Source organism: Lynx canadensis, chromosome D3 (assembly GCF_007474595.2).
Source record: "Lynx canadensis isolate LIC74 chromosome D3, mLynCan4.pri.v2, whole genome shotgun sequence".
Lineage (NCBI taxonomy): Eukaryota > Metazoa > Chordata > Mammalia > Carnivora > Felidae > Lynx > Lynx canadensis.
The window spans coordinates 66,687,096-66,759,184 of NC_044314.2; the positions used below are offsets into that span (position 1 = coordinate 66,687,096).

The 72,089-nt window shown below is 41.7% G+C and overlaps 1 protein-coding gene across 1 annotated transcript; it reads right to left on the minus strand.

The window, feature by feature from the left end:
* Window positions 1-6,816: 6,816 nt before the first annotated feature.
* Window positions 6,817-37,087, minus strand: PIWIL3 (piwi like RNA-mediated gene silencing 3). Its single transcript, XM_030335823.1, has 21 exons — window positions 36,995-37,087; window positions 34,977-35,079; window positions 31,988-32,116; window positions 31,201-31,415; window positions 29,775-29,893; window positions 28,825-28,905; window positions 27,984-28,178; window positions 25,757-25,868; window positions 22,327-22,453; window positions 21,991-22,108; window positions 21,477-21,591; window positions 20,789-20,976; window positions 20,147-20,219; window positions 17,159-17,287; window positions 12,975-13,175; window positions 12,726-12,829; window positions 10,375-10,445; window positions 9,812-9,968; window positions 9,125-9,250; window positions 8,081-8,228; window positions 6,817-7,916 (listed from the first exon to the last, which is right to left on the minus strand). Exons 1-21 carry the CDS (start codon window positions 37,085-37,087, stop codon window positions 7,800-7,802), a joined length of 2,721 nt encoding a protein of 906 aa, XP_030191683.1. The 3' UTR covers window positions 6,817-7,799.
* Window positions 37,088-72,089: the final 35,002 nt, after the last annotated feature.

The following is a 72,089-nucleotide window of genomic DNA, read 5'->3' on the forward strand; positions in this document are numbered from 1 at the left end:
AAATTTCACTCATCCTCACAGTCACAGAGATGGATATTTTGGAATAAAATAAAATAATTATTTTTGGCCAGGAATGTTTTATCAAAAACTATCTTGATGAGACTTGTGATTTATGGAAAAGAAATGTGAACATATCCAGGGATTTCAAGATACAATGTAAAGCTTCCAGACATTGGAGATCCACATTGCATCTTTTTGAAAAAATTTTTTAATGTTTTTATTTTTAAGAGTGCACGTGCACACGAGGGGGGTGGGCAGAGAGAGAGAGAGAGAGAGACAGAATCCGAAGCAGGCTTCAGTCTATGAGCTATCAGCAAAGAGCCTGACTCGAGGCTCGAACTCACGGACCATGAGCTCATGACCTGAGCCAAAGTCGGATTCTCAACTGACTGAGCCACCCAGGTGCCCCTCCATGTTGCATCTTTAAAATACATGCAGAATTGCTCCAAACTGCTCAAAGGCTGTCTACAGCAGCCAAGAGGATGCAGCTGATTTTTGTATCCTGTTTTCCTAGAGACCATTCCAAACCTGTATCACACAGATGTGTGTATAGCAGAGAGGTTGGGGAGGACTCAGATTCTCATTGTATCTCCTATCACGGAAGTCTGAGCCTCAGGACACCATTATTGTGGCTTCAAGTTGACTCTGCGCCCTGAGCTGTGTCTCAGCACACCCTGCAGTTTGCTGGGTTGGTTACAAGTTGTCTTGTTGAGGTAAAGCTCCTGTCACATAGGCCTCCCATCACTTCCTTCTCAAATTTTCCTTGTCACCTCCTGATTCCATCCATATGCTTTTTCCTCTGCAGGAGACAGTGCTTCTGCCACTGCTCACCCCAGCCATGACCCACACTGCACCCCAGTTACCCTGAATGCATTCCTCAGCTGGGGGCGCAGTCAGCCCCTCCAAGAGAGCCACCCAGGGGCTCCCTGACTAGAGCTGTGCTCAGGTGATCTGTTTCAGGGATCTCCTCCTAGGTGACTTTTTATTGCGTGGTTATTTCATATGTATCTTCCAGAGAATAATTAGGATCGATGGAGGCAGAGGCTGCAAAGTTCTTACACAGGCATGCTGCACACACCCACTTGCACCTGGTGAACAGGACAGAGATTCTCCAGAGACAGGACAACGGGTGTACATGGGGGAGGGTGCAGGATCTGTATCTGCTCAGTCTGCTCTATGCCCAGCTCTGCCCTTCACACCGCATGACCCAGGGCAGACTCAACAAACCTCTCTAGGAGTCCCTTTCCTCATGTCTAAAATAGGAGTGACAGTCATTCCAGTACCATCCTCAAGGGGTGCTTGTGAAGACAGAGAGAAGTATTATTCGCCTAAGGTCCTCGCAAGGTGCTTGTCCTGTTATCACTAAATGTGTGGAGGCCTGGCCCCGCATTACTGGGTCACGACCTCACTCAGCAGGCCTGAGCCTCCATGCAGCTCTGAGGTCCATGCTAGGACCACTGTCACCACAGCTGTCACCCCCCCCCCCATTGCCACAGCCAACCCCAAACTCTGTCTTTTGTGTATGGTGTAAGAAAGTGGTCCAGGTTCATTCTTCTGCATGTCACTGTCCAGTTTTCCCAGCACCGCTTGCTCAAGAGACTGTCTTTATTCCGTTGGGTGTTCTTTCCTGCTTTGTCACAGATTAGTTGGCCATACGTTTGTGGGTCCATTTCTGGGTTCTCTATTCTGTTCCATTGATCTGTTTTTGTGCCAGTACCAGTCAGCCTCTACCATGGGCATTCTTTTCTCAGTTCTGTGTTGTGTGCCTGCCTTTTGTTTTCCTTAAAGCACAGATGTCTAGGGGCTGAATGTCTCTACTGGGGACATGGGATACACAGTAGTGCTGTGGTGTCCCTGCCCTCCTGGCACGTCCATTGTACAGTCTCTCAGGTTCTTCCAAAGAACACAAACCCCCCCACACTCCATGTTCCCCCACATGTCCCAAGCACTTAACTGGCAATTGTCCATTTAATCCAAACTTGTAAAGTGAGTTTAGTCACCTCTGCACGCAGCCTGCCTGAAGAGAGGTTAGTAAATTCCTTGTCCAAAGCCAGGCAGAAAAGCCTGTTTAGCCCCATAGTCACTGAAGACATGGGATAAGTCATCAAGACAACTTCCTAAGGAACAGAACTCACACTTGAATCTTTAGTGGTCACTTCCTACGTCATTCCTTCAATGAACATATATCATTCTAAACAGACTCAAAGTTTTCCATCGAATGCAAGATGGTTCAGTCCACAACTAACCGAAGTGGGCAAGCCGAACCATAATCCCAGAATGAGGTGAGCACCAAGAACTTCTGGGCATCACAGCTTCGGGGGCAGCACCAGGGAGCGGCTGATACCAGCCTGCACAGCACAGTCTAAAGATGCTGCCCTGCCCAGTGCAAGATAGGGACCTCTCTGGCCAGGATGCCCCACCACTGAGATTCCTGGGACAGTGCAGACTGTGCCCAGGGCCCTGCAAGAAAGGCAGAGAGACATGGGGATGGTGAGGCTGTTGTGCCCTCAGATAAGAAGGAAATGGCTGGGCCTCCCCTGACTCATGGACAGCAGATCACCTGGACAGAGAGGGAGGAGGAGGGGAGATGGGTTCCTAGGCTGTGATGGACATGCCCCTGGAGCTCTGCTTCCTGAGGAACCCACTTGCCCTATTCAATGGGACATGCAGATCCTTCTCCTACCCTCGGAGGGAGCCCCATCTGAGCTCTGAGCCAGGACTGTGCCCCAGCGGCTCTAGCAGGGCAGGCCCACTGCACCCCCTGCTGCCTGAGGGCCAGAGGCACCTACACAAAGGGGACCCTGGAGAGACAGAACTGCACGTCATGCTCTGTCCGCTGCCCCCTCTTCACAGTCAGGGGTCTCCTTACTGCCCACGAGCTTCCTCTTCAGGCTGCAGCCTCTTTTCCATGGTGAAGGCCTGACCTCAGTGAAATGGCCTCCATGGTGCAGATCCCTGTAGAGGGGGGCCAGAGGGAAGCCGCGCTCAGACAGCACTTGTTCCAGATTGAGGACATCAGAAGGACAAAGGACAGTGATGGACTGGCCAAGACCAACCAGCTTCCCACTATGGCAGTCATGAGGGGTGGACGATCTTCACCTCACCCTGCGGTTCCTCCCACGCTGTCATCCCTGATTGGGGGGAGGGGACAATGCAGGGATGTGTCCTCAGGGACAAAGAGACAGCTCTCAGCATATTTCATGGGTGTTCCACTCTGGCAGACGTGAGCCCTCCTTGTAACAAGCCGGTAACCCTCAGCCTAAGATCGGACCCAGGGATCAACTGGGGCTACTGTTTGGGGGTGTACATATAGAACCAGGATACTGGGAGTGAGCAAGAGTTTCGAGGGGAGAACTTTTTCCCTAGGCAAGCTGGTCCTAGGAACTAACATGCTTCCAGTGCAGGACAGAGTGATCTTCTGACCAAGAGCCCCAGACAGTGAGGACGGCTGAGTCAGCAGACCACACTCAGGACTTTAGAAATGGAGGTGCAGCAACACACCCAGTTCCGGGGGACCAGAAGAGAAAGGCTGGCCATGCGTGACCACCCCCCACCCCACGGACACATCCCTGGAACTCAGCAGGCACTTACCCACTAAGCAACAGTGTCAAGGAAGGCTCTGGGCAGTGAATAGGTGCAGGCAGCCCATGGGTTTTAATCTCACTTCCTTGTGAGCCCTGAGCACAATGCAGGCCCCAAGCCACTGCCTCGTGCTGGGCAGGAATACTCAACCGCATCTCCAGGCTCAAGCCGCAGAGAGAGAGATGCTGGGCGGCCTAACCTGGAGCCTAAGAATCTCTCTGAGATCCCTTAAAATCTGTTATAATTCTGTGGGTCAGGAGTTTGGGAACATGGCCCAGGTGTTTCTACAACCAAGCTGCTCCCCGGTTGCCAGCACTGTTGCTATTTCCAGTGCAGGTGATGGTAGCCATCTGTCCTGGGCTCTTGGATACAGAGGGTGGCTGAGTCAGCCCTGCCTGGGCCACACACCCTGGCAGGGGGAGGCACAGGTAGAACAGAAAGCCAGGTGAGTGATGGGGTGGAACACAGCTGAGAGGTCCCCCACAAATCTTCCACCCAGGGCAGGTCGGCTGTCACCTGTGCAGACTGAGGAGGACAAGGGCGAAAGGAACACAGGACATGGTGCAGATACTCAAGAGTTCTGCCCCCACTGAGACTCCAGCGCCCCCCCCCCCCGCCCCCCACCGAGTGTCTCTTATTCTCTCCCTGGGTACCTATTGGAAGGAGGGGTTTCTACATTCAAATAGTACTTGCTCCCAGACACTCCTGGGCAATATTATCTGTGTCAGAATAATGCCCACCCCCCAAGATACTCATGTTCTAATCCTTGGAACCGCCCAGATGTTGCCTTGTATGGGGAAGGGTAATTAAAGTTGTAAACTGGGGTGTGAGAGCAACCTGGCTGCGATATCTGCCACCCCAATGATCACCAGGGTTGACTCAGCTGGTCTGGCTGGCTGGACAGATGTCCCCTTCCTCCCTCACAACTCCATATACATTCCTCCTCAAGCTGCACGCCCGGTCCAAGAGGACGACCTTCCCTAATAGAGGAGAACCGTTCTTTGGTCAAGGCCTTACAAATAGCTGCAATTTTCCTGTTAGAACCTCTCAATAAGCTCTCCAGGTCCCTTTGTAGGAGAACTTGGGTGGTCAAGCTTCCAAGACTCCAGACATATCCAAATGAGGCACTGCATGTGGCAATCTGCCTTTCTTAAAAAAGAAATGAAAAAAGCTGCAGATGGAACTAAGGCTGCTAATCAGCTAACAAAATAGGGGGGAGGATCCTGGATTAGCTAAGTGATCCCAATGTCATCACAAGAGTCGTTAAAAGTAGAAGTGGGAGGGGCACCTGGGTGGCTCAGTCAGTTAAGTGTCCTACTTCAGCTCAGGTCATGATCTCGCAGTTTGTGGGTTCAAGCCCCACATTGGGCTCTGTGCTCACAGCTCAGAGCCTGGAGGCTGCCTTTGGATTCTGTGTCTCCCTCACTCTCTGCCCCTCCCCCACTTGCATTCACTCTCTCTCTCTCTCTCTCTCTCTCAAAAATAAATGAACATTAAAAAATTTTTTTTAAGAAGTAGAAGTGGGGAAGAGGAGTCAGCATTAGACAGGATGGGGGAATGAGCTAATCAGCCATTGCCAGCTTTGAAGTTGGTAGGAGCCATGGGGTAAGGAACAGCCTGTGGAAGCCAGAAAACACAAGAGATGCATTCTCTGCCAGCACTTCCAGAAAGGAATACACTGCTGACATGCTTAATTTAGCCCAGTGTGAGGCCCAGGTCAGCCCTATAACCTACAAAATGAAGATACCACATTTATGAGGTCTGAAGGCGCTAACTTTGTGGTAATTTGTTACAGTAATAGAAAGCTGACACAGCAATTCCCACATCAACAGGCTGAAAATCATGAACATTTCAATAGATACGGAATAAGCATTTGGCAAAATTCAACATCCATTCATGCTAAAGACTCAATAAATAAGAATTAATACTGTCAACTTGATGAAGGACACTTAAAGAATCTATAGTTTATGAAATAAATATCATAACAAATACCAGGGTCATCCCTCTAGATTTCCTTATGCTAGATATTGGTGCTATTTTCTTCTGTGTCTCACCATCTCCTCAATGCTGTTTAACATTCTGATATTTTGTCCAGCTCTTTGAGTTGTGCTCAGTGGGAGGTTTGATATATATATTTATTAACTTTTGCCAGAGGAAGTTCATTTTTCTTACATATTGCATTGCTACTTAGGCCAAACCCATTCCCAAAAGACCTTTAATTAGTTCAACACCTACTCCGTAATAGGAAACTCAGGCACAGTGATATGTAAGTGGGATTTATAAGCTCTTGGAACAGTGAGGCTTTCTCCTAGAAATATTGACTACCAGCCTCCTTCACCTAATTTATAAAGTGCTAGTAAGCTAATAAAGTCAGATAGCACCTTAATCACAAAACTATTTCCATGTATCTTAGAAAACCAACAACTTCTTTTAGTCAGTAGATTAAGAAATTTAAGACCAGACTATATTTTTAAAGTAACAAGACCCTCTGTTAAGTTTCTCTAGATCCACATGTGAGTGAAAACATTTGGTATCTATATTCCTCTGACTGACTTATTTCACTTAACATTAATACCCTCCAGTTCCATCCACATTGCTGCAAATGGCCAGATTTCATTCTTTCTCATTGCCAAGTAGTATTCCATTGGAACAGAAGACCATGGGGGAGGGGAAGGGGAAAAAATGTTACAAAGAGTGAGAGGCAAACCATAAAAGAGACTCTTAAATACTGAGAACTGAGGGTTGGTGGGGGAGAGGGGAAAGTGGGTGATGGGCATTGAGGAGGGCACTTGTTGGGATGAGCACTGGGTGTTGTTATGGAAACCAATTTGACAATAAGTTACATTAAAAATATAATAAAATAACAAAACCCAATTTCAATGATTGTAACATGAATACCTTTATTACATCATTTTAAATTTATAAATCTTGAAATTTGTATATACTGTTATAAATAAATGATTTGTCTTGTACTTATGGGAAATGTTCAGAAAGTTTTAATAACTACTTTGAATTTGTTCCTTCCATTTTATATAGATCTCTAGAAATGTATTATCTTAAGTCAAAATCTAGCATCAGAAAAAAAAATGTTACCTTAATTTATCTTTAATTATAGACCCATCCTCTATATTCTATTTATCATTATTGCCAATCCTGCTAGGTAAGCTATTACTTGGATTACAATATATTTTAAAATGACTTTTGTTTTAATTTTATTTCTTAGAAAACTGGTTCAAATTGCAAACCTAAATTGATTAACTTATGATCAAAGAAATTCTATTGTTTTTAAACATATCCTTTTTTGTTATGTCTGAAACAAATCAACTCCTTACTGCTCCCCAAAATATGATTCTATGTAGGAATATTAAAAAAAAACAACAGAGTTTCACATATTTCCTGAATCTATTTAAAGATAGTTTTAAGGGAAGAGAGAGAAAAAAAGTTATCTGTTTTCAAGAAAGACACAATAGCTTCATTTTAACAAATTACCCAGGACCCTTTTGATTACAGTCCAGTTAACAATAACGTCCCACTTGGAACATACACAAGAGAATGAATTAGTCAGAAGTGCTAATAGAGCTCTTCATTTTGCTTCCTTGTGGAAAAAGTGACAAAACATTTTGATGTTCCTAAGCTGTCAACTCTTAAAGCAAAAGGCTCTCCTCATTACATCTCTACCAGAGATACATTTCAAATTTCCACCCCAGTCCAAAGAGTAATCGATACTACATACATGTTATTTCTTTCATACAAAATTTTAATTAACACAAATAAATCCCCATTTAATTTTGCCTCTTTTTTTTTTTTAGAGCTTGGCTGTTCTTTAAGAACTAAGTGTTTCAAAAAGGTATTATTTTCCAAGTATAATCTACCTGTGCATGTGACTAACGTCCAGCCACTACACTGAGTACAGTAACTTGCTCAGAACACCAAGTGTTCAGGCATGGTCAATCATAAAGTCACTGTAACACATTTCAAAGGTGGATTGCAAGACAAAACCCTCACAGCCCATTTTCCTGCCTGGAAAATAGAAGGGTCATGTTCAGTCAGTGGTAGTATTGCCCAAAGCATGCGCCACTCTGAACCCTCATGTCTAACCAATAATGATTATAATTTAAAACTGCATCAAGGAAAGTATCTCAGAAGGACAGCTTAAAAAGGAAAAATAAGTTCACAAATGGTGGCTTTCAACAAGTCGTCAGGCTCTCTTCTGTGGGTCACAGGTAAAAGAGACGGCTTGCCAGGGAATAGTGTGGTTCTTGGTGGATACTCTGGCCCACAAGGTAAGCCAGTTTATGGGCATAGTGACAAGGAGCAGGGACTCGAATGACACCCTTTAGTGGGAAGAAGAACAACAACAAAAAAAAATTAAGCTTCTCTCTACTTTCCCTAAATGTAACTTTTCAGAGATACCAATTCAAAGGTTCAGAAAGTATAGATTTAATTTCAAACAATTTTACAGATCTATAGGAAAATCCATATCAAAAAAAGTACTTACTGACAAATTATAATACATGTGGCATAGTCTGTAAGTTAGACACTGTATTCCATCTGGGGTGAAGTGAACAGTGTCATGGATAACATTATAGTGAGTGGGAGTGACAGTACCATCTTTCACAGACTGGCTCACGATAAAAAAGTCATACCTGGAATCACACAACACAGGAATACAGCATGTCAGCTTATTTTCAGAAAGAAAAAACAACATAGCAAACCTAGTATCTGACGTGACATGAATGGACAGAAATCCATTCTATGGACAAATTTCCTTTACATTTAGAAGACTGCCTGACTGTTGAGCAATGATTGGGGAAAGCAAGTCTACAAAGGGCAGTGCAACCATCAATACAAGCAAACAAGTAATAATGCTCTCATGATTTCTACAAAAGCATCTGTGCTAATGCCTAGATGCAGAAACTTGAAGTTGGCATGTTGGATACTATCGTAGGGACACTGAGTTTAGAGTTCCAGGGATGAACACCTTCTCCTCTTCCCAGAAAGTCACCAGAATCCATTCAAAGTCCCCAATGATAGAAATGGCAAGGTTCATCAACTTCTTGTAGCTCATGGGTTTTTATGTGTACTATGTTCTGCTTGGTGTTGATCTTACTTTCTTTCCACTTGCTTTTCTCTTCATTCTTTTCCTGCCCTCTCCTAGATTGATCGATGTTTATCCTTCCTTAATCTTACTATGTTTCTCCCTGTCTGATGCTATGAAGGTCCTGTTTGTTTCCCATTCAGAGTTCTGCATAGTTCTTTCATTTGGCAGAATGGATGAGTCTCCATTTGACCAGGAGTCCTGCCATCCTTCCCAACAACTGAAGAATCTCAGAATGGTAAGCATATTTAAATTCTAGGAGAAGACAACTGAAGACAGAAACCTCTATAATTCCATGTGTATCTGTTTATATAATTTTTTCACCATCTTTAGGTCAATTCTTTCTCCTCCAAACCATGCAAACCTTTTTTTAGAAGAAAAAAAATAACATTTCTGTTTGAATAAAAGGGAACCTTTATTTAAATAAATAAAAGAATGGCTTACCATTGCCTCTTGGTCACCTCCACATCAATAACCGTTCCTGGAAGTGGATTTTGAAGTCTTCCTTGATACTCAGCAAAAAATCTGGTATTTATTCGTTTCTTCACCACAACGACAGTTAGTCGGACCCTTAAGAGTTACGATTGGTGTCACTAGGTGTGCCCCGTAATCTCAGAAGCATTCAGAGGTTGAAACACCACACAGACAGGATTAAGAAGAATCTGCAAAAGACTGCTCCCCACACACCCCAGTTTTACGGTCCTAGTTCTGTGTGCCCGACTCAAGCAGTAAAAGAGGTTCCTATTCACAGCCACCCACATCATAGGGGGAGGAACTTCTTCACAAGGTCAGGACCCCTCCTACCTATGCTGGGCACCAGGGTTCACCCACAAACAGATGAGGCCAGAGGAGGCAGTTGAGAGGAATTCTCCAGCCCTCGACTGACACAACTCCCGAAGAAAGGAGTTCCATAAACACGAACCATCGACCAGCTATGATCATGGATTTTAATGAATATCTGAGGTTAAGAAGCCCCCGCTACATGAAGGGTGGCAGGGAGATTAGGAAAAAGGAAAGATCATGGGGGCTCCAAAGGAAGAACACAATCTGGAATGTTTCAGTTCTGCTCTGCACTCTTGACTTGGGTGTGGAGCAGAATGTCAAAGAATCTGCATTTTACAACTTATATACTTAGACTCGTCGCCGTAAACAGATTTTAAGGAGGACCGAATCTGTGGTACTTCGTGTTCAATCAGTGCTTGAAGCTGACCGTCCCCCACTCCATCCCGATACACAATGATGGATTGTGGCAGAAATAGATTATGTTTATACCAGAGCTTCAGGGCAGCTGAAAGGAAACGAGAAACACGGATAAATAGACAGTAACTGGGAACAAACTGGCCACTGCTATTTGTAACAACTCCTAGGTTCAGTTTTTCAACACTGTAGCCTCCAGGACACTTTCGCAGCTTTTAGGCCTTCGGGCTAGCTCAGGGTTTCTCAACAGCACCACTACTGAAATACTGAGCCAGGTAATTCTTTGTGGTGGTGACGGTAGGCGTGTTGTTGTCTTCTGCATCATTCCTGGTCTCTACCCACTAACTAGATGCCAGTAGCACTTCCATCCCAGTTGTGACAACCAAGAGTGTCTTTAGGCATTGCCAAAAATCTCCTGGGGGATAATCTCTCCACTAATGGCCAACTAGTATATACAACTATAAAGTCAGGCACTCCAACCTCCAGGGGACACTGACCTTCCAAGCAGGCTTTCAGCCCACTCACAAGCTCCTGCCCCGCTTCTTGGAAGACACACTGAGAGAACCACCTGTTTGGAGAAACATAAGCCATTAGTTTGGCAAACAGGATTCTTAAAATTTCATCATTTTGATGCGGAGTTAATCTAGGACTTCCAAAAAAAAAAAAAAAGTCACTATCAGTAGCTGAGGATCCATTTGAGGATCCATTCTTTCATTTCCCTGCAGAGATCAAAGCATTAGTCTCTTCTGGTATCTTAGGCATTTAATAAGATTCTGAATGTACACAAATAGTGATATAGAATGGAAGCATTGATTAACATTGCTACAAATTATTCATACTTTCAAAGTGCTGACTACTGCTATCTCACCCACTGGTGGACACCACAAAATAAACAGACTGTTTTCCTGGAGATTCCTGCTTCCAGGCTGATGCCTTAAACAATGGTTCATCCATAATAATCTGCTTTGAAGGAGCAATCTGCTTTGGAATGGTAATAGCTACTTGACCGTGTCCCAATAGATCAATAGTTGTCTCAACGTTATTGTTTTTTCTTTTGTAAATATTTTGAGAGAGAGAGGCAGAGAGAGGCAGAGAGAGGCAGAGAGAGTCAGAGAGAGTCAGAGAGAGGCAGAGAGAGGCAGAGAGATAATCCTAATCAAGCTCCCCATTCACGAACCATGAGATAATGACCTGAGCCAAAATCAAGAGTCAGATAATTAACCAACTGAGCCACCCAGGCACCTCTGGTCTCAGTATTCTATCCCCTGTGATTTAATTAGTTCGAAGTATTACAATGACTTGACATGATACAACGTATTTGTTTGTCTGCCTCTTTTTCGGTATTTACATTCTATGAGAAGAGATGATGCTTTTGGGCACTACATTTCACTGCTCTTTTCGCAGCATTTGAACATAGCAAGTGCTCAAAAAGCTCTCTGAACCAGGGACACTGGGTGGCTCTGTCAGTTGAGCATCTGACTCCTGGTTTTGGTTCAGATCATGATCTCACAGTTCATGGTTTCAAGCCCTGTGTCAGGCTCTGCACTGACAGCATGGAGCCTGCCTGGGATTCTCTCTCCCTCTCTCTCTGCCCCTCTTCTGCTCACTCTCTCTCTGTCTCTCTCAAAATAAAATTTTAAAAATTATCTATGAACTGAATGAAAGCTTAATTTCCTCCCCATTATTTTCAAATTCCCTTCCCCACACAAAAAAACAAAACAATGTTACTGTATGGAAATAGAGTATGACTGGGAAAAAAATGGTCATTTATGAAAATAAAGATGAATCCTGAAAAGAAAACTCTCGAATTATACCTAGTGGGTCACATTCATCATTAACCATAGCAGTGATTTGTGACGGTCATACATGTCCTAATGCTCAGGAAACTATAAAGTGTGTGCAAACTCATCTAAAGGTGGATTCTATTCTAAGCCCAGAAAACAGAAGTGTTCCTGGAGCAAAGGAGAAGCACGGGGTATGGAAGCAGGTCTTCTTTGGCAGGTGCATTACATATGAACGTATGAAGACAACATCCCATATCTATGTGCTACTGGTTGCATTCCTAGTTGGTCTTCCCCATGTACACACTCAGTTCTTTCCTGTGGCTGATGGTCCCATGCAGAGACCCACTGATAAGAGCCTGTGGTAGGCAGAATCCTACCTGTCCTAATCCCCAGGACTGTGACTATCAGGAGATATTGCCCCGTGATTATGTCCTGTGACACAGTTGACTTTATGATAAGGAGATTTTCCAGATGGACTGTATCTAATCTCATGAGCCCCTTTAAAAGCAGAGAGTTTTCTCTGGCTGATGGCAGAGGAGAAGGAGAGGTTTGAAGCAGAACAAGGACTCATGGTGCCCTGGGGGATCAGGGCATGTAAGAAGGAATGTGGATGAAATGCTAGGAATGGAGACTGGCCGGCAGGTGGCAGCCAGCAAGAAAATGAGGACCTCTGTCCTTGGTCTACAAAAAAAATGAATTCTGCCGAAAGGACGTGCCCTTGGATTCTCCAGACCAGAATGTGGCTTGGCTGACACTTAACCTCTGCCATATGAGGACCTGAGAGCCATGTGGTGCCAGATGGCTGACCCACAGACCTGTGTGCAGACACATGAGTGTCATCTTAAACTGCCATATTTGTCATCATTTGTTATGCAGCTATAGAAAAATCATACAGAGGCTTCCACACAAAATGTTTTTGGAGCATAACCTTGCCAGAAGAGGAGCAGTACAAGGTGGCTAAGAACACATTGTCTGTGGACCTTGCTAAGGAGCATTAGTTACGCCCACTCTCCTGCTTGTCCAGCCAGCTGCCAACTGAACCATGTCTGCCAGAGCCCACTCACTGTGTTAATTCCTGATTGACGCTGGACACGAAGCCTGCAATGGACTTCCGTCGATTTACAATATCGTGGAAACAGTCAATACCGACGAACATTGCATTCCGTAACTGAAAGGTTTAAGAAGGGAGTCCATTGAGTTAGGACAAAACGTGAGCAAAATTAAGCAATTACATGTTAAAGAGAGTCAAATACAGTCTTAGCAAATTCAATGAAACAACTGAAATAAAGAGAAGGCAAAGAAATCCAACATACTCCTATTTCCACTTTCCAGAGGGCTCCTCCCATCTTGCAGTTCATCTGCTGGGCAATCTTTGTAGCAATGGTCATCAGCGTCTGGGGTTTGTCTAAGGTCCGTGCCACCACACACTGGCTTGGGATGGGGCAATTGACGCACAGGTATTTTTTAATGCCATCATACAGGTCTTTCCTGTCACTGGACAGCACACAAAGGACCTTGAAAGAAAGCAAAAATGAAACTGTCCAAGATGCAACCACAGTGACAGGAGAAATGGACAGGAGAAATATCAAGGAAGATATTTAGGTGGAACACTGATAAAGCAGAGTCCATTTATTCAATAGCTTATCTGTGAAAGGTCTGGAATCCTGTTACATTAAATAATTGTAAAGTGTGTAGAAGAGAGTCTGGGAGCCAGGCACAGGCGATACGCATCGATTGTCTGAACTTGCAAAGTCTGTACATCCTGGTTATTCTGTTTCTAGGAGTTTATCATGAAGTTATCAAGGAAGGGTTAAAACACAGATTGAAGCATACCATTCTCAGGACAGTCACCACTTCCAGTTGCAGACTATGTGAGAAGCACTTGCCAAGCATTGTACTCAACTCAATTAATTCCTCAACAACCTACTGAGATGAATACTAGTATCCCCATCTTATCTCCAAGCAAACATGCTCAGGAGTTATGGGAACCACCAGATTCGCAGGCAGCAGAGCAAGGTTTCCTACATGTGCTCAAGCCTCCAGCAGGACACAGAGCCATGAGGAAGAGCCATTACTGCTTGCTGGTTTCTGACTATAATGGGAAAATCCTCAATATATTATTTTTACCATGATGATGCCTTCAGCAAGATTTTTTTGGCAAATATCCTTGATCAGATTAGGGAAATTGTTTAATGTTTATTTTGACAGAGACAGAGAACAGGGGAGGGGCAGAGAGAGGGAGACCCAGAATCCAAAGCTGTCTCCATGCTCTGAGCTGTCAGCACAGAACCTGACATGGGGCTCGAACTCCTGAACCGTGAGATCATGACCTGAGCCAAAGTTGGATGCTCAACTGACTGAGCCACTCAGGCACCCCAGGAAATTCTTATTCTAGATTAAATGAGTTTTTCTTTTCACATAAGAAATGTGGAATTCTATCAAATGCATTATCTGCATTTTTTTCATTTGCAATCATTTTTCCTATAATTCACAATACTAACCAGCTAATTACTTCTCTTTTTCTAAAAACTGAATTTCAAGTTTTCAGATCTACTAGCACCCCCCTGGACCATGGTGTTCTCCTAATATTTTTTTAGCCTCCAAGGAATCTTAATCATGAACTCTCCTTGTTCTTAATGTTGTCAAGTCTCTTTTGGCCTCTTTTCTTCACACTTGACAACCTCAAGTTTTAATATTCTTGGCTTCAGATTTGTTGTTCTGTTTAGTTTCTGCTTTTTGTTATTTCCTCCTACTTTATTTTGGTTCATTCTGTTCTTAGTGCATTAAAATTTAGACTTCATTCCCAATGCATTCACCGAGGGCCAGGAGTCCCCCATTGTTATTAGTTTGCTGTTTTATACAGGTCTTGATACATACTACTTATATGGTCTAAGCTTTTTTTTTAACTTCCATTAATATTCTTCTTTTTTTAAGAAAAAAAAGTTTATTTTGAGAAGAGTGTGTGGGAGGGGCAGAGAGAGAAAGAATCCAAGCAGGCTCTGTCTGCACTGTCAGCATGGAGCCTGATGCAGAGCTCAGACTCACAAACCTTGAGATCATGACCTGAGCCAAAATCAATTGGATGTTTAACCAACTGAGCCACTCAGGTGCCCTTCCATTGATATTATTCTAATATAATTGCTACTTACAAGTAATTCTTCGGTTTTTAAATGAATGTGGACTAATGATTTCTACTTGCAGTGGACTATAGTCACTGTGTGTTTTTGATAGTAATGTCAGTCCTTCATTATTGGTTTAGGATTTCTCCATGTCCATTGGGATCACTTAAGTATAAAGCTGAACTAACTTACAGATACGTTTTGAAAAGCACCTAATCTTTTGGGTACAGATTACACACACACACACACACACACACACACACACACACACACACACACACCTTTCCCTCTTTATATGTATATATTTATATATTATCTGAAGTCAGGCTTTTAAATATGAGTTTAAAATCTTCTAGATTCTAATTTTTATGTGATGATTTCTGAGTTTTCTGAGAGTGGTCAGCTAACATTGTCTCCTACAACCAGCTTCTGGAGTAGCATGGACCTGTCTCCTCCTGAGGAGAACTTGTTCAAGCTTATGAAAATATAGGGGCATGCCTGTTTATGGCCTTGTTAAACTGGCTGAGCTCTAAAGTTAACGGCAATAAAAAGGAATGAAATCTTGCCATTCTCAACTATGTGGATGGAACTAGAGGGTATTATGCTAAGTGAAGTCAGAGAAAGACAAACATCATATGACTTCACTTGTATGAGAACATTAAGATACAAAACAGATGAACATAAGGGAAGGGAAACAAAAATATAAAAACAGGGAGGGGGACAAAAACATAAGAGACTCTTAAATATGGAGAACAAACAGGGTTGCTGGAGGGGTTGTGGGGGGGGGATGGGCTAAACGGGTAAGGGGCATTAAGGAATCTACTCCTGAAATCATTGTGGCACTAACTTGGATGCAAATTAAAAAAAATAAATAAAAATTTAAAAAAAAGATTTACAGAGTTAAGATAGGAGAGAAGTAGAGAGATGATCCCAGCAAGTGGGGATGCTTTCTCCCAAAGTGTCTGCCCACCCTCTGAAAGGTTGGAGACTATGAACAGACAGCCTGAGAGAGAGAGGAGGACAGAAATTGAAGGCAATGCCCTGTCGAGGAAAGAGTACTAGAGATAGATTTTGAATCTCTACCACTCAAAACTAAACAGATGAGCTTTAGAACACTACATATTAAGGCATGAAGCCACGGGAATGTTCAAGCTGATAGTTGTACCAATGTACACACCCACCATTTTGGAAAAGTGATAAGTAGCATCTAATGACAAGGGACCTTTCTACTCCAAGGTAAATTGCCAACAGAAATGCATGTGCACAAAAGACATGTACTAAAGTATGCAAAACAGTACTCTAGATCATAGCAAAACTAGAGACATTCCACATGTCCATCAAGAATAGAATGGGTTAAGTGGGAAAAAAATGGGATACTACTAGAGCAAGAGAGCAAATAAACCACAGCTATATCCCACTAAAGGCGAAGCTCAAGGTTGAACAAAAAGAAAAACAGACCAAAAAGACTATGTAGGGACACCTGGGTGGCTCAGTCGGCTAAGCGTCTGACCTCAACTCAGATCATGGTCTCGCGGTTCATGAGTTCAAGCCCCGCTTCGGGCTCTATGCTGTCAGTTCAGAGGCTGGAGCCTGCTTCGGATTCTGTGTCTCCCTCTCACTCTGCCCCTCCCCCCCTCTCTCTCCCAAAAATAAACATTAAAAAAAGGACTATATGGTGGACTCTTTAGGGGCAAAATTCAAACAAACACAACACGAAGCTCTGGTGACAGCAGTCGGGGGTGGGTAGTAGATGCATCAGGAGAACAGTAAGCATAAAGGAAACAGTCTACTTCACCGGAGGGTAAAAGATCATAATCCATTAAATGAGAATCCATGAGTCCATGTTTACATAAGTAAATAAATACATACTTGCACGAGTCAAGAAGAATGGAAAGGTCTTCCTAATAGAAAAACAACTAACAAACACAGAAGAGATGCCAAAAGCATAAAAAGCACTGACTGGGGAGCACCATAATAAGCACTATTTCAGGCACAAATCATCAATGGATGCTAAAACTGGGGAGTGAAACCACCGAGAAACAGGAAATGTGCATGGTCTCAAAATGTCTCCCCCCAATTGGGGCGCCTGGGTGGCGCAGTCGGTTAAGCGTCCGACTTCAGCCAGGTCACGATCTCGCGGTCCGGGAGTTCGAGCCCCGCGTCGGGCTCTGGGCTGACGGCTCAGAGCCTGGAGCCCGTTTCCGATTCTGTGTCTCCCTCTCTCTCTGCCCCTCCCCCGTTCATGCTCTGTCTCTCTCTGTCCCAAAAATAAATAAACGTTGAAAAAAAAAATTAAAAAAAATGTCTCCCCCCAATTAACTGATTAATTATAAGGGGGGGGGGAATTGTCACTTTAAAAATGGGGAGAACTACCAGACCTCATCTTGAATCAGATGATCCAAATTAAAATTACAAGTCAACACCACATGCTCCCAAACATGATGAGTTGAAAACAAGACGGCGTCGCTTCTGTGGTAATCCTGCAAGAGCACGTGACCTGACTCCAGCTGCAAAGAAACGGGCAAAGTCATACTGAGGACTGTTCTACAAAATAACTGACCAGCATACTTTCAGAATGTCAAGGCCATAGATCTCAAAGGCAGACCAAAAAAAATTTCCAGATTAAAAGTAGACTAAAAAGACACGGCCATCAGATGCCTCAGGTGATTCGGGGCACTTTGGGTGGCTCAGTTGGTTAAATGTCTGACTCTTGATTTGGGCTCAGGTCATGATCTCACAGTTCATGGGATCAAACCCCATGTCAGGCTCAGCACTAGCAGCAAGGAGCCTGCTTGAGATTCTCTCTCTTTCTCTCCGTCCCTCCCCCGGTTGTGTTCTTTCTGGAAAATAAATACATTAATTTAAAACAAAATAAATTCTTAAATGCCTCAGGTGATCCTAGAAGGACCCAATAATTTGGTTTCCTATAAAGGAGATGGTTGGTAGAATCGGAATTAGGCAGGTAGATGGATGAATGGCTCAGGAAAACACACATACTGTTAATAATGACACACATGCATAAATGGACATATGTGTGTATGTTCTGTACATAAGGAGAGGGAGAGAATGATTTGCAGAAAAGGGGGTAGGTAGATGGAAAGGAGAGGGAGAGAGAACAATTATATGGATGTGTTAGAATGTATTATTTGTGGAATCCAGATGATGGCTGTAGAGAGCTTAGTACTGCCTTTGCAACTCTTCCTGTAAGTCTGAAATTGCATTAAAGTATAAAGTTAAAAGAACTTAAGGTTCTAAATATTCATGAGAGCAGAAACTGGAAGTTTCAGATTGATGTGTAATGGTTATTTGGAAAAGGAACACAGTAAGGTTCTCTGTTTAAAATAATGGGGACAATGTTTCCAGTTGGCACTTTTTACTGCAAATGTTTAATTTTCAGGAACCGGTTATTACAGGTGAGTGAATGTATTTTTATTCTTTTAGCCTTAAGTTTTTAACAAAATCCTAGATTTGTTTTTCACAGGAAGGAAATCAAACCAAAGAAATCCCCATAGCTTGAACACACTTTTATTTCCTGTTACTGCCTTACTCTTCCAACTCACACATTTATAGGAATTTAATTATTCAAACACTTGTGCTTCCTCACCATGCCTTGTTTAAACCAGTGAGCTATAAGGGGGTTATCTGTATACACCATAAGGAGAATATATTGCCAAACTATCTGCGAATTGTTGGTAGTGTTACCACCAGTCCATATTGCATATCTGTGACGTTAAAATTTTATTTTAGATGTAATATAAATCTGTAGCTTGATGTCCTCTGGCCCCCCACCTTACTGCCACACTGCTTTGAGATTTGTTAGCCGCATGGCTTCACCCCTGTTCACATACATCCCTCTCTACTCGATCTATGGAGATTTCCATTTGCACTTAAAGACCATTTTACACATAATTGTCAATCCTTGTGTTTTGTGGTCATCCCCAATTGTGTGGCATGCATAAGGATTGTAGACATGCTCCCCCCAACTCCATCTGACAGAATACCTTACAATATTGAAGGAGCTACCTTGAGTAGAAGATACTGTTCCAAAAAAGCAAAGTTAGGACAAATGACTCAAAGTGGGACAAGATCCCATTCAAGGGATAAAGACATCTTTTAAGACATTCCCACAATTAAAAAGGCAGTCTTGAGGTTTTCAGGCAGATGCTAAATGAGCAAAGAAATTCCTGTTTAGAGGATTTAAACAACTACCAAGGTTCTTCAACTCTGATTCTAACAAATGGAAACACTATGCTTTGCTGATTCCCAATGAAGGCTTCCAGCTGAGGATCTAAGGCTGCAACACTGCAGAACAGAACAAAACACAGCACTCAACAAGGAACAGGAGGCAATACACAAAATTTAAGTACAATAGGATTTCAAAAATGAGACCTTTCATTTAAGAATGCGTATGGCTCATACAAGGTAGGCTTCAGAGTAGCCTAAAAGCCTCCATAGTAGAAACTAAAAAGAGAAAAGTCTACCCTTTCTGTAAAGGACAATAGGAGAAACATCCTGGTTTCATGATCAAGAAACAAAGATCCCTTTAAAGATCATCCTGGAGGAGGAAGAAGGAATGCAAGATGGATTAGGAGAAAGAACCCCAGGAACGAAGAAGAAAAAAGTTGCCTTAGTAATTCAGATACAACATAATGACAACTTAGTCTAAGACACTGGATGGAGAAAAGGTAAGGAAAAGTCCTCAGAAAAATACCAAAGTAGAGAACACATGCTGGACTAGAACAAGATCATGGACTTCAAAGGATACAGCTGGGGGTGGAGACAGGATGAATGTGATTACCATAATCCACCTTACTTTACATTTATATGGTGGTTTTCAGTTTGCGAGATGTTTTTTCATTTTTTAAGGATTGAGACAGAGACAGAGACAGAGACAGAGAAAGAGAGAGAGAGAGAGAGAGAGCACGCGCACACAAGTGGGGGAGGGGCAGAGAGAGAGAGGAAGAGAGAGAACCCCAAGCAGGCTCAGAGCAGTCAGTGCAGAGCCCAACATGGGGTTCAATCCCATGAACTGTGAGATCATAATCTAAGCCAAAACCAAGAGTCAGACACTTAACTGACTGAACCATCCAGGCGCCTCTGTGAGATTTTAAAAAATAATAATTCCAAGTTCTCAAGCCTGAAAGAATTAGCATAACATGGTAACATTACCTAGTGGCTAAAACCCAACATTACCTAGTGGCTAAAACCCAAAAGGCTGTATTCAGCTACATGAGAGGGGTAAATTTATATTTGTTTGCTAGTTTTGGAAACCACTGGCAACAATTCAAATTTAAAAATACATACAAATGCAGTTTTAGGATAGTCACTAAGTAGTGTGCATATATACATATATAATAGACACTTACCATCTGTGTTTTGGATGACACATGGTTTTCTAAGATGGTTGTATAGGATTGGACTGTATCATTTACTTCAAGCCTAGAAAATAAGTATATATACTCTATATTCAACAGGTGACAAATAGTGAACATGTAACATTTTATGCAGCCAATGAAGCATGATATAAGATAAAACAAGATACTATGTTAAGTCAAGTACTTCAGTTGAAAGTGTGTTCTTAAAAATAAGGTCAATTTTTGGCTTCCTCAACATGTATCCCAATAGCCACAAACCATATATCACAAAAGCCTATTTTAATACCTGTTGACTAGAATAGACTTTTTTGTTTACAAACTTTCATTTTGATGAAGTGACTGATTCCTATAACTTAGTATCTTCTGATTCCAATTTTAGATTGATAACTGCTTTAAAATTTTTTTTTAATGTTTATTTTTTGAGAGGGGGGGAGGGGCAGAGAGAGGGAGACACCGAATCCAAAGCAGGCTCCAGGCTCCAAGCTGTCAGCACAGAGCCTGATGTGGGGCTCAAACTCACAAGCTGTAAGATCATGACCTGAGCTGAAGTCAGGCACTTAACTGACTGAGCCACCCAGGCACCCCTTGCTGACAACTAATTTTTAAATCGGATATAATTTCTGCCGTACTTACATTTTTGCATCTCTCATAGCTATGCCCATGGTGGGTGTAACTTTCCGTAGGCTCTGTAGCAAGGACAAGGCTGCTCCATAATTTCTCCTAGGATATAGCACTAGCCAATGATCTAGTGACTTCACATTGAGTAAAGGTCCACTTCTAGTTTCTTTTGACCAATCTGCAAATTGTGGATGGGAGTTGAACTGGAAGAGAATTCCAAGACAGACAGACAGACATATATACATATATATTTTTTTAATGAAGTTTTATACATCATCGAAGAGCCTTTCCATCGTAAATCTGTGCTACTTCCTATTGAAACACTACAATTTTAAACTTCAGTCATAACTGAATGATATCTTTTTCCTTAAGATAGAGAGTAATACTGGAATTCCATCATGGGTCATTCTGGGCTGTTTTGGTTCTAGGTAGTTGGCTCGTAAGGATGCATTTGGAAGATAATTTTGCCATAAGCAATGTCCACAGTACTAATAAGGATAAAACACAGTTTACTACATGCCAACCACGTTACATGCATTCTCATTGAACATCTGCTTACTGTCTCATAGAGAAAGGACAGGTAACCCAAGAAGAGAGAGTAGTCCCAGGTATTGACCTGAGTGAGTTCCTCTGTGTTATTACTCACCTGACCTCAAATAACTAAATGAGCAAGTGAAACATGGCCACTTTGAAATGGTCTTACCGCTCTGCTTCCTTGAAGAATTCTTACTTCTTTCATAATTCTTCCTGAGAAGGACACGAAGTTGGGGTCAAATTTCAAATCCCAAAGTTGGAGTTCCCTTTGTGCACTCTTATTTCTGAAAGTTAAAATTTCTAAAAATCAATCCAAACGAAATAAGCAAAGGCAATGATCCACTTATAAAATTCTCCTCTAATCTAAAGATGTCTTCTATTGTCCTCTGTGCTGACATGGTACAAAGAAGGTCCCTGGTACCCTGAAATCATGATGTCTTCTCTCTCACATTTGCACAGGGTCTTAGGATCTTTCTATATCATTCTCCCCCTCCAGACTTCCCCTAACTTTGCATTGACAGAAAAAAATAGAGTTGTTTCCCCCAAGATATCATTTTCGTCCCAACTGTCACATTTTAGTTGGAGAATCTGAGATGCCAGGGGTTCTACGCAGTCTCCGCTTCAGGACACACACACACACACACACACACACACACACAGAGAGAGAGAAAAATAACACTTACTTTTGTACAATATTCATGAATCTTCGTAATTCATGCTGCCTTTTTTCTGGATCCAACCTTGTATGCATAGCCAAGTCTCTCATCACTCTGTAGTCTTTACGCATTTCATCTGTTAGACCTTTACAAAAAAAAGTTTAGAAAAGATATAGCTAAAGAAGCAAGAATAGATTTACATGAGAGAAGCCTGGACCACTGTAACTGCAAGAGGAAGAACCAGCAGAGAGAATGCAGCTCTGGGCCATATGGAGTATTATGAAAAGCCGGTACTTCTACATCCTAACACCTGGGGCCTTAAAAGGGGTGGACTTCTCTGAAGACTGCATAAATCTGTAGTACCTGTCAGGTAGCATAGCTCAGGAACCAGCATTATAGGCTCATGGGGCGTGTCCTGTTGGCTCTTTTTCCATTTGCCTTTGCTGACCAAAAGTGGCTGAGTTAGGTCAGTAACCACTAGACCATGTTGCTGCTCAACAGAAACAAGAAAGAACACTGGTGTAACTATCAGTGAAGCCTCAGCAAAGTCACGTAAATATGTACAGAAGTGCATTTTGGGGTCACCAACAGAGGCCTGGGGGTGTGCTGGTGATACGGTTTCCTCAAGTTTAAGAATGCATTAAAGATATTCTTAATATTCTCTTAGTTAGACGTCCCACAGATAGCTTCTTTTTTCTATCAACACACGTAGCCAAGGAGAGTGGGATTCTTACAGACATTATATTGGGGGTCATTGTACCATCCTTTCACTACATATATGTAAACATATGACAGTCTCTTAGGATCTGTATTTCTCACTACAGCACTGTCTTAAAGATTCCTCAAACATACTTGAGAACTTTCAAGAGGATTCCCAAACGAAGGGGTGGACAACAAACCCAGTCAACTTTTTAGAGTTGCAATTCCACATCTATTCCCAACATGCCTCCTGCATCATTTCCCCTAAACTCTCAGTCCCTGCTTCCAGGAGGAAGAGATATTTGCCAAGACATCCTACCCCTGGGCTGCAATTTCCATGCCACAAACTGCTTTTACTCTCTAACACACAGCAATGGTTCTTCATAGATCCTTCCATGCCGATCAGCAAGGTCCTCATCAGTAAGAAGTTAGCCACATGAATTCTGGTGTTATCTGCCTGCTAAACATCCTGAGAACTCCAAAGGAGTTCCTACCTGAGACAAAACTTCACACATCCAGTGTTCATGGCTCTTTTTCTCTTAAGCTGAACTATTGCTTTTAATTCTTATGACCTCATTGCAGACTATATATGTTTTTTTCACCCTTACAGTGGTCTTTAGTTATTTGAAAGACAGCTGGGATTCACCCCCACTTTCCTAGTTCTAGAGTCTTAAGGTCCAAGCTTGTGCAAGTATCTACATGTGTGTAGAATCATGGCATCGTTTTAGGGCCTCATCTATCAAAACCTTTGGACGAGCTATTCTTCCTGTCAAAAACTTTGGGAAACACACCTCTTATTTCCCATAGCTGCCATGCAACATCCTAGAAGGATCTCCTCCTCCAACATCAACTTCTGCACCTAAACAGGAGTTCTGTGGTCCTTCTTTACAGCATTATGAAATCTTTTTTGAAGGCCAGGATTGTACTTTCCTTCTAAGGGCTCATCGATGGATTCCAGGATTTTTCTAGATCTCATGACAACAGGACAACTAAATTGCCATCTGTCATTAGACTGAGTTCCCACCAGGGCATCCCAAGACGACTCAAATCGTTTCGAATATTTCAGCCCATCTGTTTTTTTTTTCTCAATTAAACCTGCTGAAACCACAGTCTTATGTTTCTTTTACATCCAAGGCTCCTGCCTATCAACTCGTGCCAAGAAGGTAGTTTGTCTTCATGTGACAAATCCTCTAATTATTCCCAAACCCACTGCTCTGTGATGCCAGCATGTGTGAATTTACTACAACCTATATATATATTTGAACTTCTATGCGCTAGTCGTGGTGTAAGACAGAAGAGGTATTTACAAGGAACAAAACCAACATTGTCCTGCCCTGGTGGAACTCTGTCTACAGAGAGGGGAGAGATTTGTAAAATAACCACTCAAATACAGAATTCCAAATTGGGATAGATGCTATGAAATGCAAGAGCACAACAGAACAGGGGGACCCCACAGAGGCCTGAGGTTTCAGGTTGGTGTGGGGGTGGGGTGGATGTACTCTGGATACCCAGCGTGGCTCTTCTCAATCAATGACATTTAAGGTCAAATTTGGAGAATGAACAAGCAAATATCAGCCTGGTATCTCCATCTACCACCTCCATCAGAGCCTAAGTCAACCCAAAAATCCCTAATCTCCTCACACCGACTCCCCCATTGTAGTAAATAACTCTGGCATCCACTCACTTCCTACCTCTCCCACCCTAATTCCAGTCACCATTATCATTGACCTAAAGTGACTTAGCCACCTCCTGACTGATGACTCTGCCTCCCTTTTTACCCACGTACAGCCCATTCCTTGTAATTAGACACATATCTGTAAAATAAAATATATCACTTCATCCATCTGTATAACACCTCACAATATCTGATTTGTCTCCGTGGACAGAACTTTATACAATGTGGCCCCCACTTCATCCTCTGATTTCATATCCTACAACCCAAGGATGTCCTCCCCGCAACCATGTGCACTTCTTCACAGAATAATCTAGCCTTGTTTGGGATCTGGATACATCTTGCCCATCTGGAAAGTGGGGCCTTTTCTCTTTTCCCTCATTTGCACACAGCTTGCTCCTTTCAGACATTCACATACCAGCTTCTCAGAGCTTTCCATGACTTCCCACTCTGAACCACCAGACACTGTCCATAATACCTCTCAATTTTAATTATCTGGATATATCCCTCATAATCCTTAGAATAGTCTTCTTGTCTGTCTCTCTTCCTGCCATAAGGATGCAAGTTCCTTAAGAACAGACAACTCAGTGGTCTTACCAATGTATACCCAAGATGTGTAATGGGCACTCATTAAGTGCTTTTTTGGATTGAATGAACAAGAACTAAGTATGAAGCACAAGTGAGGATAATGTAATAGCACCATCCCCTTGAAGGGATGCCAGAGGGCTGTATAGCCTTGGTGGTTCCAAGTAGCCATGGTTTGGATTCCAGTATAAAAATACAAGCTGTTTTTTAAAAAATATTTATAAGTTCTTTCCATTTGCTACAGATATCTGTAATTCCTTTCTCTCATCTGCCAAAGCTATAAGACTAATCTCGTCAACTACTGTATCTTTGTGCACCAAGCTAAGTTTACTTATGTCTTTGTGAACAAAGATTGAGGAATCCATGAGTTCTGAGATTCAGCACACAGCTGACATCCTTCCAGATGGTAATTAGTCATTTGTTTCTTCTTTTCAAACCAAATTCTATAGGGCTCAAACTTCTATATAAGGAAAGTGTTCATATATGAAGTCTTGCCATATTCTATTTTCTACCCAATGATCCATCAACATGTTTCAAACTACCATAGCCTCTTCTTAGGCCCACATTAGAGGCCATATTGGAGCCATTCTAATCATGTGACATTACCCTCTATATGAGGCACTCGAATGCATGGATAATAGATCTGTCAAGTTATAATACCTCTAAGGAGAAATTTTATAATAGATTATTATATATGTTATAGGTTAAAAGAGTATGTTATATTATTATAATCTAACATATAAGACTCTATATTGCACATTTTTATGAGACATATTTGACTACATAATAAGAAAAAAACTGAGATTTAAATACATGGAAAGACAGGAGATTTCCTACCTCCTTGTAGTAGTCTACAAAGGTGATTTCCTCACCACCTGATTTCTTAAACGTACTTCTGGGAGTCTCCTCCCAATTAATAGCATCCACTCGATAGGTTCTATTGTTATACCTGTGGAATGGTCACAACATATAGTATTATTCCTAACATATTTATGGCATGGGATCATGTAAGAAGTGAGAAGCTTTAAATCCTACAAGAAATTTCAGGATATTTCCACTTTAGTAAATTCATATGAGATATAATTCACCTATGTAAGGGTACAATCCAATGGTTTTAGTATATTCACAGAGTTGTAAATCTTATACATTTGCCTACCCACCCTATTTCACATGAATTGAATGATACAGTATGTGACCTTTCCTGACAGCCTTCTTCCACTTAGTGTACTATTTTTCAAGGTTTGTCTATGCCGTAGCATGTATTGGTGTTTCATTCCTTTTTGTTGCCAAATGACACACTATTTTATGGATATACATTTTTATTTTTCCATTTATCAGTTGGTGAACATTTGAGTTATTAACACCTTTGAGCTATTATGAATAATGAGGTTATGGACATTCATGTATCAATTCTGGTAGACATAGGTTTTCATTTCTCTTGGGTATAAAACTAGGAATAGATTTCTGGCTCATATGGTGACATTATATTTAGCATATTGAGAAAGGACCATCCTGTTTTCCAAAGAGACCACACCATTTTTACTTCTACCAGCAGTATGTGACGGTTGGTTCCAACTTTTTCACATCGTTGCCAACACTTAATCTCTGCCTTTTCAAATTAAGCCATCATAGTATGAACAGGTATTTGCTTGTGGTTTGACTTTGCATTTCCCTGATGGCCAATAATATTGAGTTTCTTTTCATGTGATTATTGGCCATTTGTATATTTTCTTTGGAGACCTGTCTATTCAGATCCTTTGCCCATTTTTTGAAAGTTGGGTTGAAAAAATAAATAAAAGTTAGGTTCTCTTTTAATTATTGACTTGTAAACATTTCTTACATATGGAGATGCAAGTTATTTAGGAGATATGTGATTTCAAATGTTCTCTCATTCTGTCCCTTTTCTTTTTCTTTTCTTTTTTTTTACTTTAAAAACTTTTTAATTTGGTGAAGTCCAATTTATATTTTCCTTCTGTCATCCCTTCTCTGTTGGCATTTTATTTTATAAGGTTTTGCCTAACTCAAAGTCAAGAAAATTTACTCCTAGATTTTCTTCTAGGAATTTTATAGTTTTAACTCTTACATTTAGGTCTATTTTGAGTTAGTTTTGGGGATAAATTGGAGTTAATTTTGTATCTTCTGTGAGGAAGGGCCAGGTAGATATCCAGTGGTCCCAGCAATATTTGAGGAAAAGAGTATTCCTTCCCCAAGAAAGCGGTCTTGACACTTGTTGAAAAAAGATCATGGACTATAAATGTGAGGGTTAACTCCAGGATTCTCAATTCTATTCCATTGATTTTTAGGTCTATCTTCATACCAGTATCCCACTGTCCTGATTCCTAGAGCTTTGCAGTAAATTTTGAAATTGGGAAGCAAGAATAAAGTTGAGGACTCCTAAGATGAGTCCTCATCTTCACGCTCTTCAGCTTAAAATGTCTGGTCTAGAGGAAGATTAAAAGTAAAACACTTCCGTCAAGCGGAAATTTGCTAATGGATTATAATTAAGCCCTGATTTTTAAAAATAGTTAGACACAAAGCAAGAGAAAAGAAATTTGGAAGGAGCATACTCTGTTACATGTGAGAGAGGGTTCAGAGCAGGTGACTGGATCAACATCAGGAATCACAAGAACAGCAAAATCTACAACTGAAACTTATCTTTTTCTTATGCTGTATAGCCAGATGAGAAAAGCATGGATGGATTCTCACCATTTCCATGCTATTTCTGCTTCTGACCTTTAATGTTTAGTGATTCGAAAACTATAGGACCATCTCTTATGGGGGGAAAAAGTTCTCAAAGTGATTGGATAGGTTTTTAAAAAGCAGACTTACAGGACACCTGGGTGTCACAGTTGGTTAAGTGTCCGACTTCAGCTCAGGTCATGATCTCATGGTTCGTGGGTTCAAGCCCCACATCAGGCTCTGTGCTGACAGTGCAGAGCCTGGAATCTGCTTCGGATTCTGTCTGTCTGTCTGTCTCTCTCTCTCTTTCTGCCCCTCCCCCACACTCTGTTTCTCTCTCTCAAAAAAAAAAAAACATTAAAAATTAATTTAAAAAAACACTTACTTTGTAAAAACAATTGATCCAACTAATTCTTTAGAGATTTCCTTAGCATCTTTCCTTTGGGATTTGTTATCAACATGCATTATTAGATCATAAGCAGTTTGCATTCGGAGCAGTTTATGGTTCACATCAGCACAGAGGGTAATGCTGGTTTCATACTCAAGAATAGAAGTACTATATCCAGGCCAGATTACCAGCCTACAAACAGAATACATTAGATGTAAGGGTCAAAATCCAAGCTCTGAACAAAGAAGCAAGTGTCCCAGGGTTGGAACTTGGGGTCTAAAACTGGTGCTTAGGAGTCAAGCAGTTTCAATTTCTTATTTTTAGTAAGAACTGATCTTTTGAAGGACCTTTCCAATAGAGATTTACCTGATGTGCTAGTTATAACTCTTACACCCTCTTTGTTAAACCATATTGTTATCACCCACAGGCTCACACACCTATATCCACACACGTACATACGTATGTGAGAATATATAGGATATAGGTGTATAAATTATAAACATATACACAATCTATACATACATACATGTAGCTATAATTACTATGATTGAAAGTATTTAAGAGAAATTTATTATCCAAATTTTAGAAGATTTAGACTTCTTATGAGGTTTATATAACTACCAAATACCTCAAGGTTTATGCTTATCACTCTAGGATTGTAAGAGTGAATCTTTTCACTTCGATTCAAATTTACATTAAAATCTAACTTAATCGTTCATGGCCAGTGGGTACCACTGAAAAGACCATCACTTATAAATCCTACTGCTTCAAATGAGAGTAACTTTCTCAAATTCTTCTATGGTCAGGTCTGTAGAATGTGAAACTTTCCACTGTGTACTTATGATTGAGGAACTCCGTGGCCTCATTCTCGTTGTAATAGTTGCGACCAACTTGCTTCAAATCCATCATCTTCAAAATCCTAGAAATTGGAAGAATGGATTTCGTTGAAACCACAGTGAATATTATTAAGCACTTACTAACAAACACGGAGATACACTGGGGGAAAGAAATCTACAAGTGACTTTGTTTTACAAACAATTAACAGGAAGTGCCTGATACAACAAGTAAATGACATTGTAAGGTAGATATTAAAGCCCCTTGAACCTCCATTTTCCCCTCCTTTACATAATCTACAACAAAAGGTCATGGGAAGGTCATCAGAAGGTCCTTCATCCCCAGAAATGAACTGAAACCTCTTTTGCAGACTATGTGCCTCCAATTTTCATTTTCACTATTTGTGCATCACCATAAGTGTAGAACACCAAACAAATGTAGGGGTGCCTGCTTGGCTGAGTCGGTTAAGCACCAGACTTCGGCTCAGGGCATGATCTTGCATTGAGGGCTCAAGCCCCGCACTGGGCTCTGTGCTGACAGCTCAGAGCCTGGATCCTGCTTCGGATTCTGTGTCTCTCTCTCTGCCCTTCCCCCCTTGTGCTCTATCTCTCTTACAAAAATAAACAAACACTTGGAAAAGAAAACAAATGCACATTTACTCCAGGGAGAAAGAGGCATCGCTGTGCACAGTTGACATCTGCCCTCCCTAGACAGGGAGCAGGCATGTGATGTGGGGTAGGCAGGAAGAACAATGTCAACAATAAGCCACAGAACTCAAACAAAACTCAAATCTAGGTGAGGTTCAAGTGCTGATTCATCTCAAAGATCGCTTGCCCTCCCAGAACATGAGGAGACATCGAGAACACAAATTCTAGGACCAAACACCTATGTGCAGTGCAACTGACACACTAACATGCAACCAAATCTCAAGGAAACGAAATCTTACAAACACACTTTCTAAAGAGAATGTTGTAATAACGTAAGCAGTCCAGTGAGGTGGGTTTGAGTTCACTGCAGAATTCAATGGTGACCTTCACAATCTTTTTGCCCCATCGGCTGACCAGTTCTGTTTTCTGAGGTAAAGAAAAAACAAAAAGGTCTGGTGCTCCTTCCAAGGAGAGTATGCTCATTACTAGACCACAAATCAACAGGTCACTTGGGTGTCCAGCAGGAGCAATCTTAACCCCCAGAGGCACATTCAGGTAGAAAATAGGATTTAGGAGTCCCAAATGGGGGTCAGAATTAAATATTTACAATGATTTTTTTTAACTTAAACAAGCTCCTGTAAATTATGCACTTGGTAAATAAATATAGAAGTTTATTGAAGTGGGGTGTCTGGGTGGCTCAGTCGGTTAAATGTCTGACTTGAGCTCAGGTCATGATCTCACAATTTGTGGGCTCTAGCCCTATATCGGGCTTTGTGCTGACAACTCAGAGCCTGGAGCCAGCTTCAGATTCTGTGTCTCCCTCTCTCTCTGCCCCTCCCCTGCTCACACTCTGCCTGTCTCTGCCTGTCTCTGCCTGTCTCTGCCTGTCTCTGCCTCTCTCTCTCTCTCTCTCAAAAATAAACATTTGAAAAAAATTTTTTTAAGTTTATTGAAGAGGGTCACCTGGGTGGCTCAAGCAGTTAAGCCTCTGACTTTTCATTTCAGCTCAGGTTATGATCTCATGGTTCAGGGGTTTGAGCCCCACTTCAGGCTCTGTGCTGTGTCAAACCTGCTTGAGATTCTTTCTCTCTGCCCCTCCCCCAATTGCTCACTCTCAAAAATATTAAATTAAGGAAAAGAAATGGAATATTAAGTCCTTCCAGTTCTGTGTGTGTGTGTGTGTGCGTGCGTGTGCGTGCATATGTGATGTTTTGGAACAAGAAATAAAAACTTATTCAATACTTCATCAGCATTTGAGCCCTATTTGCCATTGAAAAGGTAAAAAATATATATTTTGGTCCTAAGTTCATTTTAACCACCAAAATGAGGCATGAGGGAACATGAGTGATAGCCAAACATGGCATGTGGGTTTTGTTACAAATCCTATGGGCAAGAGATCTTCGTGAGGTCTCCATGAACCATTGTATAAAAATGGTATATTTGCTATAATACAGGGAGAATGTGAGAGAAAGAAAGAACAAAGGTCAAGAAAATGTCCACTAACAGGAGTGCCTACATAGCTCAGTTGGTTAAGTGCCCAACTCTTGACTTCAGCTCAGGTCATGATCTCGTGGTTTGTGGGTTCAAGCCCTGTGGCTCTGCACAGTCAGTGCAGAGCCTGCTTGGGATACTCTCTCCCTTGCTCTCTGCTCCTCCCCTACATGTGCTTTCTCTCTCTCAAAATAAGTGAATAAACTTAAAGAAAAAGAAAATATCCCATAACATTACTTCACCTGCTTTTGTAGTTTATGAGGCAGTAATAAAGAGTTCCCATCAAATATGTGACACTCTCCAATTACATGTTTATGCTGGCAAAGCAAATCTGTACGAACTTTTCCATCTTCAATCTCTGGCATGTAATCAATGTTATACTTATACGTGAGGAGTTCAGGGCGAGAGGTCACTCGGAAATGGTTGGTGAATAGCTTTACCACTCTACCTTGCGTTCCTGAAAAAACCAAGCCACATGTCAATAATGAAACAAGTTGACAATGTAGACACCACGATCTTGAGAGCTTAAGTTAGGTCAAACAAAGACATGAACAAGTAACGAACATTTACACACACCTGATGCCCAGAATATGTACCAACCTTTTAAAGGAATCCTCACACAAACATACATTTAGAGTTAAAATAGAAGATTAAAATATTAAATTAACAACAACAAGAGATCAAAAGAAAACCTCTTGTAACACAAAGCTTCCAAAAGGGGAGAGAGAGTGGGGAGCCACTGTTTGTAATAGTGTTTAGCATTAAAAAAAAAAGGCTCAGCACAACCAAAGAACTGGGTCATTTGATTTTAGTTGCTATAAAAGGAAAAGAAAACTGGAGAGTACACCCAGGTCCCAAAATAGGTCTCTATTTCTGCAAAGGTGGAGGTTATTACAACATGAGAAGGTGGGAAGGTACCTCCACTCACAGTGATGGGGTGAAGCTCTAAGACTCTCAAACACAAATGAACCTCAGAACAAGATCAACACGAACAATTCCATAACACTAGGTTGTTAAAGGCCAGCATACCTGTTGTGGAGTCTTTCACATGTTCCAAGTACTGTCGGGTATTCACCACCTGGTCTTGAAAAATGGCTCCAAGACCCCTTTTCCCCTTCAGTGACAATGCCTGCAATCCAGCCCCCAGCTGAAGTTCCTCTGCATAGAAACAAATGCAAAAACCATGAATTTTATGTGATAAAAAACAAATGGAAACGTAAACAAAGGACAATGTTAAGTACAACTTAAGTTGAGGTTGTTGGAGGTAGAAAACAGCGTTGTCAAAGGATCCAAACAACAGTAGTTCAGTAATGATCACCAGAAAAGGTGAATGTTACCCAGAAGCCTTTCCCAACAAGACCCCATTCCATGTCAGCGGCTACCCTAGCACCACATTCATTGCTGCTATGGTGTTTGCCTCCTTTCATCCGGTATTTGCTCAGAGTGCAAGCTTCTTCAAATCAGAAGCTTTGTCCTTTCTCTAATTTCTTTATAGGCTAATCACCTGATACCAGAGTGCCCTCTAGTGGGCATCATAAAATGCTGACTAAATAAACAGCCCTTTCAAAAAAGAAAAATGCGTGAGAAGTGTTTGAGTGACCTCAGTGGATGAAGCTGAGGACTCTTGGTTTCAGCTCAGGTCATTATTTCACAGTCCCTGAATTTGAGCCCTGCATCAGAGCTCTGTGCTGACAGCATGGAGTCTGCTTGGGATTCTCTCTCTGCTCCTCCCCTGCTCTGGCTCTCTCCCTCTCTCTATATAAACTAAAAAAAAAATTGTTTATCAAAAGCCAGTTTCATGATTTTTTTAAAAAAAACAACTAATCGATTTTTTTTAACAGCAACTGGGAAATGCTCTCATGTTATTTTTATCACATTGTAATATTCATCTAACTATTTTAAAGGTCAATATTTGGAGCACAGTGCAAGACAATCTTTCACATATTATGAAAGAAACCTCCATAAATGGGTAATACAGTCCATGCCTTGGGTTGCACAAACTGGTTTTCTTCAAAATGTTACTTCTGGAAGCTATTATCCCCAGCTTATGATGCTCTTATAAAAACACAGTCTGAATTTCCATAATAGAAAAGCTTATTTCATTTTACACATAAGTTTTTAAATGATTTTTATCAAACTCTCAACTAATTCCTGATACACCCAGCAATCAAATTTATCATATTCAAACTTCAGTGAAAGAAAACAGCAAGCATCATTCATTAGTACTTGCTACATACAGTATACTTTACATAAAATATTAATAACCCCTGAGATGTGACAGGTGATAAAAATAGGTGTCTTAATATTGTATATTCATGTTTATAACTTCATCTTATGGGGTCTGGAATTTGTCTCAGTTTATTATAAAAGTATTTACAACAGAGGATACAAAAGCAGAGGCAACAGGAGCAAAAATAGACAAGTGGGAATTCAAACTAAATACTTTCTGTACAGCAAATGAATCAATCAACAGAATGAAAGGCAACTTATGGAATGGGAGAAAGTATTTGCAAACCATGTATCTGATAAGGGGTTAATTTAAAATACATTAAGGAACTTCTGCTACTCAATAGCCAAATACCTAATAACCTAATTTTTTTTTAATGGGGAAAGGACCTGAATCGGCATCTCTCCAAAAAGGACATATAAATGGCAAACAGATATATGAAAAGATGCTCAAGGTCATTCATCAGAGAAATGCAAATCAAAACCACAATGAGCTATCACTTTCCATCCGTAAGTATGGCTATTATATCACACACACACACAAAGCACACGTGCACACACACAAACTATGCGTGCACACAAACTATGCGTGCACACAAACTATGCGTGCACACAAACTATGCGTGCACACACGAAGAACCCCCCCCCCAAAAAAAAGACAGCAAGTGTTAGTGAAGATGTCAAAAAAACCTGAACCCTCTTAGAATACAAAATGATATAGCTGCTATGGAAAACAGTATGGAGATTCCCCAAACACTTAAAGGTAGAACCACCAATCCAGCAATCCCACTTCTGGAGGATTCTTTCAAAGGATTGAAATTAGAATCTTAAAGAGCCATGTTTGCTGCAGCCCTTGTTAAAACTAGCCAAGCCCTGGAAACAACTTGAATGCCCATCAACGACTGAACGGATAAAGTTAATACAGTATATACACATAGTGGAATATGATTCAGCCTTAAAAAGGAAATCCTGCAATAGGAGGCATGATCTTGAGGACATCATGCTAAGTGAAATAAGCCAGTCCTTGAAGGACAGATCCTGCATAATTCCACTGGTAGGAGACATCTAAAAGAGTCAAAGTCACAGAAGCAGAGAGTAGAACGGTGCAATTCGGTGAGGGGAATGAGGAGTTGCTACTCAACAGGTGGAAAATTTCCCTTATGCAAGTTCTAGATAGCTGCCATGTAACATTGTGCCTCTAGTTCACAGTACTGTATTGTACACTTAAAAATATGTTATAGGGTAGATCTCATGTTAACTATTCTCACCATAATTAGTAAGAATTTAAAACTTAAATAGCAGCAAATCAGAGAATCAGATTTGAGGTGTAATTATATGAGCCAAATCCTTGGCAATCAGTATTAGGCTGCATGCACACCTGTATAATAACCTTTCACCTATGAAAATAATAAAATGCAGGTAAATGCTGAGATGCCCAATGAGCTGCCCAAGCATTCCATACAGTGGTTTACAGTAAGGTTTCTAGACTTCTTAATTAACATGGAGTTATTGTATACACATGCACTGTCTAAATCTGAAAAGCAATTCTTTTGAACAATTGGCTAGTCTGATTGATAATAGTCTCCATTTCTTTTCCCTAAACCTTAAAATAGAAGGGGACTAAAACATTGACAGATAATTCATTGCAGAAATGAAAAATAGTTGCAAGCTGTACACTCTTTGCATCCTGCCAAAACATACTGAGGTTCTCTGCCTAGAGTTTTATGGCTGTGGTACACCCTCATGTATTAAACACCCCCCCCCCCCCATCCCTCTCTTTCCCTCTTTTTACTTGGAGGCTGAGGTGTTCTTCTTGGTCTTCTTCGTCGTGCAGGCTTGACCACTGGACTTTCCAGTGGCTGGAGGCCAGGCTGAATTTGACCAGTTTGCTGGGTCTGTATGTTTTAGGAGATAGAAATAAAGAGTGATAGTAACGGTGTTTGTTCATCATCCCTAAATGGCTTGCCTGCCAGGTGCCAGGGGCTGCCAGGGCATGAAGCATGTTCCCTTGTAAAGGCTCACATGCCAGTGACAGAAAATAAAAGTCATGATTTCTCTAGGTTAGTGTGTTAATTGCTAAGGAATTGAAGAAATGTAGAACCAAGCAAAGTACAGAAAACTGGGTATTACCGGAAGGTGGGATGTGAGGGGGCTGGTTGAATTCATGGGGGACAAAGACCCTCAGTGAGAAGTTGCCAATGAATCAAAGACTGGAAAGAGGAGAGTGAGTTACAAGGTTATACGAGCCATAGGTAGAGGAAAGAGCAAATTTTCTACTGTAGAAACGTTTAAGAAAGAACAAGGTGGCCGATGTGACTGCTGCAAGGTGAGCACGAGGTAGAGAAGCTTAGGTCAGAGAGGTGGTGAGAGAGAGGCCATTTTTTTCAATGTTTATTTTCGAGAGAGGGAGGGAGGGAGAGAACAAGCAGGGGAGGGAGAGAGAGAGAGAGAGAGAGAGAGAGAGAGAGAGAGAGAGAGAGAGAGAGAGAGAAAGACAGAGGATCCAAAGCGGGCTCTGCACGGTCACACTTGGGGCTCAAACCTACAAACCATGAGATCATGACTTGAGCTGAAGTTGGGGCTTAATGGAATGAGCCACAGGTGCACCCCAGGAGGGAAGCCATCTCAGATGTGCCTCTGACTGAGAAAATGGGAACCTTTACAGGATGTCAGGCAGAGGAACTGCATGGACCGATTTATATGGTTCTGTGTGCTGGGAAACAGGCAGAAGGAAAGACCAGGGTGGAAGCAAGAAGACCAGTTTGGAGACCACTCGCCACGTGCAGCAAGGGATGCTGGTGGCTTGGACCAGAGGGTAGTAACAGAGGTGGTGACACATTGTCAGATGCCAGATATTTTTTGGAAAATTGGGAGACGACAGTGTTTCCTGGATGTTGGTGTGCAGGAAGAGTTTGGGGTCGAGAGAGGAATCTAGGGCATATTTGCATATGAGAAAACGCGTGAGAAGGAAGCAGTAGCTGAGGAAGATAAAGCATCTTTTGCACCAAAGAGAGTGAACAGGCTGTTGTGCTCACCGCTGTGGCGGCTCCCGGCGGCGGAGGCGCGGCGGCTCCCGGCGGCGGGGCTGGTTGAGAGGGCGCCCGACCTCGCGCGCGGCCTCGGGCTCGGGTCCTGGCCCGACCTGACATTACTGTCCTGAAGGGGACAGACCCTGGAAGGGGACACAGTTATGTTAGACTTCTCTAGGTAGTTGTCTGGTCACCTTCTACAAACCAGGACTTTGAAGAAGGCATCAGGTTGCTAACTACACGTGTTTTCCAATCACACCAAAAAGACTGCTAACTGCCAACTTGTCAGAGAAGGATCCTGTGGTAAAAGGGAACCTGGTAAAATATTCTTAGAGACGTGCAGAAATTTATTGACTGGGATTCTTTTCCCCCCACACCAAGTGACAGGTCACTGTAGGTTACCCTGCTTGCTTGTAGGAGTCCAGTGCGCACGGAGTTCACACCTACCGCCTATCCCCCTGGCGCGCGCGCGCGCGCACACACACACACACACACACACACACACACACCACACCCCACACCCACACCCACAGGCACACACACCCAGGGCTACCGCCACCCGAATGGGTCACCCTTCCCTGACTCTGCTGACACAATTCACCTTCGTTCCTTCCTCCTGAAGTATTAGTCTGATCTGTACGGTGTTAGTTGCCTTCTTTCATGCCCTGTAGCCTAGGGTTCCTCTTTCAGCCCCGCAGCGCCTGAGCGCTGACATCCGTGGGGTCAGAGGGGCAAAGCTCCTCTCTGAAAGGGTCAGCCTTTCCCGGGACTGGCCCTGTACCTCGCCTTGGCCACCGAAGGGCAGTAGGTCTAGCTTGGCCTCCTTGCAGGACGCTCCCACAGTCAGCAAGGCCTGACCAGCCTCCACCCTCATTTCTATTTCAACCCTGCTGGCCCAGCCCCTTCAGGCACCGCCTCCATCCGGGCCCAAATGAGGCCTACCTAGTAGTGCACCTGGCGGTTTCAAAGGTGCTCTGAGTCTCAGGGGGATGGGCGTGGGTGGTTCTGCCCGCTCTCCTGCCTCACCCTACCTCCCCCACCAAACATCCCCCGATTAACCTGCCAGGTGACTTCACCAAATGAGGTGCACATGGAGCTCCAGAAACTTAGGCTCTTACCACTTAATATTTTAACCAGTTCCCCACGGCTCCCAATAAAACTACATTGTAACCACTGTGACTATCCTTGGATCCAAATCTAGGCTCCTCCATCATCGTCTCCTTGGCCTAGATCCCTACAAGTGGGTTTGCAGTGATTTGTAAGCTTTTAAGTATTGGGGTAATTAAAAAAATTTTTTGTTGTTGTTGAATCAGGCTTTTTTGTCCATTGCTTCCAAGTTTCTGTCATTCTTTGACTTCGCCACTTAAAATTGTTTTTTTAATTCACCAATTCTTTAATTTTTGTAATTGCATTGTCTTGCATTTAAATCCTTGATGCACACACTGGATACCCATTTCATTGTTTAACTTTTTAATTTTAATTCCAGTTAGCATAACAGCATTCCATTAGTTTCCACTGGACAGTCATTTTAATTCAGAGAGAGTTATCTGACACCATTTCTAAAATAATCCTAACCTTGCCCCTGCTTTGAAGTCCCATCATAATTCTTCAGAAACCTGTGTGTTCCTTTGGCTCTAATTCCAAACTCAGTTCTGCTCTGTCTGGTGTACCAGTAACATGATGTTTTGTTCCTTGACCTTGAAAGTATTCTAAAGACTAGAAAAGGCTAAATTGGCTAAGCACTTGAAAATCCCTGGCTGTTCCTTCAAATGAGTTTTTGAGTCAGTGCATTAAGTTCCAGAATATAATAAATGCTGTTGCCTGGTGACTCTGAGGTTGGACTGAATTTAGACATCGATTTAGTTCTTCTGAATTGCAGAGTCTTCACTAAGGTTTTCCTGGAAAATCCTTGTGCTCATAAGTGATTCCAAGGAAGATGTTTGGGGGTATCCAGGTTGATGTATAGAGAGCACCCTAGAAATTGGCTCAGGTGCCCTCTGAGGGGGCATGTGTACCCCCCATGGTGGGGGCCATGTGTACTGAGTGTTCTGGTTTCAGATTCTGGATTGTCTGGTAGAGGGTAACCTGAGAGAGGGTGTAGGGAGAAGAAGAGGAGAAAACTCTGGAATAGCAAATTGGATGAGACTCCCAGACATCACTTATGGACTTGGTGTCCTGCCCTGAGTCCAGCCCAGTCCTTGGGTATAGCAGGTTCTTAGTATTAAGCACACCTGAGATGCATCCTTCAGTAAGGAGCTGCCTCTTCATGGCACTTGGGACTCTTCACAGTAAGTCTTCTCTCATGCCTTTCAGAAAAGTTGTACCATTTTCTGCCCACTGGCCTTAACAGGTCATACATTGAATTTGTTCCTGAGCTCCATAGAGTCCACATCACTACTTATGACTGGTCTTTCACCAACAGAATAGAAGGGCCTCAAGGGAAGGATCTGTTCTTTCTCTGCTCTTTCTCCAATAGAGATAACAGTACCTGACCAAGACTAGGCACTCAATTCATATATTAAGAGAGAATCGATGGATGCATGAATGATTACATTTAATGATGAATCCCTGGGAAATCTGACTGACTTATAACTATTTTTTTTCTTTAAAGTTTATTTATTTTTGACAGAGAGAGAGACAGAGAGAGAGAGAGACAGACAGAGCATGAGTGGGGGAGGGGCAGAGAGAGGGAGACACAGAATCTGAAGCAGATTCCAGGCTCCAAGCTGTCAGCACAGAGCCTAATGCAGGGCTCGAACTCACGGACCGCGAGATCATGACCTGAGCCGAAGTCGGATGCTCAACTGACTGAGCCACCCAGGCGTCCCTGACTTATAACTCTTATAAACAACCCCAAATGCCACAGAGTTGATCTGATTATCATTACCTTCCTGATGACATGCAGGAATCTGCCAGTGTTCTTTCTGGGACAAAAAAAAAAAAAAAAAAAAAAAAAAAGGAAAGGAGGGCAGGGGGAGAGAAGGTGGTATTTAAGTTGGAAAACTGGGGATACACAGGCAAAAAGCGGTAGATAACTAAATGCAATTTGGATATACAGTTTGTACATATACTGGATCTACACACACATTCTTGCTTATACTTATGTATATATGTATTTATTTACACCTGAAATGAGAAGACACAATACCACACCAAAATAAACCTAATGGAAGAGGCTGACAAAATGGAAGGTGAAAAAACTAAGGTGGTTCTTTAAGAAATCAAGATAGCAGCTAAGCGGCTAAACCACCAAGAAGCCTAATGAAGACAAAAAGAAAGTGTCGAGAATCTTTGCAAAGATAATGAAGAAATGATCACAGAGAGGGAAAGGATGAGAAGAGGAATAATTAGCAGGCCTCTGCAAAGTAATGGAGAAACCTGGGTCAAAGGGATGGTTGTCTACACCACCTTGCATAAAATCACATCAATTGCTCCCTCTCTGCTTCCTTCATGTTTCCCTCCCACACCTTGTTCCCACGCCTCTGCTTCCAGGAGATAGATCATGTGCTACACGTTCCTACCCAAGTAAATAAATAACCACGAAAGAACACACATCCATTTCTGGAGGTGATGAATATGTTTAGTACCCTCGTTATAGTGATGGTATTACAGGGGAGTGCATAGGAGAAAATTCATCAAGATGTATACAATCAATGTGTGCAATTTGTTGTAAAAAGAGGGAGACAGACAACATAAAGGTAATGCAGCAAATGTTAACAGCTGATGAATCTCAGTTAACAACTGATGAATTCAGTTGATCAATAGATCAAGATGCTTTGTGCTGTGCTTGAATTCGTCCGCCCACCACCCCCACACGTTTCAAATTGTATCAAAATGAAGAGGCCTAGAAGCTGTGAAGAAAGCATTTGTGCATTCCTACTTAGCGAAGCACAATGTAACTCTGTCAACTGAGAGAAGAGGCAGAGCTGAAATAAAAACAAAGTTATTTATTTGGGGTCTCAGAATTGCAGTTTGGGAAAGACACATTTGGGCAGCAACCAAAATAGTGCCTCTACCCTCCCCACCCCCATCCAGGGAATAAAAGGAAAAGGTTTTTGAAGACAAAAGGGAATGCTTGTATATGTCATTTACTAAGAATTCTGATGACCAGGATTGGTGTTGGTGGCAGGAAACTAAACTTGGTGACCGTAACTGGTGTCTAAGGCTATCACTAAGCAGGGTCTCTTACTATAGCAAGTGGCAGGTGTTTGGGCCGAGTCCCTGGAAGAGTTGCAGTTTGGCCCGGTTCCACCATTTGTGGTTCTCCTACCGGTGAGGATGTACATAAGGCCCATCTCCTTACTGGCCTCTGGCTCCATTTGAAAACCTGTTGACATAAGTGACTATTTTATTTCACCTTTCACAATGTAATATATTGAAGAAGATAATATTAAGAGGCCAAAAGTGAAGCTTGGGCTTATGTCCGTGTTGTGTTTAAAGCAGGCAACCCAAACCCTAAAGCCCTTAATGCAGTGGCTGGCACACAGTAGGTCCTCAATATATGGTTCTAATATAATGGGGGGGGGTTGGCTACCAAGCAACCATTTCACATTCTCTGGGCTCCCCAAGGACTCTCACTGGAGATAGTGGGGTGGTGGGATTGTGACTGAGACTCCCCTTGCCCAGCAAGAAGCAGGCATAGGTCTCAGTCCAGGCCAATAGGATGCTCCCTCCTTGGAACGGGAACCTCCAACAGCTGGAGCTCCTTCCACCTGAGTGGTGGCACCCTAACCACTCTGTCCTTGCCAGGCGACTATTCCCAAGGGTCTCTCTTTCTGGAGCTACCTTGCTTTCAACCCAGTTCTCCAGGCCCCCCTTGGACTCTGGGAATGCCCATTATCCTTCCAGCTTATTTTCTTTTCCCTAAGCTAGTCAAAATCATCTTCTCTGGCTTATGGCACTGACAAATGGAGAAAAGGGGACTCTGAATCCCCTCAGCAAGAGGGCGTACTCTGAGCTGTGACAGGACGGCTGAAACCCGGGGGCTCTTGAGGGCAGGATGTGAGTCCTTTAAGTGGACTTCAAGGCCTTAACGACTGCCAACCCTTCTTGTTCATGCCACTCCAGCCCCACTGGCCTCCTAGCTATTTGTCACACCTAGTGGCACACTCCTACCTCAGAGCCTTTGCACTTGCCCTTCCCTTTGCCTGGAATGCTCTTCCTCCAGAAATCCCCCAATCTACTCTTCTCTTCTTTGCTCAAATGGCATCTCCTCATGGGACCTCCCTCAAGCACCCTACTTCAAAGATACAAACCCCACCTGTCTCCTTTGCCTACTTAATTTTTCTCCAGAAACTTCCAATCTACTACATCATCTGCTTATTTATTTTTCTGTCTACGTCCTATGCCCTGTGAGGGCAGGCTTTTGCCCATCTTGCTCACTTCCATATCCTCAGTACAGTAACCTGGCATGTGGTAGGTGCTCAATAAACGTTTGTAAACCCGAGTTGCAGTCTGGGTGGACGCGGTCAGGAACGTGGTGGAATAAGCGTTGGTCGCAAAGAGTCTTGGAGATCCTGGCTGACAAGTGCCCTATTGGGGTCCTGGAAGGATCCTATTCTGTCACTCTCCTACTGACCTGCATGTGGGGGAGGGAGCCACGTAAGGCCTGGCCAATCTGGGTGGAGAGCCACTGTATCTTGGAAGACATAATAATAATAATAATAATAATAATAATAATAATAATAATGACAGCTTTTATGGTTGCTGGTCTTTTTTCCTAGGTCTCTGTTAAGTGCTTTACATTCACTATCTCTTTTATGTCTGGTATCATTCTGATGAGGTGGTCCTATTACATCCATTTTATACACATAAATGTATTTTAATGTTTATTTATTTTAGAGACAGAGCACAAGCGGAGTCGGGGCAGAGAAAGAGGGAGACAATTGGAAACAGGTTCCAGGCTCTGAGCAGTCAGCACAGAGCCCAACGCAGGGCTCAAACCCACGAATCATGAGATCATGACCTGAGCGGAAGTCGGACACTCAACCGACTGAGCCACCCAGGTGCCCCTATTACATCCATTTTAAAGATGAGAACCTTGAGGCTTGCAGCCTGTCAATAACAGGCCCCACTGCCTCAGGCCACTTGCAGCCTGGCAAGGAGCGGATCTGGGAATGAAGGATACATTTCCGCCCTGCCCAATAGAGGGGAAGTGGGACCTGGGTCGCAGGGCATGGGAGGCGGGGCTGCTGGTGGTAGGGGCCCAGAGCGTGCGTCGCCCCGAGGACCTTCCTGCCAGGGGCCAGGCTGCACTGCGGAGGCGGCAGGGGCGGGGAGGCCTCACGTCACCGGGCGCTCGACCCCGCCCCGCTGTGGCTGCAGCTGCGGAGCCGGAGAGCCGGCACCGCGGCCACCTGGGCTGGGAACGCAGCGCGTGCGGCCATGGCCTCCAGCGCTGGGCTAAGCGGGCGCAGGGTGCGGGGGCGGCGGGAGGGCAGCCCCGGGCCCCCGCTGCAGCGCTTGGCTGACCGGCTGCCCCTCGTCTCGTCCCACAGAGGCGGACACTAGACAGAGGCTGCTGGGCACCATCAAGAAGGAGGTGGGTGCCAGAGGCGGGGGCGGGGGCGCGATCCTGGGGGAGGGGGCTTCCAAGCCACCTGGGGAAGGGTTTCCGAAGGAGAGGTGGCCAGTGGTGGCGGCGGCGGGGACGGCCATTTTCGGTTTGGGGCTCACCTGGCTGGGTATTTACCTCCCGGGGAACTGGAGGCGGATGAGTTTGGGAATGGGGGTATAGGGGGACTCTGGATGTTTTTATGCTGTGTGCAGGGGCGGGTGCAGCGGGAGGGCCTTCCCTGGGTGTGGGGCACCCTGGATATGTCTGGGTAGGACCTCCTCTTGTGGAGGAGCCGGTGGTTGGATCTCAGGAAGGTGAGGCAAGCGCCTGGGGGTGCTGACTGGGCGTATTGGGTGGTGGGGGGCTGAATGGAGCTGCAGAAGGAAGACCAGACTTCGGAAGGGGGGAAAGGTTCACTGTGGAAAAATACCCCTCATCCCAGATCTCCCCTTTCCCGCAAATTCTCAGTGCCTGGAGCCACCCCCAGGAGCCAAGAGACTCCCCCCCGCCCCCCATCCCTGAAAGCCCCTGGCAAGTGGGTGACTCCATTTGTGGGCTTGTCCCCTGGTGTTTTGGCAGGTGGGTTTCCCTTACCCCCTACCCCACCCCCACATGTAGTAGAGTGAGAAGCAAGCAAGGTTCAACTGTCCCTCTGCCCCTTCCCTCTCCTTGGGGCCACCTGGGAGCCCAGTCCAGCCTTTAGTTTGTAGCCCTGGACTGCCCGCAGAGGGGAGAATCCATAGTGGTTGGTTCCCGGGAAGCGTTTAGATGCTTGGACTGTGTGTGTGCGTGTGTGTGTGCGCCCTATGTGGGCGAGGACATGTGGCTGGGAGTGTGTGCCTCTGAGCATGTCTGTGCATCGGTCTGGAGATATCCAAGTATATCTTCTTATTGCGTGTATATGGGTCTGTGTGTTTATGTGTTTTCGTGAGTATGAGGTGTATCTGTGTGTTGCATGAGTCTCTGTGTACATGGGTGAGGCCGTGACCATGTATGTGTGATTGTATGTGTGTCTATTGCCTTCCTTATGTCACTTCACATCCTGGGACCCCGTCACTGCTGGGCTGCCTCACCCCTGTATCTTGACTCCTCAGCCTGAGACCACAAATGCCCTCAGACCTTGGGGGCTGGCCTCATTTCTGTGCCTGTGTATGTGTGTTGAGGGTGTCCGCATCTGGTGTCAGCACTTAGCACCAAGAAGCCCCTCCCCGCCTGGTGGCACACAGCCACCAAAGGACAGGCTTGAAGCCTGGACCTGTTGCTGCCCTTCCCTGATCAGAAAGCTCGGGCATATGTCTGCGTATAGGTCTCTAGGTGTGGCATGTCCCGCGTTGTTGAAAGAATCAGCTCCAGGGCTGACTGTACATTCTAGCATTTCTTTTTTTTTTTTTAACGTTTATTTAGTTTTGAGAAAGAGAGGGACAGAGCACGAATGGGGGAGGGTCAGAGTGAGAGGGAGACATAGAATTTGAAGCAGGCTCCAGGCACTGAGATGTCAGCACAGAGCCCAACGCGAGGCTGGAACTCACAGACTGTGAGATCATGACCTGAGCCAAAGTCGGACGCTTGACCGACTGAGCCACCCAGGCACCCCTCATTCTAGCATTTCTGAATAAGGTGGGATGTGTGAAATTCCTCAGGAAGGCCCAGATATTTTCAGTTTAGCCCTCTTAGAGGCCCTGTGGGGACCTGAAGAAAGCTCTATGTAGATAGACCACCTTCCAACAAAACATACAGACCTACAGTATTCTGATGACTGTGTTAGGGGAGGGTGTCTCTAGCACCTCCCCCAAAAACCTTCAGGTTAAAAACCTGCAGACTCTTTGTTCATTGTTTAACCAAACCTAGCTGTAATATGTGCTCTGCAGATGTTTGCAACTGGAATGGCTGTGTTTTCAAGGAAATGGTTGTCTGTTCAACTGGGAGTGGGGGCCACAGGCAGAAAAATGTGTGAACAAGGCATCTGCCTCTGGGCAGGGCTCCAGCTGGGACCCTGGTCCCAGCTCTGCCAGCAGCTCCCTCGATGCCTGGACAAGTCCTTTCCCCTCTCAAGGACTCAGTTTCCACATGTGGAGAAGGAGTGTCCTTGGAGGTCCCACCCATGTCAGTCTAGTTTGGATTATTGGCCGCAGGGTGGGGGACTGGGGTGGTGGGGTGGGTATACTTTGCCCCTGGTGACCAGAGGTGTGGGCCTGCATCCTCTCTCCTGGGAGCAGCCGAGTTTGGGGCATGGAATGAGCTTTCTGCCTGACATGAGGACAAGGCCATCGCCTGATCAGAGGGACCTGTGTGGCATCCCCCTTGGTGCCTCAGTGGGGCAGGGACAGAACCTTGAAAATTTGGGCAAAAGGCCTCCAGCGCCCATTGACTCCGGATCTGCAGTCAGAAGGCACGGCTTACAGTAGTGAGTTGGCGGCTGATTCTGAATTCTGTATTTCTTGGGGCACATCGTTTCAGGAATCAGAACGTCCATTTCCTGGGGGCTACTCTGTGCCTTACCCTGTGTGTACAGGTAACTTTCTGAGGTGAGTGTGATTGTCCCCACTTACAGACAGATAACCCGAGCTTGGAGGGGAGGCGCGAGTTGCTCAAGAGCACACAGCCGACAGGGTGCGGAGCCAGGGACTTCACCCCCAGGTCTGTCTGACATCAGAGCCAGGCTTTTGCCTGTCATAACCCAACCGTGTCCATCCAAGTCTATGCAGCACTGCAATGTCAGCACGTGTGGTGCCATGATTTCCATCGCACGGATATGAAAACTGGCCCAGAGAGAATAAATGATGTCCCAAGGGCACAGAACCAATAAAGGACAAGTTCAGGTCTTCTGTTTGTGAGCCCTTTGTTCAGCATGGGTGCCCCCTGAGGCATGGCGACAAGCCCCTGTCCCACCAAAACCGACTTCCTCTCTCCTTCCCTTTCTCTGCCCAACTCTTTGGGGAGCATCTCCCCCCAGTATCAGAGAGCCAGGCTCCAGTGGAGTGGCATAGGGAAGCTCTTTGCCTAGAAATCCAGGAGTCAAGTCAACTCTTCCTTCTCCCCATTTTCTGGGTTCAGAGGAACCACATCCCTGCCTGTCACAGCCTTGCCCAGAGACACCTCCCACCCTTCTTTCTGGAACTGTTGGCTTAACAGTCAGTTGCTTTTTATTTTTTCTATTTAAAAACATATTTTTAATGTTTTTCTTTATTTTTGAAGGAGAAAGAGAGACAGAGCATGAGCGGGGGAGGAGCAGAGAGAGAGGGAGACCCAGAATTCGAAGCAGGCTCCAGGCTCTAAGCTGTCAGCACAGAGCCCAATGTGGGGCTCAAACCCACAAACTGTCAGATGATGACCTGAGCCACAGCTGGACACTAGTGCACTGTACAATCTGGAAAGTAGGAAGAAAGCTTTAACCTGGGAGACTGTTACCAAAGACCTTCTGTAGGTTAGTTTTGGAAGTTACAGCAAAGGCAAAGATCGAGCAGACAGCGTTTGGATCATGAAGGTGCTCATAAGAGAATAGAGCTGTCCTTGCGGTTTTTGAAACAGAAAAGTTTCTGTGGTTTTTAAAAATAATTTTCAAAGGAATCATTTTTATTCACGTCCATTTGTTCACTCCACAAGTCACTCTTAAGTGCCTTTTAGCTACTAAGTGTTATCCTGTTGTAGAATACAAACATTCAAAAACCAGTCTCTGCACCCCAGGAGTTTGTTGTTATCCCTGTCATTTGTATTATTTACTCTCTTTAGTGCTTACTAGGTGCCAGAGTCTCGTAGAGTTTATAATTATCATTGTTATTTTGTATTGGCATTTGTTCCAGTTACCATAAGTTCACGGTGAGGAGTCAGAGTTTTCAAAGACTGGGTAGAATCTACGGTAAGCATGCAGGGTGAGTAGTTCAGTTTGCCAGGTAGAGAGGCAGAATGACAATGTTTGGCAGGACCAACATTTGTATGTCTGACAATGTTTGTAAACTGTCACGATTACGTGTTTGGCGGAGTACACAGCAGTGCAGAGGCGAAGGTGTACGAGTGAACTTAGCAGGATTTATGAGCAGTTGGGTTTTGCTGGTAGAAAACGTGTGCTATGGGAATGGTTGGGAATGAGGTGAATACCTAGGTAAGACAAGCTTATGGAAGTTTGTCAGTGCTATAGAAAGGAGTAGATCTTACCCGATAGGCCTTGGGAAGTTTCTTCGGTAGAATGCTTTTAGCGGCAAATAATAGGTGACTTCTAACAGCGACGAAAACAGTAGGAACCAGAAATGTTTTGATGGTTCGGTGATGTCATCAGGATCCCAGTCGTCTCTTGTTCAGTTTTGGAGTTGGTGGTGTTTTTATTTCTCCTTTCCGGGGTGGCTAATTAGCGACAGCTCCAGGTATCATACTCTCACATGGCAACATCCAGTGGGTGGGAAGGACTGCTTTTCTTTAGGTGTTTCTTTTCACTAGGAAGAGGCTTGCAGTAGACTTCCTCTAGCATTTTAAAGACTAGGTTACATCACATACTCACTCCTAAACTGGTCCCTGGTAAATCAGGTACTGTGATTAGCTTAGAATAATCCTTTCTCTTTTTGAAGCCAGGGTGAGGCCACCTTCTTTGTGTATGGAGACAGCAATATCCAAATAAAGTTGTGATTCTCTAGCAAGAATGAAGAATATGGAAGGGCTCTTAGGGAGGGAGGCGGCAGTATTTGATGCAGGGAGTTTGGAGAATTTGAAGCCGAAGACTGAGAAGATTAGATTTGAGTTAGGACACTCTGGTTATGGCATAAAATACAGATCACCAAGCCTTTTTCCCTAAAGAGCCAGTGAATATTTTAGGTGATGTGGTCTCTCAGCTCTGCCCTTGTAGTGTGAAAGCAGCCGTAGCAATATGTAAGTGAAGACCTGGGACTATGCCCCAATAAAACATTATTTACAGAACCAGATGGCAGGTTGGATTTGGCCTGTGGCCGTAGTTTTCTGAACCCTCATATGGAGGATAGGTCATAGGAAACCACATAAAGAGACTGGGAGGCAAAGGAAGCTCTTGTTTTCTTAGCCTGGTATTAGTCCATTGTGAAACTTTCAGCTGTGTAGATTGAAAACGTCAGGGGGTTCAGTTTACTCCATTAATTTTTTTTTCTGGGCCTTGGGTCTTTCTCATTTGTTTTGCTGAAAATTTTTTTATTCATTTAAGAAATAACATTAATATTTGGTGTTTTTTTTTTTTTCCTGCGAAAATCATCAGTTAAGAACTTGTGTTTGACTAGGGCAGTGGCAGGGGGAAGATAAAGCAGAGACAGAAACAGTATAGTTAATATGAATTTGTGATTCCTGAATATAAAAAGTTAGGGGGTGAGAGAGAACTCTCAGAAGATTCAGAGGTTTCCACGTTGTGTGCTGGCATTTAAATTGGACATGAAGAATGAGTAGGACTTTATCAGATGAACAGAGGAGAGCAGCAGGAATGAAGACACAGGAATTATGACTTTTTGATTATTTTGGCAATAAGTGCCTTTAATAGGTGAACTATATTTTTAATTTTCTAAGAAATTAAGGAAAAGAAACCAAAAAAAACCTGTAATCAGTAGTATGTTTTTATACTGGGTCTGATAGTTCTGTTTTTTCTAGAACGATCCCTGTTACTTCTTGATTTCTATCGGCCAGAAAAATGAACTAAGCCCTAGTGAGTTGGAGAAAATTAACTTATTTTTCATATTTGAGAGGAACTTGTATATGGTAGAACATAGTGGCAGTCACCAGGATTCTCTCTCTCTTTTTTTTTTTTTCTGAGTAAAATAGGATTGTTGCTTGTTTCACACTTTCTGACATCATGATTTCATCTATTGCTTTGAAACCTTTCTTCAAATGGATATATAGGAATGTAGGAATTTTCCAGGCAAATACCAAGAAAAAGAGTTTCCAGGAAAGGTATTCTATGACATAGCCTTCTGACTGTAACCACGTGTAAGACATCAACCCAAATAATAAAAATTTCATATAACGCAGTTGTGTTAGAGGCACCCCAACAGCACCCAGATTTAATTATTCACTAGAAGAGCTCACAGGACTCAGCATATAGTTGCACTCATGCCTGTGGTTTGGTATGGGGACAGGCTAGAAAGGCCAATCAGCACAGAGAAAAGGTGCATGGGGTGAAGTCCAGAGGAGACCAAGCGCAGGCTTCCGGGAGTCCTTTCTCTATGGAGTTAGCAGGATGTGCTTAATTCCTCCAGCATGAAATTAGGACAGCGCAAGTGAAATGTTGTCTGCCAGTACGAGGCTTATGGATACTCAGTGCCCGAGGTTTTCATCAAATGCTAATCACATAGGCATCTTCTCCTTAGCATGTCCCAAAGTTCCAGGTTTCCAGAAGGAAATCAAGTGTACGGCCTTAAGCACATTGATTTTACCAGCACTTAGGCACAGTGAGCCACTCTTGACCAGGTAGGGAATGGTGGGAACCCTCCTTAAATCCAAGATCACAGGGAACAACCAAGGGCTAGTCATTCAAGGAGGATGTTCTGAGGGTAACCATCTTTGGCCTGCTGGATGAAACCTGTTCTGTATAGGAATTATAGCCCTGACTTAATATTTGGTGGTGTCTTAAAATTTTATTTTAATAGCAAGTAATATGATGGTTACCATGGTACTGGTTTCAGTTTCATCATCCATATGAAGTAGGTATTTGTACAAAAATTACTAGGGCAATATTAGGTCATTATAATCTTTTTTTAATGTGATTAAGCTTTCATTATTATTCTTAGATATGATCAACATAATGATTTTTGATTTAAAATTAGAATAAAATCTCTTAATTATATGGAAAACCCAGGTTTGATTCCTATAGTGCTGAGTCCCTGTTTAGAGTTATATTTGATCATATTCACCAATTGTTTTCTTGCCTAAGTATACAAATAACTTTTGTATTTTTGTATTTTGCTTTATGTTTTTTCATATGCTTCCATATGGGAGACAGTCCCCCTATTGTGTTACTTTGATCTCTATCTTAATTTTCAAGGTGACTGTATCATGCGTTAATATATGGCAAGAGTAGCTTCAATGGATACCGTGTTTTGTTGTTGTTTTTTACATTTAATGAGCCTTATTGTTTTTTTATATATATATGAAATTTATTGACAAATTGGTTTCCATACAACACCCAGTGCTCATCCCAAAAGGTGCCCTCCTCAATACCCATCACCCACCCTCTCCTCCCTCCCACCCCCCATCAACCCTCAGTTTGTTCTCAGTTTTTAACAGTCTCTTATGCTTTGGCTCTCTCCCACTCTAACGTCCTTTTTTTTTTTTTTTTTTCCTTCCCCTCCCCCATGGGTTCCTATTAAGTTTCTCAGGATCCACATAAGAGTGAAACCATATGGTATCTGTCTTTCTCTGTATGGCTTATTTCACTTAGCATCACACTCTCCAGTTCCATCCACGTTGCTACAAAAGGCCATATTTCATTTTTTCTCATTGCCACGTAGTACTCCATTGTGTATATATATACCACAATTTCTTTATCCATTCATCAGTTGATGGACATTTAGGCTCTTTCCATAATTTGGCTATTGTTGAGAGTGGTGCTATGAACACTGGGGTACAAGTGCCCCTATGCATCAGTACTCCTGTATCCCTTGGGTAAATTCCTAGCAGTGCTATTGCTGGGTCATAGGGTAGGTCTATTTTTAATTTTCTGAGGAACCTCCACACTGCTTTCCAGAGCGGCTGCACCAATTTGCATTCCCACCAACAGTGCAAGAGGGTTCCCGTTTCTCCACATCCTCTCCAGCATCTATAGTCTCCTGATTTGTTCATTTTGGCCACTCTGACTGGCGTGAGGTGATACCTGAGTGTGGTTTTGATTTGTATTTCCCTGATAAGGAGCGACGCTGAACATCTTTTCATGTGCCTGTTGGCCATCTGGATGTCTTCTTTAGAGAAGTGTCTATTCACGTTTTCTGCCCATTTCTTCACTGGGTTATTTGTTTTTCGGGTGTGGAGTTTGGTGAGCTCTTTATAGATTTTAGATACTAGCCCTTTGTCCGATATGTCATTTGCAAATATCTTTTCCCATTCCGTTGGTTGCCTTTTAGTTTTGTTGGTTGTTTCCTTTGCTGTGCAGAAGCTTTTTATCTTCATAAGGTCCCAGTAATTCACTTTTGCTTTTAATTCCCTTGCCTTTGGGGATGTGTCGAGTAAGAGATTGCTACGGCTGAGGTCAGAGAGGTCTTTTCCTGCTTTCTCCTCTAAGGTTTTGATGGTTTCCTGTCTCACATTTAGGTCCTTTATCCATTTTGAGTTTATTTTTGTAAATGGTGTGAGAAAGTGGTCTAGTTTCAACCTTCTGCATGTTGCTGTCCAGTTCTCCCAGCACCATTTGTTAAAGAGGCTGTCTTTTTTCCATTGGATGTTCTTTCCTGCTTTGTCAAAGATGAGTTGGCCATACGTTTGTGGGTCTAGTTCTGGGGTTTCTATTCTATTCCATTGGTCTGTGTGTCTGTTTTTGTGCCAATACCATGATGTCTTGATGATGACAGCTTTGTAGTAGAGGCTAAAGTCTGGGATTGTGATGCCTCCTGCTTTGGTCTTCTTCTTCAAAATTCCTTTGGCTATTCGGGGCCTTTTGTGGTTCCATATGAATTTTAGGATTGCTTGTTCTAGTTTCGAGAAGAATGCTGGTGCAATTTTGATTGGGATTGCATTGAATGTATAGATAGCTTTGGGTAGTATTGACATTTTGACAATATTTATTTTTCCAATCCATGAGCAGGGAATGTTTTTCCATTTCTTTAAATCTTCTTCAATTACCTTCATAAGCTTTCTATAGTTTTCAGCATACAGATCCTTTACATCTTTGGTTAGATTGATTCCTAGGTATTTTATGCTTCTTGGTGCAATTGTGAATGGGATCATTTTCTTTATTTGTCTTTCTGTTGCTTCATTGTTAGTGTATAAGAATGCAACTGATTTCTGTACATTGATTTTGTATCCTGCAACTTTGCTGAATTCATGTATCAGTTCTAGCAGACTTTTGGTGGAGTCTATCGGATTTTCCATGTATAATATGTCATCTGCAAAAAGCGAAAGCTTGACTTCATCTTTGCCAATTTTGATGCCTTTGATTTCCTTTTGTTGTCTGATTGCTGATGCTAGAACTTCCAGCACTATGTTAAACAACAGCGGTGAGAGTGGGCATCCCTGTCGTGTTCCTGATCTCAGGGAAAAAGCTCTCAGTTTTTCCCCGTTGAGGATGATGTTAGCTGTGGGCTTTTCATAAATGGCTTTTATGATCTTTAAGTATGTTCCTTCTATCCCGACTTTCTCAAGGGTTTTTATTAAGAAAGGGTGCTGGATTTTGTCAAAGGCCTTTTCTGCATCGATTGACAGGATCATATGGTTCTTCTCTTTTTTTTTTGTTAATGTGATGTATCACGTTGATTGATTTGCGAATGTTGAACCAGCCCTGCATCCCAGGAATGAATCCCACTTGATCATGGTGAATAATTCTTTTTATATGCTGTTGAATTCGATTTGCTAGTATCTTATTGAGAATTTTTGCATCCATATTCATCAGGGATATTGGCCTGTAGTTCTCTTTTTTTACTGGGTCTCTGTCTGGTTTAGGAATCAAAGTAATACTGGCTTCATAGAATGAGTCTGGAAGTTTTCCTTCCCTTTCTATTTCTTGGAATAGCTTGAGAAGGATAGGTATTATCTCTGCTTTAAACGTCTGGTAGAACTCCCCTGGGAAGCCATCTGGTCCTGGACTCTTATTTGTTGGGAGATTTTTGATAACCGATTCAATTTCTTCGCTGGTTATGGGTCTGTTCAAGCTTTCTCTTTCCTCCTGATTGAGTTTTGGAAGAGTGTGGGTGTTCAGGAATTTGTCCATTTCTTCCAGGTTGTCCAATTTGTTGGCATATAATTTTTCATAGTATTCCCTGATAATTGTTTGTATCTAATGAGCCTTATTGTTACAGCAGTATTAAGTTCACAGCAAAATATAATAGAAAGTACAGAGAGTGTCCATATGCCATACCATGCTCCCGTACACGCCTAGCCTCCCCTGTTGTCAACATCTTGCACAACAGTGGTCCATTTTGAGTAGTATATATTTTTCAGTTCCTTTGTTTAGTTTTGAGCGAGAGAGCATGAACGTGTGTGAGCAGCAAAGGGGCAGAGAGAGAGGGGAGAAAGAATCCTGTGCTGTCAGCACCGATACTGATGCAGGACTTGATCCCATGAACTGTGAGGTCATGACCTGAGCTCAGATCCAGACTTGGACGCTGAACCAACTGAGCCACCCAGGCACCCTGACAACAGTGGTGCATTTTATATGGACACTAACTCATCATTTTCAGGCAAAGTCTCTAATTTGCATTAGTGCTCAGCCTTGGTGTTATACATTCTATGAGTTTTAACAAATGTGTAATGATGTGAATCCACCTTTGTGGTATCGTGTGAAAGAGTTTCACTGCCTTAAAAGTCCTCTGTGCTGTGCCCCTTTATTCCTACATTCACCCCAACCCTTACCTCCATAGTCTTGCTCTCTCCAGAGTGTCATATGGTTAGAATTATACAGTGGATATCTTTGAATGTTTAGAAAATTAAATTCCCCCGTAATTGAATGTACGCATTCAAGATATTCTTTGCACTTGGTTTTGTTTTGTTGCTCATCAGTAGAGGATCTGATGATATATGCCTTCCATGAAAAAAAGCATGATTTCTCTAGATGTGTGTCACCTAATGGGGAGGGTTGAGAAAAATGACATCATCAACCACTACATTGCACTCACATTGGGATCATCCTCCTCTGTGATGTGCGATGGGTCTAGATAGACTCTTTAGCAATGGAAGGAGACAGTCTCAAGAGGTTAGAACTTTATCAAACTGGAATGTCAAATCCTTCTTACTTACTTTGCCAATGGAAATAAGGCCAGGGAGAGTCTGTTTGCTATGGTTTGGCCCTGCTGCAAAGTACAATAGCTATAGAGCACACTTTGTGAGGGGGTGTTTCATCCTAAAACTGAACACTCTGTACTGAAGGACTGGGGAAGTTCTGCCGTGTTACAGCAAAAATAAACATACTCTCTTTTAACTCCTCTAGTAGTGGAAGTCCAGAAAAATCATGCTGGTTTCAGTTTGACATTGTCAGCTTAGGATAATCATTCTCCTAATGATACCATTTTCCTCCTGCATCATAGAGTCGGTCAGTGATGGTCATTGTAAACATCAGTTCACCTGTAGGTGTCAAATTCCGATAAAACCTATTCTTGCTTTTGGTCAATATAGAGGAGAAAGTAAGATTTCTTAATGCTTTAAGCCTACCAATGGTATAATTACCATTCAGTGCAGTGTGGTTTCCAGGTGTGGTCCCAATGGAATACTTTTGAACAAATCATTAGCTGTACACTTGTAATTGCCTATATTTTTCGATTGTTGATTTAACATGTATTTTGCTTTCTTCTTTAGGAGCAGATAAGAATGCTGAAGAAGACTCTATAACCAGGTAGGATTTTTATGGATTTGTAAAAATGACATTTGTTGGAGCACCTGGGTGGCTCATTCGGTTAAGGGTGTGACTCTTGATTTCAACTCAGGTTTGTGAGTTCAAGCCCCACGTCGGGTTTTGTGCTGACAGCCTCCTTGGGGTATGTTTCCCTCTTTCTGTGTGCACTCACTCTCAAAGTATAAAGGAAGGAAATGAAATGAAACGGCAAATAAAAGGAAAGGGAATGAAATGAATGAACTGAAAATTTTGTGTTTCCTAAGGGAACGCACAGAACAAAAGCAGTTGTTGAGTGTTCTACCCTGGACTAGACACTGTATCCTATACGTAACATCTGTTAAGTTATATAGTCATTGCCTAGCTTTGCAAAGTAGCTGTGTTATTGTAGCCTACTTTTTATTACTTTGGCAGCTGTGGTTCAGGGAGGTTGATTACTCGACCCATGATTCCATAGTTAATGAGTAGCTGAGGGGTTTGCCCATCAGCCTGTGTAGCTTCAACATCCATTCTATGGTTCCTCAGCAGCACTGAGATGAAGACACAGATCCTAGAGCAGATCAACTCAGAATGTCAAAGGTAATGATGTCGGAACTCTAATTTAGGGTTTTCTTAAGAACCCAGGTTAGTCCAAGCATTTGCCCTTATATGTTTGACCACTAGTGCTAAGAAAAGTAATTAGTGCAGTGGTAACTAGTCCCTTGTTTTTACCATCAGAGATTTTAGGGTGGATGTCAGCTATGGCCATGGTGTCACAGCTTTTACATAATAAGCAAGATCTCGTCAGGCAGCTCCTTAGATGTGGTGATATCCTCTCTTCTTGAGACAAATGAGTTTTCTGTAAGGGAAGGATATCTAGTTGTAGACCATGTTTCATTAATAAAATTCAGCCTCTGTTTTGAGGATATTGCTATATGATTCTCTGTTGCCTAAGTTCCCAGTCTGGTTTCCCTTTGGGCCAGTACCCTTGACTTGTTCTAGGAGGCTTTTTCTTTTTTTGGAGATTTTTCTTCCCATGACTTTTCTGTACTGTGTTTTGACTTTTTACTTTCTTCTCTGGTTTTCTTGGTATTTCTTTTTTTTCCATTAATTATTCCACTTCTGCCAGCTAGGGACTTTCCATTTTTCCAGAGGCCAAATCAAAAGCACGTAGAATCTCAAGATGTAGGGAACCTCAGAGATTAATTCATCAAAATACCGTCTGGTACTTCAACCTATGTTTAACCTCCTTGCCCAATGGTTGTTTACAAGGAGAATTTGAAACTCAAAAGAGATTGAAGTGACCTATTTGGATATGATAAGTGACAGAAATGAGATTTAAATTTGGGTTCTTTCTTTCTTTCTTTCTTTCTTTCTTTCTTTCTTTCTTTCTTTCTTTTTTGTCTTCACCTTGCAGGCAAATGTTTTAATAATAGAAAGCTGGGGAGCGGGTCTAATGAATACAATGAAGGAGGGTAAGAATCGAATTAGCAGAGGAGACCAGGTTTCAAGAAGAACAACACTGAGCTGGATAGGAATAAGAGTTTTAGAAAAGATGTCAGAATATGGGGTTTATGTCAAGTGAGATAAAGGTGAATGACAGGAATGAAGGACCCAGGATCAGGGGAGTTGTTTAGAAAGGCATATTCAAATAGAGAGTTCAAGAGGGTCCTGACCAGGTTTCTGCTTTTGTGTGTGTTGGTTTCATTGAAGGTGCGAGCATACTTCAGATTTTCTGTTGAGAGAGACTGAAAATCATTTGAGCTGCTGGGAAGAGTCTGTTTACAGCAAATAGAAATATGATATCATCTACTTCCACCCCCACTTAGGGAGGATGGCTTAGATCCTCTCAAGTAATTGGGGGTGGGGGGTGGAGATTCTGAACTGCAGAGATGTATGGCCCAAGGCAAGCTGTCTCCTCACTCCACCTCTTTTCCTAAATCTGTGATGCCCTTCCCATGTACCTGTAGGGCTGGGCAGGGGTAGGACTGACTTGTCAAATCAGTAAGGGAGCTTCATCTGGATAGGTGATAACATGCCTATGTTGAGGTGACTGTGTGGATGACTGAGACTCCCAATTAGCTTGTTCTCCAGGAGCAGGACATGGCTCCTACCCTCGGTCATTTGAGCCCATCCTTGTTGTAGGAGTCTGTGCCTTCATAGGCTAAAGATTGAAAGGTTGGAGAATGCCACTGAACTGTGCCAAAGAGTGATGTAGGAGTGGGAGCTCATAGGGAAGAAAATATTCAGGCAGCGAATAGAGAAGTAGAGGCACAACTGCCAGGACCATTTTGATCGCAGTCTCTCTCCTTGGGTAGCTGAATGTCCCTGAAGGCTTGGAAGGTCTTGCTAGTTCTTATGGACCTCAATAAGGCAAGACCAGTGTAGGAACAAAGTTGGCCTTGGGAACTTTTAATCTTTTAATCTCTAGTTAGTACTTCCACTCATAACATAGAAACCTTCACTTTGGTATATTTACTTAAACGGAGGTCTACCTGACACACAATGTAATAGGTGATGCAACAACTCTGGATGTTCCTCCATGCTCGCCATAAGTGTAGCTCCCATGTGTTAATGTATAATGCTATTACGATATCACTGACTAGATTCCCTATGCTGTACTTTGATCCTTGTGATTTATTCATTCTATGACTGGAACCCTGAACTTCCCTCTCCCCTTCACCCATTTTGTCCATCCCCCCCACCTCCCCTCCCTTCTGGCAACAGTCAATTCTCTGCATTTATGGGTCTGTTTCTGCTTTTTCTCTGTTTGTTCATTTGTTCCCTTTTTTAGATTCTACATAGAAGTGAAATCATATAGGATTTGTGTTTCTCTGACTTATTTCACTTAGCCTCGTACCGTCTAGATATATCCATGATATTGCAGATGGCAAGATCTCATTCTGGTTTATAGCTGCATAATATTCCATTGTGTGTGTGTGTGTGTGTGTGTGTGTGTGTGTGTGTGTGTGGTCTGTTCATGTATTGGTGGACACTTGGGTTGCTTCCATATCTTGTCTATTGTCAATAATGCTATAATAAAGATAGGGTTGCATATATCTTTTCAAATTAGTATTTCCATTTCCCTTGGGTAAATAAATACCCAGTAGTGGAATTACTGGATCCTACGGTATTTGTATTTTATTATTTGTTGAGGCCCCTCCATACTGGCTTTCACTGTGGCGATACCAATTTACATCCCATGACCAGTGCACAAGGGTTGTTTTCCTCCACACCCTGAGCAACCCTTGTTGTTTCCTGTGTGTTGAAACTGAGCCATTCTGACAGATGTGAGGTGAGAAGTCATTGTGGTAACTTTTATACATTTAATTTTCAACCATTTCAGAGAATTCCCTGCCTGTCACACTTGGTTATGGAAACTCAGACTGGGTCTTTCCTGGAGATTTCACAGGTTAGGAGAGGTGGAGGCAAAATAGCGAACTGAAAGCTGTTTTAAAACAGGGTCCAAATTTTGAAAGACCTATACTCTGGAAACTGTAAAACACTGATGGAAGAAATTGAAGGTGACGGAAAGAGAAAAACTTCCGATGCTCATAGATGGGAAGAATACGTATTTTTAAAGTGTCTACACTACCCAAAGGAATCTACAGATGTAATGCAATCCCTGTCAACATACCAACAGCATTTGTCACAGAGCTATACAACCAATCCTAACCATTGTATAGAACCACAAAAGACCTTGAATGTCCAAAGCAATATTGCAAAAGAGGAAAACTGGAGGGATCACAATCTCAGATTTCAAGTTTTATTCCAAAGCTGTAGTAATCCCAACAGCATGGTGGGTACTGGTGTGAAAAATAGCCACATAGCTCAATGGAATAGAACCGAAAACCCAGAAAGAAATCCACAACTGTGTGGGCAGTTAATCTTCCACAAACAGGAAAGACTATCCAGTGGGGAAAAGGCAGTCTCTTCACCAAATTGTGTTGGGAAAACTGGACAAGCCACATGCCAAAGGATGAACCTGGACCAATTTCTTTACCATAGACAGAAATAAACTCAAAATGAATTAAAGACCTAAGTGTGAGACCTGAAACCATAAAAAATCCTTGAAGAGAGCACAGGCCGTCATTTCTCTGACTTTGGCTGTAGCAACATTTTACTAGTTATGTCTCCTGAGCAAGGGAAACGAAGCAAGAATAAACTATGGGGGCTACATCAAACTACAAAGCTTTTGCACAGTGAAGGAAACCGTCAAAACTAAAAGGCAACCTCTGGGATGGGAGAACATATTTGCAAATGTTTTGCAAATCCTGTAAAGGGTTAGTATCCACAATGTATAAAAAATTGATACAAGTCAACATCCCTCCCCCTCCATAAAAGCCCAGTTTAAAAATGAGCAGAAGACATAACCAGACATTTTTCCACAGACAACATACAGATGGTCAACAGACACATGAAAAGATGCTCCCCCAAACTACAACGAGATACCACATCACACCTGTCAGAATGGCTAAACTCCAAGACACATGAAGCAAGTGTTTGCGAGGATGTGGAGACAGAGGAAACCTCTTGCACTGTTGGTGGAAATGCAAATGGGTGCAGACCCTGTGGAAAACAGTATGGAGGTTCCTCAAAAAATTAAAAACAGAACTATCCTATGATCCAGTAATTGCACTACTGGATTCTCCCCAAAAGAATACACAAAGACGAATTCCATGGTACACATGCACCCCTGTGTTTATTGCAGCATTATTTCCAATAGCCAGCACAAGTGTCCATGGACAAATAGTGAACGAAGAAGAAGTCCTGTATGTATGTATGTATGTATGTATGTATGTATGTGTATATGTATATCGATACACACACACACACACACACACACACACACTGGCATATTACTCAACCATAAAACAATGAAATCTTGCCATTTGCAATGACCTGGATGGAGCCTTAGAGTAGTATGTTAAGGAAAGTCAGGGAAAGACACATACCATATGATTTTACTCATGTAGCACTTAAGAAATAATGAATGAGCAAAGGGAGAGACAAACCAAGAAACAGGCTCTTAACTGCAGAGAACAGATAGTTCCCAGAGAGGAGGTGAGTGGTGGGAGGGGTGAAAGAGGTGATGGGGATGAAAGAGTGCCCTTGTCGTGATGAGCACCGGGTGAACATGGAGTTGGTGAATCACTATATTGTACAACTTAAACTAATATAACACTGGATGTTGCTATTACTGGAATTAAAATAAAACTTAATGAAAAAAACCAGAGGCCAATTTTTAATTATACCAAGAAACTTCGTTGAATAAACAGCTGACCTTTCCCCTAATTTTTTACTTAAAGCACTTTTTCTACTCAAAGGTAAGTTACCTAAAACAGAGTAAATTAAAAAACAAAAACTTAAAAAAAATTAAAGTTAAAAATAAAAACTTTAACATGAAGCAAATTTTGCCCATGTAATCAAATTATATGAAATTAGTGTAACTAATTTCTACAAGATCTAACCGATGCTTACATTTCAATTAGTTCTATTTATGCAGCCAATTAAGTACCATCATATGGCCTCGCCACAGCAGAAAAAGAAACTTTATGCCTTTTTCTTTCAAACACCCCTACGTAGCAAACAAAAAACCTGTTCAATATATTCTTACAATTTTGTGTGTGTGTGTATTTATTTTTATGTCAGAAATAATTACCTTGGGTTATACCTTTGTATCTGTTGCCTCATTCTATTTCTTCTTCTAAGATTCAAATACACATATGCTGAATCTCCTTTTCTGATTTCCACATCATTTTCTCTAATGTGTTTTAACATTTGTATTCACTTTGATAAATTCCACCCACTCTTTCCATTTCTAGATTCCCTGTCCTTTATTTTGTTTTCCAGTCTCTACTGTCCCTTGTGATCCTTCTAATTTCACCTTCATTTCAGTGATGGTTTTATTTTCTTACCTTATTTTTCTTTCTGCTCAATCAGCTTACATTGCATTTTCTCATGTGGCTACACTATCTCTTCCGTGACCTCTTCTATCATTGCTTTGTGCTCTCAGTGGTAAATACTTCCAAAAAGTGTTTTAAATTAACAAAATGGTTGGACATGATTTTCAACTCCCTTATAGAAGTATTGTTTCTGTTGAGTATGCTTTATCTGTCCTTGGTTTTTCTGCTACTTTCTTCCTTTTTGATTCTGGAAAGGTAGGAGTGGCCTTCAGCTGAAATCCTTTTGTTAATTCATCTTTAAAGGAGGTTGGGGGTTTTTTGGATAAGCTATTTGTAAGAGGTTCATGAAGAAGGCCATGGTGACTCCAGTTCCTGACCAGAAAAACTTTATCTTGATTCAGGGTTTTCCATGAGAATCTTTTTTTTTTTTTTAATTCTCAACAGCCACTGGAGACAAGCAGCCCTGAGGTTTTCAGGATGCAAAGACATCTCTTCCCCACTTCTACAGAGACAGAAAAATGCCAAAAAAAAAAAGCCTGTTTGGCTTCATCTCCCCAACTTCTTAGAATCAAACCAGGTACAGGGAAACGCCTGCCATCAATTTTAAAAGCCCATGTTGCTTTTGCAAACAAGGGATTTTGGTTTTGCATCTCAGGGTGGGCCTCTGGGTTTCATGAAGCATCTCTTGCTGGTTCCAAGCTCTATAGCTGTGGTATCCTCGCTCCACTTCCCACATGCAGCCTGCTTGTTCTCGCTGCTTTTGGCAGACATTCCGGCTATTTTGTGGCCTAGGATTTTTAGCTCTCTTCTAGTTTAGTGGAATACAGCGTATGTGTTTTAGTTTTTCCCTCTCTTTGTTGTTACTCTGGCCAACTGCCAGAAAGGAAAAAAAGAAAACGCCAACTTTATTGTACCATCCTCAGACTCAAAATCTAACAAATATGTTAAAAGGATATTTTATACAAGACAAAAACTTGAGTGTCTCACCATATTACTGAAAGATAAAAGTATGCTTTCCTTACTATTTTATTGGTAAGATACTAATTTTCCACAATGCACTAATTTTTACAAGGTCATTATAGCAAATGGGCTAATTGCTTTTATTTTAAAAACTCATGTGTATTTTAGTTATAACCTAAGGCAGAAAATAATCTGATGCCTAAATGTAAAAGATACTTTTCAAGACCTAGGGCCCATCTGGGGAACAAATTATGTATATAGTCATCAGTATGCCACAATCTCAGTATTTGTTTTTAAAACAGAAAAAGTCTTTTTAATAGTAAGGACAACACATAATTTATCATACTCCCCACATTCCAATTGGGTTTGAAATCAGGACAGATGGCCTTATATTCTATATGGATCATTCCCTTAGTAAAATCTTAACTCTAGGAAAATTTATTTTCCTGCCAGTTACTACCCTTCTCCTCACTATCCATTGTTAGGCATGTTCTGAGTGAAATGAAGTTTTACTACCAATTTTTTAAAGGAACAAGTAATATATAAAAGCCAAATTAAAATGGATTTTAAGTTACTAGTGTTTTAAATTTTTTTTAAATGTTTTTATTTTATTTTTGAGAGAGAGAGTGAGAGACAGAGCGTGAGCCAGGGAGGGGCACAGAGAGAGGGAGACACAGAATCTGAAGCAGGCTCCAGGCTCTGAGCTGTCAGCACAGAGCCCGATGCGGGGCTCGAACTCATGAACCATGAGGTCATGACCTGAGCCAAGGCTCGATGCTTAACCGACTAAGCCACCCAGGTGTCCCTAAATTACTAGTGTTTTAAATGACTCCTTTTCACACACATAAAAGTAAATCGGTAAATGTTAATATGCCACACAAAAGCTAAGTAACGCTTGGTATAACTGACTAAACATTTAGAGGCACTGTGAGTACATATTGATAGAAAGAAACAAAAAAGGGACCTCCTCTTTACAGAATTGTAAATAAGAAATGTAGATGGAATGATGGGATTTGAAAAATCACTGTTTGATAACCACCATAGTTAGAATGACAGAATGACACTTCATAGTAGAGAAATTTGGCATATGTCACTTTAAGTAACCTAAATCCCATCACAGGAATGGTACACATATCCACCATGCTCTGAGAAACACTTTGAAGAATTCCTGTCAAAAAGGCATAACCTGCATCTAACCATGCAATTGAAGGATATTCTATAATGTAACTGACCTGTAAGAACTCCAAAAATGTAAAAGCCATGAAACACAAAGAAAGACTGGAGAGAATGACTGGAGAGAAATTGTGTGTGATCCTGGACTGGATCCTGGACCAGAAACAAAACATAGTTTTTTCTTTTTTTTTCTAAATAAGACATTAGGGAGACAATTAATGAAATCTGTCTACATAGAGTAGAATTGTATCCATCTTCATTTAGGAAATACACACCAGAGTATTTAGAGGTTAATCATGTCTCCAGTTTTAGTCTCAGTTAAAAAACAAAAACAAAAAAAAACCCCAAGAATACTGGTATGTGTATGTAAAGGAAGAATGATAAAGCATACATTTAAAGCATAAATATTAATGTTTGGGGCTATGCAAAAATTCTTGTACTATTTTTATAACCTTTCTCTAAGTATGAAATTATTTAACATTTGAAAAAAAAGGAAACAAAAATAAATCTACACACACAATAAATGAAAACAAATAAAGCTAGTTAAGAGAAACTCATGTTCCCTAATAATAATGCTAGGATCGTATTTACTACATTCTCATCAGGTCATGAAATTTTAGAGCTGTAAGAAAAATGTATTATCACTCTGAAAACAGTGAAGTTAAAGGACTTGCTCAAAATCTAGACAACTGGTTCAAGGCAGAGCCAAGACTACTATCCTGCTCTGACTCAGCTCTTTCACATCCTGCACGCTATCTCTTGATACTTTTCTATTGTCATCTACTCTCTAAACATGTGACACACCAAAATATTTAGCTCTATTTTCTCATGTATTCTAGTAAGCTAGTGTAGCATACCACTTTCAGGCAATCTAAATTTCATTTTAAAAAGCCACTTAGGTATTAGTACTTCTAACTCTCTTTAACAACTAATATCAATAAACCTGTTGAGTTCAGAACATATGCAGGATACTGTAGCAAACGCTAAAAAGGCAACACAGTCTGCTAGTAGGTGATACTGTTAGGTCCATGATGATAGACACCAAGTCTGCATTATTCATCATTATAACCCGACCTCTCAGGACAATGCCTGGCATACAATAAATAGTCAGATAATTATATGCTGCTAAATAAAAGACAATGCATAGTACAAGAAAGAAATGTGTGTACAGATAATCATAATGTCCACAGTGATAAAACAAAGTGCCATGAACCAACAAATAAAGTTAGTTTTGCTTGGTGAGATCTACAAAGGCTCCAGAAATTTAATGAAACCAAGTTGAGCCTTGAAAGATAAAGAAAACATGAAAGCAACAGACATGGAAGCAATGGGGTGGTGAGATGAAGGACAGAAGGAATCAGATAAGACAGACTGAAGGCAAGAAAATATGTGGCATTTCTATTGAATTTTTTTAAATTTAATTTTATTTTTTTAAATTTTTTACATTTATTTATTTTTGAGAGACAGAGAGAGAGAGAGAGAGAGAGAGCGTGAGCAGGGGAAGGGCAGAGAGAGAGGGAGACACAGAATCCAAAGCAGGCTTCAGGCTCTGAGCTGTCAGCAGAGCCTGACACAGGGCTGGAACCCACAAACCATGAGATCATGACCAGAGCCCAAGTCAGATGCTTAATCCACTGAGCCACCCAGGCGCCCCTCTATTGAATTTTTAAATACAGGCTTACCTATCGTTGCTGCAAGTTCTGGATCAAAAGTATCATCTGTGAACCTCAAGAGCAGGCTAAAAGAGATGTTAAAAAGACAGATTAGAAATTTCTCTTTTTGTTTTTGTGGGGCGCCTGGGTGGCTTGGTCGGTTAAGCGTCTGACTTCCGCTCAGGTCATGATCTCACGGTCCGTGAATTCGAGCCCCACGTCAGGCTCTGTGCTGACAGCTCAGAGCATGGAGCCTGTTTCAGATTCTGTGTCTCCCTCTCTCTGACCCTCCCCCATTCATGCTCTCTCTCTGTCTCAAAAATAAATAAATAAACGTTAAAATTACAAAAAAAAAGAAGATGTGGTTTATATATACAATGGAACACTACTTGGAAATGATAAAGAATGAAATATTGCCATTTGCAACTACATGGATGGAACTAGAGGGTATTATGCTAAGCAAAATTAGTCAGAGAAAGACAAATATCATGTGACTTCACTCATATGAGGACTTTAATATACAAAACAGATGAACATAAGGGAAGGGAAGCAAAAATAATACAAAAACAGGGAGAGGGACAAAACATAAGAGACTCTTAAATATGGAGAACAAACAGAGGGGGGTTACTGTTGTACGAGGAGTTGTGGGAGGGGGGATGGGCTAAATGGGTAAGGGCATTAAAGAATCTACTTCTGAAATCATTGTTGCACTATATGCTAACTAACTTGGATGTAAATTATAAAAAAAAATTTAAAAAATTTAAAAAAGAAGATGTGGTTTATATATACAATGGAATACTACTTGGCAATGAGAAAGAATGAAATCTTGCCACTTGCAACAACGTGGATAGAAGTGGAGGGTATTATGCTAAGTGAAATAAGTCAGTCAGAGAAAGACAGATATCATATGTTTTCACTCATATGTCGAATCTGAGAAACTTAACAGAAGTCCATGAGGGAAGGGAAGGGTAAAAAATCATTTCAAACAGAGAGGGAGGCAAACCATAAGAGACTCTTAAATACGGAGAACTGAGGCTTGATTAGGGGGGGGTGAGGTGAGGGGAAAATTGGTAATGGGCATTGAGGAGGGCACTTGTTGGGATGAGCACTGGGTGTTATATGTCAGCGAAGAATCACGGGAATCTACCCTGAAACCAAGAGCACACTGTGTCCACTGTATGTCAGCTAACTTGACAATAAATTATATTCAGGAAAAAAAAAAAAAGAAGAGAACTGGTAAGCTCCTTTCTCCCCATTAAGGGCTATCCCATGCAGCATGCTCTAGCAAAGGGTGCTGGAGGGCACCTTAACTTTAAATCAAGTCACCAATTTTGTTTATTACATGGACACGGACATGGACATTTTAACTCTGACTGGGGGATTTTGTCCTACCTGCTAATGACCACAAAAGTCACATAGCCTGTCTGAGTTTTCATGGGGCAGAGGAAGATCTTGCTCTTACCCACAAAACTTAAAGGGAACAAAGGGAGACAAAAATAAAGTTGCATTATGTTTATACCTCATGAGTCCTATATGTTTCATATGCTGGTTACATAAACATAAAGTCTTCAAAGACAAATAAATATAAATCATTTTCTAGGGGTGTGTGGCTGGCTCAGTCGGTTAAGCATCCAACTCTTGGTTTTGGCTCAGGTCATGATCTCCTGGTTTGTGAGTTCAAGCCCTGTGTCAGGCTCTGCTCTGACAGCGCAGAGCCTGCTTGGGATTCTTCCTCTCCCTCTCTCTCTGCCTCTCCTCTGCTCACTCAACCATGCTCTCTCTTTCAAATTAAATAAATATTAAAAAATCATTTTCTAATTGCCTTCAGTATAAGATTTTCTGTACCACTGTCCATAATTATTAGTAAAGATAAGCAAGAATTGATATAAATGTGTGAACCAACTACCTAGTAGGAAAGTTTTGTCAAGCCAATTGTTGGTACCTTGGAGATTCCACACTAGGTTAACATTATTTTTATACTCTAATGACTTTAACAAGACTGAATTTGGTCTTTTTTCCTTCCCATCCTTCCTCCCCTATTTTCTCCCTCCCTCCCTCTCACTCTTCCTTCTTAGTTTTTTGATTTTGTTTGTTTTCTAGGGAATGTGGTCTTTCTTTCGAAAATAACAAAGTTGCGAGGTAGTTTATTAACTCTAACGAGATACCCATCATGGTTAACTCCCTCTACCTACTGGGGCCTTATGTTTCTCTACCTGAAAATCTAGAGAGTTGAATTATATCATTTGTTCCCAAGCCTACCTATACAGGAGAATCAATTAAAGACATTTTTGAAATATAGATTTTCAGACTGAAACCCCAGAGACTTGATTCAATAGGTGGCTTCAGAATAAGTAGGTTTACAGTCCTCTCTGGAACTCTGCTGTGAGAATCACTCAATTAATATATTCTATGGGGTTACTTCTACAACTAAATACTGGTGTTTGCTGATATTTTCAGTATTTTAGCTTCTGATTACAAGAGCTCAAACTAACCCTAATGCCTAGATAACAATTTTTAAGTGCTTAACAAGGTAAACCCCACATCCGAACAATGGGGACACCCAAGTCAATTAAATTAGAGATTGATTTTTTATATAGTTAAAAGTACTCGTTCAAATTTGTACAGAAATAAGGACTTGTTTAATTCTATCAGCATATCTGCTTCCAAATGGAAGAATTAATCACAATTGGCACAATATGTAAAGTAAAAACCATATGCCAAATCAAACAAAACTGGCCATAATTTCTTTATTTGTTTTTACGATTCCATCTGATTGCACACTATTGCTAATGGGGGTTGGGAAGAAAAGATAGTTTAAAAAATAAGAGTTTAGTGCTGGATATCAGCAAAACATGGCGTAGGAATTTCCCAAGTCTCATCCCGACAAAGAAATATAGAAAAACGGGCATATATTTTCAGAATTCTGTGAACTCTGGAAAGCAGTCAAAAGCTTACAGCAACTAAGCAAGTGCTAAATGAAAGAAAATCAGGGGAGTACTTCAAAATAGTAGGAATGTTTTATAGTGATTTTACATGCCCTGTCTCCCTCTGCAGTGTGATAGTCATCTTAAAGTGGCAGTGATCATAATGTGGCAGATGTGTTAAAGTGGCCCCAGTCCCAAACTGTCCCTCAGACAGCAGGGATCTTCAAGTGGTAACAGCTCATGTTACCATGATGGAGCCATTTCCCTGTTTTTGGAGGAAGCAGAGCAGAGATTATTCCTAAAATAGTTTATATGTCTGTTCTAACCTATTTGGGGGCTACCTGAAGGACTGATGCAAGGCACTCCTCTGTTTTGTCTAACTCAAAACTCAGGTTGAGAAAGCTGGAAACACCACAAGTTGAATGAACAAGCCTCATGTGCATAGAGCAAAAGATTATAGCTCAAAAATACAAAAGACTGCCTATGGAAAAAGATGAGGAGCATTTCTCTGGGAATTTAGGAGATTAAAAAGCACTCAGTTATACTGGGGAATTTAGAAAATTACCCAGGGCAAGATGTATGCTCAGAAAAGACCTAAGAAGACCCTAAGCTTTCACCTAGGGCTGATCCCTAGGTACAGTGCAAGCCTTGGTAAGTGTTGGAGGTTCCAGGCACAGAACCATTTTGCAAACACTGGGAGAGCTCCTGGCATCCAAGGAAATCTATGTCAAAACACTAGCTAAGGTACAGAAACTTCAGTGAACACAAAAAACAATAATTACAGTCTTTCGATAATAGTTTCAGAAAATCACAAAGAAAATGGACCACTAATTTTAAATAAACACATAGGAAAACAACAGAAAACCCTGGGGAAGGTGGAATCTGATTTCCAGTTAGCCAAATGTCCAGTTTTCTACACAACCACCACCACCACCAATAACAAATCACAAGGTATATAAAGATAGAGGAGAGTGTGGTTCAAACTATGTGTGAAACAAAATAAATAGACAGAAATCATCCTTGAGGAAAGACAGAGCTAGGACTTACTAGACAAAGACTATAAACACTTTTCTAAACATGCTTACAGAGCTAAAGAAGAGCTCTGACAAGGAAATAAGAAAAACAAGGTATGAGCAAAATAATAATATAAAGAGGTAGAAATTTTTTAAAGGAACCAAACAGAAATTCTGGAACTGAAAAATACAATAACTGAAATGACAGAACACAAACCCAAAAACACTAGACGCATTCAACAGCAGGTCTAATAGGCAGAAGAATCAATGAACTGAAAATAGGACAATTGAAATGTATGGAGTCTAAGAGACATAAAGAAAAAAGGATGAAGAAAAGTGAGAAGAACCTCAGAGATCTGTGGGCCTACCAGCCAGTAGATCAACATACACATTATGGGAGTTCCAGGAGAGAGAGAAAAGGAGGCAGGAAGAATATTTAAAGAAATAATGGCTGAAAACTTCCCAAATTTGGTAGAAGATATGAAGCTACAAATCCAAGAAGCTTAATGAAGTTCAAATAGGATGGACTCAAAAAGACCCAGACTGAGAACATGATAATCAAATCATTGAAAGCCAAAGGCAAAGAGAGTCTTGGAAGCACTGAGAGAGGAGCAACTCACCAAATATAAGGGACCCTTAATAAGTGTAAAAGCTGATTGCTTATTAGAAGCCATGGAGGCAAGGAGACAATGGGATATTTATAGTGCTTAAAGAAAAAAAAAAAAAACATCAACTAAAATTCTGTATTCAGCGAAACTGTCCTTCAAAAATGAAGGAGAAATTAAGACATTCCAGATAAACAAGAGCTAAGCGGGCTTGTTAATTAGACCTGCCCGATATGAGATGGTAAAAGGAATCCTTCAGGCTGGATAGAAAGAACAATAAAAAGTAATGCTAAGTCATATGAGGAAACATAGGTCTTGGTCAAATATAACAGCAAGTATTATTATATTTTTGGTTTATAATCCTACATTTTATTACCTACAGAATTTAGAACATAAAAATAATTATAACTCTGTTATTGTGCATAGAGTGTATAAAGACATAATTTGTGACAACAACAACATAAAGAGTGGGGGACAGAGGTGTATAGAAGCAGCAGATTTGTGTGTTTTTGAAGTTAAGTTGGTATCAGTTTAATGTAGATTGTTTTAAACTTAGAATTATATGAATCTCCATGGTAACCATAAAGAAAATCTCACAAAATCATGGCAAAAGGAAATGAGAAGAGAATCAAACAACTCATTAGAAAAATAGAAACTAAACATAGAAAAAGGGATAATGGATGAAGTGAGGGACAAAAAAACTGTATGATACACGGAATACAAATAGCAAAATAGCAGAAGTCCTTCCTTGTCAGCAGTTATTTTAAATGTAAATGGATTAAACTCTTGAATAAAAGGGTAGAAATTGACGGAAGGGATAACATAACATGATTCAACTATATGCTGTCTACAAGAGACTCATTATAGATCCAAAGACATAAATAGATTGAAAGCTAAAGGATGGAGAAAGATATTCCATATAAATATAACCAAAGGAGGGCAGGATTGAACATACTTCTATAAGACGAAATAGATTTTATTTTAAAAACAGTTAAAAGAGATACATGAATTCAGCAAAGTTGCAGGATACAAAATCAATGTACAGAAATCAGTTGCATTCTTATACACTAACAATGAAGCAACAGAAAGACAAATAAAGAAAATGATCCCATTCACAATTGCACCAAGAAGCATAAAATACCTAGGAATCAATCTAACCAAAGATGTAAAGGATCTGTATGCTGAAAACTACAGAAAGCTTATGAAGGTAATTGAAGAAGATTTAAAGAAATGGAAAGACATTCCTTGCTCATGGATTGGAAAAATAAATATTGTTAAAATGTCAATACTACCCAAAGCTATCTACACATTCAATGCAATCCCAATCAAAATTGCACCAGCATTCTTCTCGAAACTAGAACAAGCAATCCTAAAATTCCTATGGAACCACAAAAGGCCCCAAATAGCCAAAGGAATTTTGAAGAAGAAGACCAAAGCAGGAGGCACCACAATCCCAGACTTTAGCCTCTACTACAAAGCTGTCATCATCAAGACAGCATGGTATTGGCACAAAAACAGACACACAGACCAATGGAATAGAATAGAAACCCCAGAACTAGACCCACAAACGTATGGCCAACTCATCTTTGACAAAGCAGGAAAGAACATCCAATGGAAAAAAGACAGCCTCTTTAACAAATGGTGCTGGGAGAACTGGACAGCAACATGCAGAAGGTTGAAACTAGACCACTTTCTCACACCATTTACAAAAATAAACTCAAAATGGATAAAGGACCTAAATGTGAGACAGGAAACCATCAAAACCTTAGAGGAGAAAGCAGGAAAAGACCTCTCTGACCTCAGCCGTAGCAATCTCTTACTCGACACATCCCCAAAGGCAAGGGAATTAAAAGCAAAAGTGAATTACTGGGACCTTATGAAGATAAAAAGCTTCTGCACAGCAAAGGAAACAACCAACAAAACTAAAAGGCAACCAACGGAATGGGAAAAGATATTTGCAAATGACATATCGGACAAAGGGCTAGTATCTAAAATCTATAAAGAGCTCACCAAACTCCACACCCGAAAAACAAATAACCCAGTGAAGAAATGGGCAGAAAACGTGAATAGACACTTCTCTAAAGAAGACATCCAGATGGCCAACAGGCACATGAAAAGATGTTCAGTGTCGCTCCTTATCAGGGAAATACAAATCAAAACCACACTCAGGTATCACCTCACGCCAGTCAGAGTGGCCAAAATGAACAAATCAGGAGACTATAGATGCTGGAGAGGATGTGGAGAAACGGGAACCCTCTTGCACTGTTGGTGGGAATGCAAATTGGTGCAGCCGCTCTGGAAAGCAGTGTGGAGGTTCCTCAGAAAATTAAAAATAGACCTACCCTATGACCCAGCAATAGCACTGCTAGGAATTTATCCAAGGGATACAGGAGTACTGATGCATAGGGGCACTTGTACCCCAATGTTCATAGCAACACTGTCAACAATAGCCAAATTATGGAAAGAGCCTAAATGTCCATCAACTGATGAATGGATAAAGAAATTGTGGTTTATATACACAATGGAATACTACGTGGCAATGAGAAAAAATGAAATATGGCCTTTTGTAGCAACGTGGATGGAACTGGAGAGTGTAATGCTAAGTGAAATAAGCCATACGGAGAAAGACAGATACCATATGGTTTCACTCTTATGTGGATCCTGAGAAACTTAACAGGAACCCATGGGGGAGGGGAAGGAAAAAAAAAAAAGAGGTTAGAGTGGGAGAGAGCCAAAGCATAAGAGACTGTTAAAAACTGAGAACAAACTGAGGGTTGATGGGGGGTGGGAGGGAGGGGAGGGTGGGTGATGGGTATTGAGGAGGGCACCTTTTGGGATGAGCACTGGGTGTTGTATGGAAACCAATTTGTCAATAAATTTCATATAAATAAATAAATAAATAAATAAATAAATATAAATAAATAAATAAATAAAAACAGTTAAAAGAGACAAAGAAGGGCAATATATAGTGATGAAAAGAACAATTCAAGAAGATTCATCTACAACCATACATGCACTGCCAATAGAGACCCAAAAATGAAACAAATATTAACAGACTTGTAGACAGAAATAGATGGAGAATTCAATATGCCACTTTCAATAATGTATAAAACATCTAGGCCAATAATCTATGAGGCAACAGAAGAAATGGACAACACTAAATAAATTAGACCTTACAGAGATATATACAACACTCAACCCAATGATAGAAGAATATACATTATTCTCAAGTGAACATGAAACATTCTCTGGAATACAGCATACGTTAGGTCACAAAACAAGTCTGAAAATGTAAAAATATTGAAATTACCCAATGTATCTTTTTAACCAACAATGGAATGGAGCTACAAATGAGTAATAGAGGGAAAACTGGATAATTCAAAATGTATGGAAATTAAGCAACTCACTATCAAATAACCAATGGGTCAAAGAATAAATCACAAGGGAAATTAGAAAATACTTAGCAACAAACGAAAAAAAGACACAGCAAAACATAACTTACAGGATATAGCAACACCAGTGCTCATAGGTAAATTTATACTACATTAAAAAAGAACAAAAAGGTCTTCAATCACCTTACAGTACTAGACATATCGCAGAAATAGAAACAAAATAAAACAAAACAAAACCCAAAG

Coding starts and splice junctions, on each gene's coding strand:
- PIWIL3 (XM_030335823.1), bottom strand. CDS start 37,087: ATGAGGGTGGAGGCTGGTCAGGCCTTGCTGACTGTGGGAGCGTCCTGC. Junction 22,454..25,756: donor TTGTAGACTACTACAAGGAG/GTAGGAAATCTC, acceptor TCTGTTGAGCAG/CAACATGGTCTAGTGGTTAC. Junction 20,977..21,476: donor TTCTTCAAGGAAGCAGAGCG/GTAAGACCATTT, acceptor ATTCTCTTCCAG/TTCAACTCCCATCCACAATT.